This window comes from Ostrinia furnacalis, unplaced genomic scaffold (assembly GCF_004193835.3).
Source record: "Ostrinia furnacalis isolate ACB-3 unplaced genomic scaffold, ASM419383v2 OfSCF5660, whole genome shotgun sequence".
Lineage (NCBI taxonomy): Eukaryota > Metazoa > Arthropoda > Insecta > Lepidoptera > Crambidae > Ostrinia > Ostrinia furnacalis.
The window spans coordinates 44,038-116,126 of NW_021135899.1; the positions used below are offsets into that span (position 1 = coordinate 44,038).

The 72,089-nt window shown below is 36.3% G+C and overlaps 1 protein-coding gene across 1 annotated transcript; it reads right to left on the reverse strand.

The window, feature by feature from the left end:
• Window positions 1-25,033: 25,033 nt before the first annotated feature.
• Window positions 25,034-27,745, reverse strand: LOC114361369 (uncharacterized). Its single transcript, XM_028316362.1, has 3 exons — window positions 27,043-27,745; window positions 26,530-27,001; window positions 25,034-25,432 (listed from the first exon to the last, which is right to left on the reverse strand). Exons 1-3 carry the CDS (start codon window positions 27,390-27,392, stop codon window positions 25,355-25,357), a joined length of 900 nt encoding a protein of 299 aa, XP_028172163.1. The 5' UTR covers window positions 27,393-27,745; the 3' UTR covers window positions 25,034-25,354.
• Window positions 27,746-72,089: the final 44,344 nt, after the last annotated feature.

Genomic DNA, 72,089 nt, shown 5'->3' on the forward strand with positions numbered 1-72,089 from the left:
TGCGTCCAGCGCCTTTATGATGTCGTCGGTCCAAAATTGATAGTAATCTATTTAATACATTTGGACCAAACAAAAAGTGTGACATTTAATAAAGTAATTAATGTAAATTATCATTAACCGTCAGCTAATAAATAAGACAATTAACAAACTATACTACTTCCAAGAAAAATATTACTACATAGCTTTTATAACAAACGAAGAGTAGCTAACAGTTTTATTACGTGTATTTCAACAACTAAGCCCTCAATCCCAAAAATCGGGAGAAGAGATACCCATGCATGTAAAAGAAGCTTGTTTAATTTTATACTCGCATTATATTCCAGAGTCTTACTAAACATTTCAATTCTAATGATCAATGCACGTTTTTAATCAATCGATAGCTATAGTCATTACACATCAATAAGAACACCCTGTATACCATCTGATGCAACAGATAAGGCGGGTACACACGGCGTTTTTACGCGGAGCCACCGCGTTCTACTTCTGCGTGAGTCATCCGCACAGGACGCTGTGGAGACGAGCGATGAATTTTAATTTGTGTTCATTAAAACTAATAATAATATGGACGATCATCTCATCAAGGTTAACACTGTGGTTGTATGTGGTGGTAATAAAAGTTATTTTGAAACATAAATGTACGGTCTGATGTGCTTGTGTATATTGATGGGTTATTTTTAACTTTTGCATTAGTCAGTGATTGTTCGATTGCGATTAAATTTAAACAGTAAGTAGGTAGTTATTGTGGATTCTGTTAGAATAATAATTGCAACCGTATAAAAATACTGTAATTATAATTACAGTATTAGACCAGTTCATAAACAATAACAAAGCATTGTTTTATTTGAACACACTAATCGGCCTAAAGTATTTCAGAAATAAAGATTTAAAAAAATAATTATTTTTAATCCAAATACAAAGAAACACACTACGCTGTCACTCGGAAAAAATGTCTTATTCATTTTAAAATAATTTCACAACGACTCCATAGCTTCGTTTTCTTCCGCTCTGTTGACCAAACGCGAGACGATGTCTTCAAACATTTTTTTATCTATTTGACGCCGAAAATATTTAGCTCTTAAACGATTCAAATTATAATTAGGACCTTTTGAATCGAGAACATCAACCAAGATATTTTTACCTTTTCATTAACGAATTTGAACTTTAATTGCTAGTTCTTTGAGTCCATGATTAGGTTTGTAGATGAGGATTAATTTGGGTCCCAAAATTGCTCCTTGGTTGACCCAACAACGTTAATATGATCCAAATGACCAATATTAATCTTCAGAATGTCACCTATTGTAACTGGATGATTGCAATAAGAAGTTACGTTTTTCTTTAATGTTTATTAACTAGTGCTATTGAAAGGGCTTCAAGCGTTAAGATGACTTTCGAAAAGCGTTTGACAAAGATGTATTAAGTTTTTTATTGAGGTTTGTCGTGGGTTCTGCTTCAGTAATTGTCAATGCGGTAGGTCAAAGTAGTGTTTGTTAGTTTGTAAGCAATGATAAAGGCTGAGCTTCTAATAATACAAAAAGTAGTAATCTAACTTGATATTATGTACAAACGTAAACGCTTCATAGCGATAAACCGCCTAATTGTACCTTATGTGTTCCTTTTCTTTCTGTTTCTTTTTATGTGGTGTACAATAAAGAGTATTTATTATTATTATTATTAAACGTAGTAATATTGATCTCGCATTTTTTTGCCCTGTTTAACGGTCACAATTTCACAGCATATAATCATGCTACTGCTAAAAAATACTAAGTCTTTAAAGAGTGTATCTCATAGTTCTGATTTATACTATTTAAAGCAACAATGTATTTTATTTCTGTAGTTAAACGTTTAAAAATACGACCTAATAGATCATACAAAGTTTTATTCAAACTAACGGTCACAAAACGTGACAATTCGGCTATTGTAGTATTTAACTGTTCGAATGTAACTGTTAAGGATTGACAAAAGTGTTGCTAGTTTATTGCTTGTAAATCAAAACCATAATAAATTTTGTTCGACTCCCTTTTAATGTGTTTTATGATGACGCTGTAACTATAGACGTAAATAGTTTTTTTATGCTTGCTATTAAAACTACGAATTTAATATCCCAACTGGGCCTAATTTGACAAAACATAGTTGTTGCAGTTGTAGAAAAACATGGAAAAAGTTCGAAAAGGATGTCTTCCACGGAAGTAAGTAGTGGTTTGCTTTGGCGAAGCTCTTGTTCATACTTATTTAGGTACCTATTCATTTTTATTTTATTAGTAATCTTACATCTTAGTTTTGATAGCTAGTAGTTTCACGTTGTCTTAATGTAAAATGAAAAAAATATACAAAGTATTTGAAAAATTAAGGATAATAATTATAACTTTATGAAGTAGGTAATAATAATTGAAATCTTGACGACTATTCGAAGAGAATTATTAAGAGGTTCCTATTATTAAACTACAAAACTTAACGACTAACTCTAACCTAGATACGAACCATAAATCAGTTAAAGAAATCTTTACTAACCAAATCGGCAGTAAAATACATTGTAGCTACTGTGAAAACGTTAAGTATAGTAATGAAGTGTTTTACTGGCTGTTACGAATTATTATCTGTATTGAAGAATAATGGATAGTTATTAGCTTACAATGTACGAACGATGCTAAAAACTGTGCCGACTAATGTAGCTTTAATAGGTAGATATTTTTAAACTATTTATAAGCATACAATAACTATTATCTGCAATTTTTTCTTTGTCACAAAAAACAAATTCAAATTCAAACTCTTTAAATTGCACATTGGTAATTGTATTGGTCATCTCGCTATTATTATTAAGAGATCATTCCTTACCAAAAAGCATAATTATTATTTATTCATATTATTTTCTGACAAGAGTAATGATGGATATCACATCTTCACTTTGTTGCTATCTTTAGTTGGAAATAAAATGATCAACTGATAATAAATACGCATCAATTGATTTGCTCGCACCAAGCAATTATACTACTTCTGCAACGAATAAATTATAATTATCTACAATGATACGAATTCAGAATGTAATGGCACAAAAATCCACTCCATTTTACTGATACAAAACATGCGCATGACCGCAACAGGTCATCGACAGCGTCAATAGTTTATTGTGTAATTTTAAAGCACATGATGATTAAAGTGAGACTAAAATCAACGCGTTATCGGCGATGACGAAATGTCCACAAATAATGAACAGGTCGTACCTACTGTGTGCTGAAGATAATGCTTTAGGTGTGGTCTATGTTACGATACTAAATTATTATTTAACTATAGTTTAAAACGAGTTAATACTTATAACCAACCTATTTTTTAAATATTGGAGCCATCAGCTCAGACACAATATGGTTGCTGAAAGTGATTCAGGAGTTGAGTAGTCTGGTAATAGACAGGTGGCCTTGAACATGGACTATATTAACATTTTTGTATATTATATTGTTAGTACCTACCTTTTAGCCTATTCGAGATAAATGTACGAGTACTTCCTCACTATCAGAGACTTACTACTTATTTGATCTCAATATACCTAACGATAAATCATGGCAAGGCATAAATAGAGCACGTTTAGGTAAGTACTTAATTTACATTTTTTGACGCATTGTCTTGCACAATTACTTTTCAACCAAAATCCGACTGATTTTGAGGAAATTCTATGTACCTATGTACTACATAGGAGTATAAGTGCCCTGACAATCACACAAAAACAACATCTTATCACTTGAACCATCGTTATAGATAAAAGAGTGAGCTGACAAATTTTAATAAAAACTTCGTTGTATTAGTTGAGAGTTGTTACAAATTTTATGGTGGCAGAACCAATGTAATCGTAGAATACTCGATAAGATACTTTTATGTTCTTTGTTCGGGTTTATTGACTTCTCCCTGATTCACCTGAGTTAATAAGTTTTTGAAGTGATTTTAAAGGGAGTTAATGAGTGATAATTATTATGATAATAGGGGATAATGATCTCAACGTTTTATGAATGACTACTTTCTGGTTCGGAGGATCGGATTACGTAGCGGGTTCGACACCTGTTGGGGGCAAATGTTGATGATGAACACATAGGTAAAGTTCGTGCAATAGTTGGGAAAAAATCTGTCCATGTTTTTTGATATTGCCTAGTAGGTAGGTACAGGTGACTGACCGACATAGCTCGCAGAATTTCTAAAATCAAGTGGCAGTGGGCGGGGCACATAGCTCGTAGAGACGATGCCCGTTGGGGCAGAAAAGTTCTCGAGTGGCAACCACGGGCTGGAAGACGTAGCGTGGGCAGGCCTCCTACTAGGTGGACCGATGATCTGCTAAAGGTCGCGGGAGCCTGGATGCGGACAGCGCAGGACCGTGCATTCTGGAAAACCTTGGAGGAGGCCTTTGTTCAGCAGTGGACGTCATTTGGCTGAAACGAAATCGTACTAACTAAAAGTTATAGACTCAGTTGCACTATCTAACTTTGACCATAACTTTGACAATTACCGGTGTTTTTTGTATGAAGTTTGACAGATTTTTGACGTTCGTTAAAGTAAGATGGTGCAATCTAACAAGTCTACGAAGTACTTTCTGAATTAAAATTAAAACTCATTTTTTGACATACCCATCATAACAATCACTAATAATTAAACTGGACAGCAAATGCGACGTTAGTTACGTTTCCAAAACACAATTTAGTTTTAAAACTTCGTCATTCCGCTAATACACGGCCAGTCAACATAATTTATGAATCATAATTGTACACTATCGTTCCCAGTTTTACATGTAATTAGCATACATTACTGGACCATTACCTGAATGGGTGAGATAATGGTCAGATGTGGTCGGGCGAAAAACAAGTTAATTACTCTTAGATATTGTTTAAATGAAGATAAATGCATAATAACAGAAACATTATCTGTAGGTTACTTAAATTAAGTATTGTCCGTAACCGTTCATAGGTACTCTACTCACAAACAGGAGGAGGAGGGTCCTTCTGGCACACTCGGGTAAAAATAAAGTATTATGTAATTGTAACTTAACAGTACCAATAAATCATAATTAACCTGAAACATCGCAATGCATCGCTGTTGGTTTATTTTATTTTATTTGTACAAAAAACACATACAGAGTACAATCAAAAAGGTACATTTACAACCAACAATAAATACAGTTTTAATCTAGATTGTAATCCAAAAAAGTGTTTCTGACATGTTTCTATAAATAAATAATTTTGACTCAAGTTGAAATACATTTCCTTGTTTCATTTCTTTCAACTTCATCAAACTTTCATTTTTTTCAGTAAAACACTCGACTATTTCGGAAATTCATGTAATTTTCTTTAGTTTATCTTCTAAATAAAAAGTTCTTATCTTGCTCTCTATGCAAATGACAAAGTACACCCACCACCATGCACAGTGGTGCGAGGTCACTACACGTCAGTCATAAAAAAATCATACGTCCGAAGGCTGTCTTTGTTCTACATATTAGTCATAATACATGCGGGTATTACGAAAACTGCATTAGTGGAAAATGTTGCAGTTTCAGGACTTAGTTCCTGAATGTTTTATTAGTGTGACTCTTTATTACTTTGCATGACAACTTTGTTTCTGATTCAACAGTGTGATTATGGAAAAGCCAAACAACAAACTTTATAGTTTGGTTGTTATAATGGAATAATAAGGGTTATAAAAATAAAAAGCATTTAATAATAAAAATAACAATAATACAGTAACCATTATGCAATACAAAAGGCGTGCCTCGTCCTAAGCGATAATCAATAAAAGTTTTCAGCAGTCAATATTAAGCGTCATTAATATGTGTGACCAAAAATGACTGGCAAAAATCATGATTAAAATTGTATAATAGGATGCAAATGACGATGCTCAAACCAAACAGTCACCCAGTAATTTGGTAGCTAAACTAACTCTATTTAGCTGTCAGGCTTCTTTCAACCCTTTTCGATTTACTAAACTGTAACAAAACACTCTTATTAATATAGCGTTAGAGGTGAAAATATCGGCAGGTATCGATAATCGAACTCGTAGCTAATCGATCAATGATGAATGTATACATCGCAGGTGTCCGAATGATTTGGCTTTTTTCCCAAACCGTGCGTGATTCGGACCATTGTGCGATGACAGGGTATTGTCAGCCGATCTGGGTGCATAGTGGGGTATGGTGTTGCTTTTGAATAAATGATTTTGCAATCATTTATAGAACGCCTTATTGCAAAAAATAATTATTATTTAGGTACTACATCACCACACCTTAAAAATGGTAGTATGGTAAGATAGATAGATAGAGGCAATATAATGTGCAAGTTAAGTATACAGTGTCTTGTTCATGTGAATATACCTACCGGTCGGTAATCTAAATATAATAACTCAAAGGTGACCGACTGACTGACTGAAATAGCTATTATGATCTATTAACCCATTATAAACTGAGTATTCTTGAAGTGTCAGTTTTTTTTTAAATAATTATGTTCTTAACGCACAGCCCAAACCACAGACTGGACGCATCGGGCTGAAATTTGGCATGCAGGTAGATGTTATGACGTAGGAATCCGCTAGGAAAGGATGTTACGAAACTCCACCCCTAAGGGGGTAAAACGGGATTCACGCGTACGAAGTCGCAAGCGGCCGCTCGCGCTTTTATTAGTAAAATATTTTCGACAGAGTATGATCAGACTAATTTCACTTCAACTAGCTATAGTAGTATGCCAGTGCCGATATTGTGTCATATATTGGCACTATATCTATAAAAAATAGTGTCTACAGTGCAATATTGCATCCTAAATTGGTACAATTATATCAATAATGTCTACATTTGCTTCTGTTCTAGCTTGCACGCCTCAAACGATTAATACAACTCCGACTGCGAAAGCCAAGCCATTATCAGGAGTTTAGGCAAATGAAGCAGACGTCCTGAGCGGTTCATAAGCGGGCATCATATTTCGCGAACACTGAGGCGTCGAAACAATACATGCTATCTGTATCGTCGCTAGGAAAAGTGTGTGCAAAATGCTATTTTAGTCTGTTATCACTATTGAGCATTTCTCTGTATTTATGCTGTCAAGTCAAGAAGCATTGTTTTGTTCCGGCAGTTAGAAGTAAGATAGCCAGTTCCTCCGTGGTTGAGGATTCCGGGTGAAGTTGGTTCCACCTTCGGCCTGATCATCACACCATCAGGTGAGGTACAGGCCAGCTTCCCCGTTCAGGATAAAAAAAGCGGTCATCTGATTGCATTAACAAGATTAAAATGGGGCAGGCGAGAAAATAAAATATATTGATACATAAGGTCTCTTTTGTGTATTTTTTCTGTATTTTTTTGTGTGACATTATTATATGTTTTATAACTATTTTTGCTATTATAAGAGTAGGAGGAGTTATATGAGTAGGACAGAAAGTAGGCTGCTATACAAAAAGAGTATTTCCAATAAGAGCTTTAACTATAAAAATTCAATAACTTTCTTGTAAAAACTGTACACATTATTTAAGCAAAATTGTGAATACTTTAATACAAGGCGATAGATATTATAAAATTTTAAAAAAGACGTAAAAAGATCCAGGTCAATTCTAGACAATATTTTTTAATATTCGCGAGTGTACAACGAAGCCAGTGCAGCATCAGTCACGGCGCAATATTCATTAGCGCCTGCACTATTAATTCCGTTGCTGATGCGCGCCATTGTACTGGCTTCGCGCGATATTGGACAGGGCTGGCATACGGCAGAAATTTTAAAGTTTTCAGTTATTTCGCAAAAAAAGCCTTTTCAATAATTCCAGGCGATATTTTCTAAAATTAGTTATCAGTTACGGCGCAATATTATTTTTTTTTTTCGAATGTCCTTACTGAAGGAAGGATAAAAAGTAATATTGATAAGTAGAGGTAGGTAATTCAAATTAAAAAAAATTGACTAACGAAATTGGTAACAAATCGTCGAATAATCATAACGAGCCTTTGTATGTCTTATTATTTTTTTAATTTTATCAGTTAATATTAAAAAAATAATGAGAGATAGTCTCTGGTCCGCTAAAGAATCTAAATGTAATTTGTCGGTCTGTCAGACTAATCCTAATAATTAATATCTACGTATGTAAAGGTTTTCTCATCAATGTCGTATGCTAACGACACCTTGAACTTGTTGTTACGCGATCTAAATACATATAGCCTTGAAGACTACTCTTTGCCTTATACATAATGGAATCAGAAGGATAATAGGCTGATACATGACTTTATATGCGAATGATTTATGAAGGGCGCTCTTGATCACGCATATGAGACAAGGTGTGTGTGCATGTGAGTTGCTTGTAGAATTGACTAGAAATGTTTGTTATGATTTTAAGTCAACATACAATAAAAGCTATTTACTTTTTTGTCAAATGAAGCTACATTGGCCCTGTAATTTTGGCATCGGAATTTCGAGTCGAAAAGTCGCTCGTTCTATTCCCATCGATTAATGGCGAATGCAGTTCTAACACTAACATAGGTATCCAACTTGACTACTAACTATCGCCATTATATCGGAATTGAACCCCGAAATTCTGAGCATTTTCATTATTGATCGAAACAAATGGACAATATGTGCGAGCCAATGCAGTTATTAGTACGAGAACCATACGTTTGACGTTTTCTTTTTACGTGTAAATATTTCATCTGGTGACAACCCTGACGTCATTTCGGCCAGCAATGCCGCCGGAGCCAATTATTAATTGCAGCCGAAGCTCGTTAATATCCACAACACCGCGAAAAACTATGGAAACCTGTTAAATTCCATTGATACGTCAAAACGGAACGCCTTTTGCCTGTTGTTTGTGGCTCATTGTTTTATAGTGACTAGCCTTTATCCACGGCTTTATCCGCGTATATTTTATCTTGACTTATAGGTGTATTTTTTTTTATTTACTTCAGAAATATACCAGCTAATGGCTGATGTCTTCAATATTGCAGTAAAGATCCTGGCTGATGCCAAACAACAGAGTTATTTTTCTAAATTGATTAATCCGTGTTTAGAAAAATACTAAACTAAACTGATCTATACAGGGTGTTAGGTAAATGGGTGGGTATATGAGCCGACACTAGCCCATGTTAACATGGTCATATAAATGGTATGGTGAAGTCAGAAAATTGATATCTTCATTTTAATTATTTTAATTTTCATACAAATCGGATTTTATAAAATTTATTTTGTATGAAAATTAAAAAAATTAAAATGATGATATCAAATTTCTGACTTCACCATACCATTTATATGACCATGTTAACATGGGCTAGTGTCGGCTCATATACCCATTTACCTAACACCCTGTATAGGTATTTGTCGGTGACAGAACAAAGGTCTTGGTCTGCGTCTCACCTGATGGAAAATGATAATCAAACCTAAGATGGAAGCAAACTTCACCCCGAATCCTCAACTAATCACATTCAGAACAAAAAAAAAGCTAAAGTTCGTTGAAAAATCAAATATTCACGATCAAAAAAACAATTTATATAAAAACCTGTCCGTAAGAAATTGTGTTTGCAAAATTATACCATTTCTTTTGGGAATAAGTATGTAAGAATATTCACACACTTGCAGTTTTGCATTCGTCTAATCCCTAATTTGAATATGTCGATAGTTTAGATTTGCATACTAAAATTGCACCCGATGCACCTTGCGACACCTGACCCGTGATTGCTCAGAGATCCGTGGTATAAAGGACAAATAAAAGAAAGAAATAAAGCATGATACTGAAGTGAATTTTCCCTACCAACCGGGGCGATTTGGAAATCATTGGGGGCGGCCTATGTTCAGCAGTGGACGTCCTGTGGCTGAATTATGATGGTTAAGTAAATTTTCAAAACAGTTTCTACTGTTTCCATGAAAATGGTAGATTGAATGAAATTTTACGGAAAGTACAACCGGCTCTTGTGATTAATTCATCATTAAAAATTCATGAAATTTAATAAAATAATGAAAAAATATAGAGACAAATAGATTTACTTTTTTTTTCTTAAGTGTTATAATAATAAGACGTTAATAAATTGATTATTTGTGGCTCATCGCACTTAAAGTATCAAACATCCATTTAAGCAGTTATTGTGAGGAAATAAAAACATACAAATAATAAACGGAATCCCTCTTTTTATAATACAACCTTACTTTGTTAAAACGTATTTAATACAAAAAAAAACAACCCAAACAATATAAAAAAAAAACTTTCACACTCAATTACGTACTTGTTCATGTGAAAAGACACAACAGTATAATAACCAGTCATTTGTCAACCTAAAATTATTCAGATTGGCTGATGCATACGAAGAATGCAAATCCGGACCATCCGGGTGATCCGGGTCCAAATGAGGATTTTATACAGAATGCATTCCTGACGGTGGGATTCCGACTGTCTCCAGATTCTGGAACGTTTGGGGAATTTCTTGGCTGGATGCGGGATAAGTGGAAGAATAAACAACGTCATTTTTCCAGGTTTTTGTTCTGGTTAGTGCTAACTGCATCTGTAATTTTGACTAACGTAAACTAACTAACATAACTACTGTATCTCATGATCATCGTGGACTAAGTAGGTATTAACTATATCAATGATCATTCTATAAATTATGTACCTAAATAGTGTACCTATTTTTTTTTTCGACAAAAGTGTACCTATTTCAAAATAAATATCAACTTAGAACAGCCGAAATGCTGTTATTTAAATTCTAAAATAATTTGACATTGAGAATTTTCCTTATCATTTTCACATCAAGTTCTGAGAAAAGAATATTCACGTTGGTTACCAGTATCGACTTTAAGCTGATAAATTTTGGTCATCATCAATAATTTAACGTAATATTATAAACATGGATAAAATGTTTCGTTCCAAAAGATCGCCTACAATTTATTGTAAGAAAAATCTTTAACAATAACAAATGACAAACATTCTCAGTGATCAACATAAGTGCACATGACAATACACTTGTCACTTCAATGTCTCCACATGCTAATCACGTGAAGAAGCCGTCGCCAACATTCTCACTTGCTCTTGTATCGATTATGATAATCGGTACGCATCGATTATGCGAAAACATGAATAATTCTCACGGTCAATTTGACTGGTAACCACACAGAAGAATTTAATAAACTAAAAAGAATTCCATTATTGATTTAATATTTAAATTTCGCAAATGGGAAGACGTTTCGCACGGGATGGGGTTGGTGTAATCAGAGATGGTAATCATTTGAATAAACAAGCGATTTAGAATTTATTTATTTGGTATGACTGACTAGAAATGTGCTAAATAAACGAAGCGACAATTTGAAGTCATTTTGAATGTGCACAAGAAATGATTATGGACGAATTTCAAATCAGTTTTACAAAAGGATTAAATGTTTCAGATTAATGTAACGAGACGTTTTCATATAATATTATGGATTCCTGTTTTAGAAGAATAGAAAGAGTCACACAACTTTAATTCCCTATCAATAATGGTGATAAAATGTGTTAAAGTTAACCTTTATCCTTAATCAATGACCTATTTGCAACAGATTTGTAGTTCAAGGTGGTATAAATAATTCATATTTTGACCTATTTTTATCCCCAGAGTACATTCTAGGCATCACGTTTTTTTCAATACAGTCAATCTTAACCTATAAAATAACTCAAAAGAAATGTAAAGCCAAAATACACATTTTGTTGTAAATTTTAATTATCTTATTATTAGGACTCATTATCAAGGCAATTTCCAAATTCGAACTAATTTGCCGGACGGACAAACGGGATGTTCATGTAATGTTAGATTAAAACAAGTTACTACTACTAAACAGGATCCAGGAAAAAACAGTTCCTGTAAAAACGGAATGTTGCCGTAGGTACAAACCCTAACTGATCCATCTAACTTTTATTCCGAAATCAGTTTATAAATTCTGCTGAAAAACTGTATTTTTTTGGTAAAAGTGATCTTCTTTTGCCTTTATTTTGAATACAAATTGCAACTCCTTGTGTAGTCTCTACACCAGTAATAATACGATAAAAGCAAATACCCAGTTTCAAAAACTAAAGTGATCTGTACCAAATAAAAACAAAGCGAGCAATAACCCGCTCGTTGCCAGAACGGAAACCGTTGGCATTCTTTGCAAGTGAGTTTAATCGGTGTCGGTTATGTAAGTACGCAGAAACGTTTATGATTTTATTCTGGTTTTAGAATTGTTCATTATTTATTGTACACTAGCTTTTGCCCGCGGCTTCACCCTCAAACCTTCAAATTAGTGTGGCACATAATGTCATAAATTATGGCCTATGTTATTCTAAACAATGAATATCAAAATACGTTCAGTAGTTTTTGCGTGAAAGAGTAACATTGAACAAATTTTCTTTTGCCATGCCAAACTATGATAGCTGCAGTGAACATCAAACATGGCTCATTTAGACTACCGTGTCACACTTAGGAATCAAATCTAGAACTTTATGAACGAGGGATCCTTCTCAATAAAAATAAAAGCCTTACACGATGTAAATAACTTTAATAACTGCAACAGAACAAGTAGGCTAAAAATATAAAGTAAAAAAATAAAAATCTCGTCTGGGCAGCCATTATTGAAACCACGGCCCTGCCCACTGTGCAATATTATCCCCAACCTCTATTTTGGGACCAACTCGTGATTTTCCTCAAATCAAAACCTGTTTCGAAAGGCTTCATTGTTGTCTCTTTTTTGCCCGTCCAAAAGATCGGGTCAGTTATATTTTGGTTTTTTGCTATCCCCACGATCACGATCGAACGGTAATAAATTTGCCCGTTCTTTTTTAGTGCGATGATGAGTCATCAGGTACGATGTATGTACTTATATGGATGATGTTTTAGTGCTACAGATAAATTCATTTTTGTTTCGGATAATTAATTAACTAACAATCTTTAAACACGAACACGTTTATGTATTTTGTATCATGTTCATTCAATGAAGTATGTGTTCATTGTCTGTCAATGGATTATCATTATTATTATCAATTTTAGCTAGACCTACATGTCATAATGTATTATTAGGTAATTTACTGAGAAAGCGCCTATGAATGACTTCTAAAAGAAAAGAAAAGATAAGCGAACACAATAGGTAACTGACAGTTATACCGATGAAGGAATAAAAGAGCGATACCTTCCAAAAAAGCCTTTTTCATAATGTTCAAGTTCATGATAGTACAATACAAGTAAGTAAATAAACGAAAGTGACTCAAACACACAAAAAAAAACATTCAACAAAAGATACGATACCGTTTGACCATCTATTGACTGAGCAGAAGAGCTAAAGAAATTTTGTTTCTAAAACGTAAGTGTATTAAGTTAAAAGTTTTTGAGTCGATGAGTCAGACTCATAACAAGTGTTTCATCACAACACTTAATTTCGCTTTCCTATACAAATTTGCACCCACCGATGATACTTGAGAAAAACTCCACAATTAATTAAACAAAAATGTACCCTATCCATTTAGTCCAAGGTCTAAATTTGTTTGTTAAAGATTATGGTTATTGGACGTTCTTAAGTCTGTATTTTTGTAAAGAGCACCCAGAGCTCAATGGCGCAGGTGTCCTCGTAACAAAAGGGTTTGGGTTCGATCCCCGCTTGTGTATAGCGATTGGTGTAAAGGTACAAAAAACACAAACAAGGGTAGGTATAGTTGGCTGGTGTTATGGTTATTTTAATTAAGGGTTCAGTCTTTCTTATTAGTTTTGTGTTTTTAGAAATGAGTTTGATAACTCTGATTGATTTGAATTACCTGACCCTGCCTAGTTGATATTTAGAAACAAAATAAATAGTGTCGAAGAGTGTTCTAAGGTACAATGCCGTATTATAAAAATCTTATTAGAATTTGGCCCGTATTACTAAACATCATTGATTTAGATTTTAAAATGACGTAATTGGTCTTCTAAGTATTTAAATTCAATCAATAACAAACAATTTTTAACACTTACATTATTATTGTTACCATGTTCAACAAAATAATCATTGTTTTATTTGATTGGAACAAAACTCCTCAAATCTATTAGTTTTGAGTGTTGTTTTCTTATACAGATCACTAACTGCTGCTAAAAACTCCGTTTTCAAAATATCCCAAATGTTTCAAGTTTAAAATCAAAATAGGTAACTACATCTTCTTTCTGTTTGTGGGTTGTGATTGTCAATTTTATATTTTGCTACTTTAAAATTAAGTCTCAGATAAATACTGGCTACACATACATTGCAAATAAAAAATAACATAGCCTTTCTAACTTTCCAACAGAACCCTAGAAAGGTTAAAAGGCAAAAGCTTGGCTCGCGTCTAGCAAAACTGAGGAGTCACTGTCATCAATCAATTAACTTATACGTTGGCAACGTTGGTGTACAGTCCGCTCCAATACAAACTGACAATTTTTCCAACTTAATTGGCCAAATTAACTCCTAAATAAAATAATTTGAATACCTATGGTATTCTAAAGGAAAGTTGTATCAAAGTTAACAGTTCAATCTTTGCTTACGTCGTTTATGTCACGTAATATTTACAAAATAGGCAGTATTTATTAGGGCAGAGTATACTTGAACTCGCCAGCCAGACGGCCATAATGAATTATTTTTATACTTTTGATTGCAACGAAATGATCATACAGGTTTTGTTGTTTAGGTATTTTATTTTATGGATTTGGATCAGAAAGACGTGAGTTTTGGTTAGTTTTAGCTCTTTATCATCCTTGACATCTTGACAGCATAGGTTTCATTTTTTTATTGTAAAAATATGTTTTTCTTTTAAAGTAATGCCTTCCCTTAATTTCTTTAAAGATGTTGATTACTTCTACTAGTGATCAATAGGTGCTCAGCTCAGCTGCTGTCAACATTTACGAGTATTACAATCCTCCTAACACAAATTATTTAATTGACTCAAAATAAAACGTTTCCTGTGTCTATCGGTAGTCTACAAAATACCATTTTTGTGACACTCTCACCTCATAAATTGTTTTAATATTGATCGTTTCTTGTTGTATAATAAAGTCTATTTCATTTGTAAAACCTTAATTTGTCCGCATAATTTCACCTTACCTATAAAAACCAATCTGCCTCAAACAAATCCTAATCCAGCAAAAGGTACAGGTAAAGGGCACAGACGGCTTTTTTCATATTAATCGGTACAGCAATTTGCATACAGACAGACACGTTGTCCTTAATTTGAAAATAATAACGTCTGGACCGGACGATTCGTCACCGATCGTTTTTCGATATTGAAACCTTGGGGTAGATGTCCAGAGAGGATTGTGTAAAGCTATAAGTTTTATTTTATTTGTTTTATTTACGGCGCAAAACTGATGATAATTTTAAGGCACATTAGGTAATTCCCAAAAGATAGATTATTATACTTTTTCTCAACACTGGCCATTACTATAGTTTTTCGTTAATATTGACAAACAAAAAAATAAAGTTTTTCAAACTGCGCATGTCAAGCTTCTTAGAATCAATTCGAGCCTCTGATATTTGAAACTGCTATGTATCATCAAAAAATATTTATTAAACCCTTAAAAATTAAATCTCTAAAAATAAAATAAACTAGGCCAAGGATTTTAAACTAAGGAACTGGTGCCCTAAATAGGTTTCAAAAGAGAAAAGTGTGCCTGCAAGTTTTTAAATGTTTTTAGCTAAAAAAATATCTTATACTTAACTTTAGCTTTAGCTTAGCTTTTAGCTCTTCAGTAGACACTGACCTTTATTTGCCAGTTACCGAGAATTGAATGTGCCTCGCTAAATTGCCCCAAAACTCAGTTTGTGTTTGCTTTGTGGCTGTAACGGGAATCGAACCTTTGCTTTCCACGTAACATTCGACGTTTTTTAACAATTTATCGCAAGAAAATCTAATTAGTAGCTTTTTCGAACCGTCATCATGGATTTTGTATTCGTTGGAATTCTAATTTAGGTTATTTGGATTTCAATTACGGTTTTGGACAATTTGATTATTGTGGCAGACTGATGCCTAATCTAGGGTTAAAAAAGCTTGTTTCAGGTCATCAGGTTACCAATTTAGCTGTAGACCAATATAAATTGAAATAGAATACATTTAAGCTGGATACAGAATAACCAAATAAATACCTAGTCAAAATGTGATTTTTGGTTCTGATAGCCTGGCACCTAGTCTGAAAATCCACGTACGGGCTGATGTGGTTGTGATTTAGGTTCAAATCCCTTTGGAAGCAGATTACTATGATGAGCACACGCATAATAAGTATTATATCCGGGAAAATATTTTACAGTCCAAATGAGAGTTGACAAACTATGCTTAGTTTTAAACTAGTTGGCTTTGTATAGAACTTGCAAAGACTCAAAGACTGTCTCATTTTCGCGTTTTAAAGGTATAAATCGACTATATTAATATTAGATTAGTACTATTTCGGCGAGTAGGTACAGTTCCTCTAAAAACCACAAGTGACAACGCTAATAAAGTTAATTATCTTCACTAAAATACCTTCATTTCAGCTCTTAGACCTAGACGCGAAACAATACCGAGAAACAAACTTGTTAACGCGAATAAACAAACGGTAAACACGCTGTAAACATAAACAGGCACGCTCCGCTGTCGCGGCGGTGGCGCCACCTGTAATTGAAGTTTATTTCAGTTTCCACGTGAAATTAACACCTTAACTGCTAGTATTTTGTAGGGGCGTGCAAAGGTTAAGATGTTAAAAAAAGAAATTTTAGAATGGGTGTCAGATTTGATACGTTTAGCTGAAGTGTATCTCAGTTGTAACTGTTAAAAAATTAAAAACAGTTATGTAAATTCAAGTTGAAAACAGTTCTGACACTTTACGAGTAAGCTCATTTCTTATATCTATCAAAAAACTTTTAAATGTTATCAGAATTCAAAGCCTTATCCATGCTATTTATAGTTTAGTAACTTATGCGCATCAGAAGGTCATCATCCAAAATATGGCTGAATTAATACAAAAAACTTTCTCTACAGGTCGACTATTAAGCTAAGAAAGTAAGGAGGTGCTTAACTCCAAATCCAAATATTCACTGAAACCACTGAAATAATGCCTAAAGAATGACGTAATGCGCTAATTAGTAAAGCAAAGTACCTATTGAGTATTAAAATGTAGAGTCCTGCTCTCTACATTCCTTTCTAAGTGAGATTATCGCATAAGGTGCCTGGAAGTGAGCGGCGCAGGATCGGTCTTTACGGAAATCCTTGGGGGTGGCCTTTGTCCAGCAGTGGGCGTCATTCGGCTGAAACGAACGACATTAAAATAATAATATATTATTAATAATTATGTAACAATATTTAGCACTAATGTACGAGTATGTACCTTTAACATGACTGGATTTTTGGCCCAAAATTAATATTTACATGCTTCGTGTAAGCAAAACATGACTGAACATTTTTCTGTGTAACATCTGTAACTGTATATACCGTGTTTTAAGCAAATAAATGTATTCTTATTCTTATCTAAATATTAGTAACTCATGGAATACAATTGCTATTCTATTTTCCTGGCAACCCTACTCGTGTAGTTAGCCGTGTAATAACTGCCTTTGTCTGAACGAATAAAGTGGATCCGGAATTCAATAAGAGATATTTAGTTAGTACGCGAGAAAAGTGTTATAAAATATTTTATTAAGTATCTTAATAAAGCTATTGCCGTGTTAAAGTCATTCTTCACTTTAAAATACTGAAGTTCTATGGCATAGTGATACAAGTCATTTCAACCGAATGACGTCCACTGCTGGACATCCTACAAGGATCTGCGCTCCCACGACTTTCACCAGATCGTCGTTCCACCTAGTGGGTGGCCTGCCCACAATACGTCTTTTGGCCCGTGGTCGCCACTCAAGAACTTTTCTGCCCCAGCGGCCATCAGTGCCACGAGCTATGAACTCCGCCCACTGCCACTTAAGTTTCGCAATTTTTACTTAATCGTACCTTTTTTTTTATGTGATAGGAGGCAAACGAGCAGACGGATCACCTGATGGTAAGTGATTACCGTCGCCCATAGACACCCTATTGCAAATACATTAAGTTTCCACAGCACTTAGCTTAAAGCATATTTAATCTAACACCATTCTAGAGCACCTTGAAAATTTCCCAACTTAAAATAACAAATTAGCTAGAACACGCAGCGCACGTTATTGCAGCGCAGGTGCTTTTCAGGTGAAATTTGCACTTCAGTTGCACCTCGATGTAATTTCATCGGTACCTAGGTGTAATTCCTAAGGAACGCTGGCTTAATTTTATGTCAGCAGATCGCGAGATGTTCGTAATCAAATTTTGCTTTCACGTCTTGTTTTAGCTCTGTTCTAAGATAGCTAGAATGTGGATAGCAATTCTGAGAGGTTATACTTAGTGAAATCTCTATTACATAATATTGTTGTTACACTTTGGTTTTTGCTTGCCTCTAAAGTATCTTTAATAAGCTAACCCGGTGAACTTACCGCCTACAATGTTCATCAGAAATAATGTTGGAATCATGGAAGTATTTTTCAAATCAGCCCAGTAGTTTCGGAGAATATTCAATACAAACAATTAACAATCAAAGCATTTTCCTTATATAATATTAGTAACGTGTAGATTAGTAGGTATAGATCCCGTAGTTTCGGAGAATATTCAATCCACAGGGGGGGAGTAGGTATAGATTGTCGCAAACTACGAGTATAGTCGCTCTGACGTCACGCTACACTAATCGTTAACGCCTGCCGAAAAAATCAACTCTGTTTTGAGACATAAGTCAAAGAGTCTGCCTTTGACAAACGTAACGGTAGCTAAAGTTAGTTTATTTTATCATAGTCTAGTCTTAGACCTGCTGATTTTAACCTACCATTAAAAGTTCATTAGAAGGCCAAATGTTAAAAACTTATAACATAAATTATTATGATTTATACCTACATCTTGAATACGCCATGATGATCTCAAGCAACTAATCCTAATTAAAATTATAAATGCTTCTGACTTTGATGATGATGATGATGATGATCCATCCGACCGATTTCGGCCATGGCGACCACTCCGACTCCTAGCTGTCGTGGCGGCGCTGGTGTGCCCGAAGATGGCTTACGTAGCCTATTTTCGCGGTAAAATCCCTCGCGCATTGAGGGCATCTGAGCACGCCGCCAACATAGTTATAGTGAATGGCGGCAGATTCTGACTTTATAACCCATATTAACCAATTAGTTTACGATATAATTTAAAATATATTTCACTGTAACTTGATAGCTCCGGAAGTCATAAAATCTTTTTATTTTACACCGTTTCTAATATCCTTATAAAATTACCGATTGTTTTTATGACTTTTAAATTAGATAAAGTTACAGGCCCGTCGGATATACTCTGACAACATTTAATAAAAGAAATTGGAAAAAAATAACCCTGAAGACGTCGTGAAAACGGCCAAATATTATTAAAAATGAAACTGTACCTAGAAGTAGTAAAATTTTGATATGTTTATCGTATTTTAATCGTTTCCCTTTTTATTAGTTAGTCCCTTTTTACCTGCCTTCTTAAATAAAAGTCTTAAAAAATGTTAGGTAGGGGAGACNCTGCCGGATATCCGGCTATCCGGCGTAGCAGCTGGCCGGATATCCGGTATCCGGTATCCGGCCAAACAACTATCCGTTTCATCTCTATCGAAAAGTTGAAATAACCACACGTCGAGGTAAATATAATGCGAATTTAATCAAATCACAAAATTTACAATACAAAATAAACCAAGATTACTCTGTTGATTCACGATTGAAATGCGGTGATCTCATAGATACGTGCGGTCGCTCCAACAGTTGGTACACGAATCCCCTGTCACTTTCCGTTACTCGCAATTTGCGACCGCTACAATATTATCTATGATTCCACCCAGGTGTCAAACCTGACATTTCATTCGTTGAACTGATTGATTTATCCGATTAATCAAATAAAATTCGCCCACAACTCCGACACGGCCATCCTGATTTCACACGTCCTCGGGTGATGCCTCTGTAAAGACGAGAAATACCAGGCAGTTCACTGATACTCAGCCAGCCCTGATAAGGCTGCCATATGAGAAACAACATCGTTGAAACTTAATTTTCTTTATTGTTAGCTAAAATCATTGGAAAACTCATAATTCGATATCCTTAGAAACATTTTTTTTTTGACAGACAGCTAGGAACATCTGAACTGCAATACCATTTATCAGTGCTTAGGCTCTTTACCACTCACACAGCGGTAGAATACTTCAGTGCTGTCTGCACTCATTATCATCACTCTCCTTGACGATAGAATACCATTACCACTGGCTGACACACTCAGCCACGTGGCAGAATACACTCCTAGCTTCAGCACTCTTTACCACTCTGGTGGTAGGATACAACAAACAATACAGTCCAATACACACACTATAAGTGCGCGGTCATGATCAAAACCAAACTTTATTGTGTTCCTATCTGTCGGTCTAACATTGGCAATTATACAGGGGATAGTAAGTCAATCCGAATCACTTTCGTCATTGTCACATAATGTAGTACTAGACTCGGGCAATTTGCGCAAACGGTCATGTGCATACTTGTACGTTCTCCGAGAGTTAAGTGCATTTAGCACATACCTATCACCCTCTAGAACCTCACTCACCCGAAATGGCCCTTTGTACTTAGGATCTAATTTTGTCTGATTCCTTTCTTTATTTTGTAAAAGAACAAAGTCACCAACAGAAAATCTATTTACTTTAGACTTTGTCCCCTCAAATCTAGTTTTATCGGAAGTCGCGTTAGCTTCCATATTTTAAACAGCCAAAGTCCTTGATTCGTTAAGTTCATTAAATTCCTCATCAGTAAACATCAAATCTAGGGGCCTTGCTACTTTGCCAATTAACAGCTCAAGTGGACTGAACTTAGTGACGCGATTTACTGAACAACTTAATGCGAGTTGAACATCAGGAAGCGCTTCTTGCCAAGAACATTCCCTGCTTGTCTCTATTTGTAGTATAGACGTCTATTCCCACAATCAATTAGAATTTAATACGAAATAATCAACGATCAGTTAGATTTTAAACGGATGACTATTCGGAAACGCGGCAGCGATACAGCGAGACACGTACGCTACTAAGTATCTACCTAGCGATCGCTTGATACATTATCAAAACACAATAGAGATTAAGGTCCATCAAAACTCAATAAACTACAGCATCATAATAACTAAGGTCAGCAAAGCAGTAAACAATACTCTTCATCTCCATCCGATTGTTTCTTACACCATATTACAAACATGGGTCTACCTCCATCCGGTACCCGAATCACATCATGGGCTACTTTCATCCAGTACCCAAATACAACACAATCATGGGCTACCTCCCTCCGGTACCCGAATACAAACAATCCGGTGGACACACAGCGATCGTTTACACCTCCCCGCCAAACGCATGCCATTCACAGTCATGGCCGCACTGCTACAGGAAATCAGGCCCGATTTACGCTTACGACTACGAATGCACGGGAGATGCAAGCAATGTGAGTGACTTGCATACTACGATACTGAGAAAAGTAACTTTAAAATAATTGAGTTTTGATCGACTAATCCTACAACTGGTTTAAGGTCCTTCTCCATATGAATGTAGGAGATTCATTATCATCCATAAAAAAGCAATGTACCTCCATCAAGTACACTCATCTACCAAATACTTTATCTAGCATTTTTGTACTACATTAGACACGTCTACCTCAGGCGTTCTAATTTCATTGCAATCCAATGTTCATAATTACACTACCAATCGCTACCATAATCACTGCTATTAAAACATGAAAGTAAACTAACTCAATTCTAATTATTTTCTAAAATCGACACTTGATACATTATCAACTCTAATAACATAGAAGTAGCCAGGGCTATGTAACATGATCATTAACTTCAACACTTCAATAATCTTAGTCACTAATAAATTCGTAGGACACTCGAGTATCTCCATATGCCGCAGTAATCACCATTACTGAAACTGTACCATTAAGTACCATCACAACACTGTGTGCATCACCCACGGACTACACACCACGATTTACGGCTCAAAAGCAAACTCGAGTTCCCATTACAGAAAAAATAATCATCATCACCACAACTGTGATCACCATGTACTATTCCCACCTCTCGTTCCCACCACTGCAACTCCTGTGTAGCCAGGATCTACAGCTTGACCGCCACAAAAACCCAACCAATGAAGGTCAAGTTTGTCCCGGGGGAAAGTTAAACTGTCATTGGACCCGCAACGAAATTAATCAGAAGAACATAGGAGGAAATTATAAGATGCGACTCTTAACGCTAAAAATTAAATAACAACATAGGAGGAGTTCGAAATTAAGGTTCGACTTCCCTCCATTGCAAAGCGGATCACCATGTACCTCGACTTCAACTTTAGACTGGTACATAACCCTATGGCATTCTTCTCAATTGATCATGAAATAGTAGGTACGCAAGTGCAAAGTGGCAAGGCTGCTACTTTCCTAAGATGAAATCTTATTTTAAGCTCACCGCCCGTATTCTACTAAACGAGTACCTACAAGGTAAACCGACAAGGAATTCAGGAAGTCTATTTAAGCAATTCTAATAGTTTTAGTCTATTTACATCCGTCACGTACGTCCGTATCGATAATATTCACATCAGTGGTGAAACTACCACCTAGGAACCAAATAATTTACAATAACATCTTCACTCAATGTAAACTCAGCTGAGGTCACGCGTGATTGAGCACGTGAGGTAATTTATTGCATGTTCTTAACGGCGCACTTTTTTTTGATACCATTTGTACCAATGAGCCAAACTAAAAATTATTTTGAATTAAGATTAAAATTATCACTTGATTTTACGTAATACTAATTTGCAAACAACTACATTTTACCAGATGGTAAAACATGAAAATTCATTAACTGAAAACTACCTTTTTCCTATAAAACATACTTTAACGAAAATATTAGAGAAAAGCCAAAAAGTAGGTACAAGTGCCGTTTAGTCAAATATAAAGAAAGCATCATGAATAGTAGGTATGTAAGTGCCACAACTTTGCAAAGCCATCCCTGTGACTCTCAAAATGAGCGAATGTTATCCCTGTAACAATCACCCTCACCAGCAATCATCCCTGTGACTACTATTGCAATCATCCCTGTAACTGCACACTATACCCCAAGTCATCCCTGTGACTACATTACCAATCGCAATCATCCCTGTGATCACGATATCGTCACAAGTCGAAAGTCCATGGTCCGTCATTAAGTCAAAATTATGTAATCATCCCTGTGATTACGAAGATAGTGGTAGTCATTCCTGTGACTATCACTCAGTGGCCTCCACATCACCAACATCACTACTCAAATCATCGTTATTACCAATCAATCGGCACTCGACTGATGGGCATCCCTAATCATTACACAACATAAAATTTATTCTGTGCTGACTATGTACTGTGTTTGACCTATACCGGTCATTACAGTAACATTATTGAAACGTCTGCCACTCAATCTTGGCGACAATCTTTAACCAACAACAACAAGTATTCAGCAAAAGAATAAAATGGAAAACAATATCGCTCACCCTTGTGATCCAAAGCACTCGCGGGCAACCTCGTTCTGCGCCGCGCCGGTCCAATGTTCTCCACTTGACCGCCGCCGCCGTCCATTGCTGTGAGCTTGACCACCACCCCGCGCCAGTCCAATGCTGTGAGCTTGACCGCCGTCCTGCGCCGGTCCAACGCTGTGAGCTTGACCCTTCAACCTTCTGGCCGGTTATTTTCCGGGCATACNACTGTCTGTTGGATTCGATCAGTACACAAGTCTGTTGAAATTATTTCGCATTTTTACTTTAAAATATACCTGATTCCCTTCAGTTACCTTCTAAATAGATTTACCAGTGTAATGAATTACCGTTGGATTTTGCTGTGTCCACATCTGCTCCATCCCCGAGAGCGATGGATTATTGTTTTTAAATTGTTTTTACTATTGTGCTGTTTGTATAATATAATTTTTTATTGTACAATAGGAGGTGTATGGTACCGGCTGCTCCGTTTGGCACCGGCTATAAGGTGTTTGGCACCGGCTGTCCCGCAGTGCCAGACGCTTGCTGCGCCCGACGGGTGCGGAGGGGGTTGAGCCGAGTGGTGATAATGGCGCGCTAATCTTAGTCTGCATCTTAGTCTAGTATTTTTAGTCTGTACCAACCAAACGGCCCAACGACCCATCCCTTTTTTTTTCTTTTTAAAATTTTTGTGTCTCAACCACAATAAATTGTTATCAATTTAAATAATTATTTTTATTTTGCTCCGGCAAAAATTTCTTATTTACAATATGTTAGGTACTGCACTTCCTGCTTGTAGGCATTAGTGCTCGTCAGTATAGTTGCTATCATCTATAGGGAAGGGAAGGATTCTTGGAAGCAGTTTATTAAGGCTGCTGCTATATTTGGTAATCTTCAAATGTTTTGTGTAGGGCTCTGTTAAACATTCTGAGCGGAAATATTTTATAGCTCTCTTAAAGCGACCGTTGATTGCTTCCACGGAAGTTCCACGACCCAACGACACTGGTTAATTATCTCGGATTTATTCGTTCTTCAGTGCTCAGCTGGTTTTGACCTCGTGGTAAAGAAGACGGCATGTGTGGATCATAACCGCATGATTCAATCAAAGGAATGGCATCGCGAAATCCCCTGTCCAATATTAGTATTAGTACGTCGCCTTGTTCAAGAAAATAATGGAAGGGATTATCTTCCATTGGTTCGTTATAATTAAATAAGATTTTTCTCATAATATCGGCATCTGTCGTCACAGCGGCGTATGGTCCAACAACATCCAAAATGTAACCGTCAGCGCAGACTTTCATAAAAGGTTTCATCAGGGAAACTAAACTACTCTTCTCCACAAATAGATATGTTCCATCTCAAATAATGATAGCTTTAAGGTTCGGCCAAACCAACGCGTGCAGCCGGCGTGCACGATTGCGATGGCGACCAGACAGCGTGTATGAATTTGTAGCGATGAGTTCACATCAACGCGTCCTGTCATTGGTCGCGGCGATCAGGGTATGATTATTAGCTTTTCAATTTATTACAATAAAATGTTTAATAAAACACTTATTAATCGTAATTATTATTTATTAAGTTTAAGTTTTCTTAATCTATATGACTTTTATTTACTTAATGCTAAAATTTGCATGTTTTCCATTTAACATATTTTTCATCCAATTTTCCGTCTAAAATTTTATTTATTATATTAGGTACACCAATTATGAGATTGGAGACGTATTATAAGTGTAACACAATATTTTATTAAATTCAGTTGGTGAGATTTGCACCCAAGCCAGGATATATATTTTTTTATAAAATATCTATAAGATTTTTATAAATATTTATTTTGTGGCCATTATTATTACCATTACTTGGGAACATTCTCTATAATCTTAAAAAAAAATCATTAGGATATGCCAAATTATTATTTTTCAACCTTTTGTATTCTCTATATTGGATATACAGTGTGAGTCACGTTAAAGTGTACATATGAAAATAGATGAAACTAGACCTATTTTTATCGACAAAAAAGAGGTCAAAAAATTTTTGAGATTTTTTTTAATTTTTTTATAGATTTTTTTTCTTCCAATTACTTATTGTAAAGAAAACTTAATAACTTTTAAACTAAGCGGTATATCCTAATAAAATAAAAACAGTAATAATGCCAAATAACAGGCGATACTAAAAAAATACATAAAATACACAAAAAAGGCCAACAAATGCTACTTTTTGAAAAAAATCTGCTTTTAAATTCGTGTTTTTTTGGTTATTTGATAAATTTCTCAAAAAAATGCCCCTATAACCGGTGGTTTTTACTACTTTGTATTATTATCTATCGTATTACCTTCGTAAAACCAAAAATCGCATGTCTCTATCCCTATCACAACATTTGCAATGATCGTTTGAACTAACCCTCTCCGGGCGCGCTATTCAACGCTTCGTTAACAACGAAACTGAAAATGGCTCTAGATTTGTAACTTAGATAAAGACAAGTTAAATTTCAAATAAAAACAAAAGATTTCGAAGTAAAATAAGCATTTTAGTTAAAATTAAAATTTTCTCTACCTGCAGCGGAGAATAATGTTGTGGCAGGCCTTTGTTCAAACGCTCATAGCAAATGTTGTGATAGGGATAGAGACATGCGATTTTTGGTTTTACAAAGATAATACGATAGAAAATAATACAATGTAATAAAAACCACCTGTTATAGGGGCATTTTTTGGAGAAATTTATCAAATAACCAAAAAAACACAAATTTAAAAGCAGTTTTTTTTTCAAAAAGTATCATTTTTTATTACTTGTTGGCCTTTTTTGTGTATTTTATGTATTTTTTTAGTATCGCCTGTTTTTTAGCATTATTACTGTTTTTATTTTATCAGGATATACCGCTTAGTTTAAAAGTTATTACGTTTTCTTTACAATAAGTAATTGAAAGAAAAAAAATTCTATAAAAAATTAAAAAAAAAAACTCAAAAATTTTTTGACCTCTTTTTTGTCGATAAAAATAGGTCTTGTTTCATCTATTTTCATATGTACACTTTAACGTGACTCACACTGTATTTATGGATCCCTTGTATTTCTTTGGTCACATATGATTTAGCACAAATGGAACAATTATATATTTTTGTAAATTTTCTGCATATGTATCCAGCAGTATACACCGATATTTGCACCCGCACTTTTTCATTTATTACACTTTCAGTGCTAATAACTGTTCCAGAACTTCCAGAAGACAATGGCGTAATTGAAACGTTTGGCGCGATATTTTGGCTATCGTGAAAGTCGTGTGTCGTAAATAAATAATTTAAATCGATCAGTGTATCGCCATTGTCTTCTTCACAATTAGAAAATTTTGAGTGCGGGCTTAACATGTTTGATAACACTAATGATTTGAAGGTGTATACAAAACTGTTTACATCAGGATTTGTATTTCTATAATTGACAGCTCTAATACGACCAAAGAAATTTTCTAAAGGATCCTGATTAATGTATCTGGGGTAAAAATATTCTACCCCAAATTTTGAAAATAATAATTTGGCGTCTAAATAATAATAAAATACCTAATAAAATACCCATCTAGCGACGGAACACGCACATGCCTTGGCCTCCCAGCTTGCACAGACAATTTGCTTTTTGTGTCGATAAATTTTATCTTCCTCAGTTCTTGAATAGAATTTCTCCAAAAATCTTCATGTGGAGAATTCTGTTTAACAGCAAATCGGAGTTTTCCTTTCGTTCCTCCTGGTGATCCATTAACGCTGTCAAAGAGTTCATCAAAAAACAGCACTATTGTTGCTGTAGTCCCCATAGTCTCCATGCAGTTGTTGAGCTGCTTATCTGAAATAATAATAATTAAATAGGTACAGTCAGATGCAAACTTATTGCTTGGAAAATCGCGCCAGGCGGTGTCCGAGCCGCCCATTAAGTTTTCATTGGACTATCCTACTAATATTATAAATGGGAAAGTAACTCTGTCTGTTCCGCTTTCACACCTAAACCACTGAACCGATTTTGATGAAATTTGACATAGAGATAGTTTGAGTCCCGAGAAAGGCCATCGGCGTGACTAATATACATATCTCCACAAAATTACAGACCAGTCTCAGAAATGAAAGGTATAATTTTCTTCAGTATATTCTGTAGCTCCACTGCAGAAACTGTTCCAGCACAGAAATAGTACGCAATGCTCTGTCTCCATGAAGAGCATATTATTCCTCTGATCATAAAAACTAATGCATGATCTGCAAATTTTTGCTTGCGTTCTTCTCCTATCTCTACAAATCCATTAATTTTATTTATTTTATTTTTTATTTATTTATTTTTGGGAAACATACAGTTACAATATAATTTAACTTAGGTGCAGTGAGAAAACACATAAACCAATTAAGTTTCCACAGTTAAATATACACATAAAGTTGGGCAAACCATTATGACTAAATTTTTGTTGTGAAAAATATAAACTTATATAAAAAAAGTAAACAAAGTGACAAAAGAAAAATTATCAACTACTTACCTAATTAATAAAGGAGCGAACTGCAAACATCACCCGACGCTCGCAATTTAGTTGCCACAAGACAAATCCCGGATATGTTTTTTAAACTTACTTAAACTAGACCCAAGTATGTCTAATTCTTGGAATTGTTTGTTGTAGCAACGGCAAGCGCGAGGCAAAAAGGTGTTGAAAGCATAATTAGTCCTACAAAGGGGCACATCAAAAAGACACCTATTACGGGCACTAAGCCGGGGGCAACGGAGATATATTTCACTTAAAAGATAAGGAGAGTCAATTAAATTGTGCAGCAATTTGAATAGGAATATCTGGTCTCTTTCAATGCGACGGTCAGTGAGTGAGGGTACAGATTCCATGTGAGAACAAGTACCTCTGTTAGAACATCTAAAATGAAGGTGTTTAATAAATTTATTTCGGATACGATCCAACATATTGATATATTTCTGATAGTGAGGATTCCAAACTGCAGATCCATATTCCAAAATAGAACGCACATAAGAATTAAACAGCAGAACAAGCGTAGAACAATTCTTAAATTCCTTTCCAGTTCTCAAAACAAATCCCAGCATACGATAAGCCTTGGCCGATATAGCATCCAAATGGCAACAAAAGGACATCTTAGCATCGAGGTAAACACCCAAATCCCTCACTTCATTCACGCGCTTGATTATATTGTCGTTCACTGAGTAATCAAAAACGATGGGACTTTTCTTCCGCGTGAAAGTAATGACATTGCATTTCTTAATATTCAGGTGCCCGCCTCCATGACAGCAGAGAGGTTCACTTCCGTATCCGCTAGTGAGGTGACACGACATTAGTGATGTGGCATTGTTCTCACCACAACACCCTTCCTCAATGACACATCTCCAACAAACAATTAAAGTTTCAAACTAACTTAAATGTTAATACACTTACAAATAAAAAAAAAACTCATCCCGGGCTGCACCATACCTCTCTAACCATAACTAAAGTATCAAATTCCAAATAAATTATGATGCAACTCAGGGCCTAGTTTGTAAAACTACATTTTACAAAATCCTACCTTGTTTCTACAGTTTTCAAATTTAGATTTAGCCAAAGGCTTAGTACACATGTCAGCAATTTGTTTTTCACTTTGTATATATTTTAGAATAACAATTTGTTTTTCAACTCTATCTCTAATATAATGATATTTCAAATCTATGTGCTTCAATCTTTTATGTTGTTCAGGGTTTTTTGCAATATGAATGGCAGATTGGTTGTCCTCAAACATAACAATTTGATTACACTTTAAATTAATTTCTGTCAGCAAGTTTATAATCCAACAACCCTCAGATATCCCGTTAGCTAAAGCAACATACTCAGCTTCTGTTGAAGATAATGATACACACTGTTGTTTACTGGACGACCATGAGACCGTGCACCCATACAACTGCATTATGTAGCCCGATGTAGACTTCCGGTCAACCTGATCTCCTGCCCAGTCTGCATCTGTGTATCCAACCAAACATTCATCACCGTTCATACTGTAAACCAATTTCATATGTAAAGTTCCTTTTATATATCTTAAAATCCTTTTTAAACCCTTCCATACATCCTCATTTGCACAACCTTGGTAACGACTCAAATAACCCAAAGCATAACACAAGTCTGGTCGAGTACCTAACATAGCATACATAAGACTTCCAACTAACTTTCTACACTTTCTTGTCAATTCTTCATTCTGATAATCTTGTTTCTCAATTTTCATTCCAGGATCCATAGGTGTACTAACCGGCTTGCATTCTTCCATCTTGTATTCCTTCAAAATTTCTTTCAAATAATCTATCTGATCAATTACTATTGACTTTTCATTCCTTTTAATGTTGATTCCTAGATACTTAGAAATTCCTTCCATGTCCTTCATATCAAAGTTTTCCTTAAGTGTTTCTTTTAGCTTTTCAATTTGTTTACTATTTTCTGAAATCAAAAGTATATCGTCTACGTATAATAGTACATAAAATCTTTTTCCTGGCATGTAATATAAACAATAGTCACAGTTACTACGATGAAACCCTTCCTGTATCATTAATTTATTGAACCTTTCATTCCAATATCTCGGTGACTTTTTCAGTCCATACAATGATTTTTGAAGTTTTAATACTTTTCCATCCTGTTCCATACCTTTTGGTTTTTCCAAATATACTTCTTCCTCTATATTTCCATACAAGAAAGCGCTTTTCACATCCATCTGCTGTATATCTAAACCATACTTGCATGTTACAGCCAGCAAGATACGTAAAGTTGGTAGCTTGGCTACTGGAGCATATATTTCAGAATGATCAAACTTACTGTCTTGCTTAAAACCCCTAGCGACCAATCTTGCCTTATAGATACCTTCAGTTCTCTTCACCTTAAAAACCCACTTGCTGTCTATTGTCTTCTGACCTTTAGGTAAATCCGTTTCTATCCATGTATTATTACTTTTCAGTGCTTGCAGCTCCCTATTTATCGCCTCCAACCATTCCTTACTATCCTTCCCAGTTATTGCCTCTTCATACGTTAAGTCTTCTTCGCCTTGTGCCGTCAATCCCACCTCATAATCTTTCAACCTTTGAGGGGTTTTTACTATTCTGCCACTCCTTGTTTTCCTTTCCTCCAACCTTGCTTCATCTGGGCTATGCCATTCTTCTGATTCATATTCCTCGTCCTTGTCCGCATATCTCCTTTGACCAGCACCCACTTCAGATCTTCTTTCTCTCTCTTGTTCTTCATCAACATTTGTTATTTCTTCCGGTAAATTTCCATATTCCTTCTCTTCCATTTCCTCATGATTCTCTATATTCTCACTCTCTTCTCCCATTGTCTCCTCATCATCGCTATGGCACACCTCTTCTATGTCACCCTCCCTCTGACTGATCCTGTTATCTTCCATATCTTCATTTCTTTTCATTCCTAGCACAAAAACAACATCTCTATGAGTTTCAACATCTCTCTTATTTTCAAACCAAATCCTATAACCTTTTGTATTTATTCCATAGCCGACAAACCTACCCATTTTTGCTTTTGAATCCCACTTTAGCCTTCTTTGTTTGGGGATGTGAGTGTATACTTCAGTTCCAAAAGATCTTAATGTATTGATGTCAAAACTTCGTTTATAAATTAGTTCATATGGTGTTTTACCTTTCTGGCTACTGCAACCTGTCCTATTTATTGTGTACACAGCATTACTCACAGCCTCAGCCCACAACTCCTTGCTTACATCCGCATTTATGATCATAGTTCTAGCTGATTCTACAATTGTTCGCATCTCTCTTTCTATTCTACCGTTTTGTTCTGGAGTATACGCCACAGTACATTCATGCAAAATTCCTTTCCTTTTAAACACCCCTTCCAACTCCCTGTTTTTAAATTCCCCACCACCATCCGATCTAAACTTTTTCACCTTGCATTCAAACTCATTTTCAAATTGCTCAAGAAACTCACATATTCTCTCTTTCGTCTCATACTTACTTTTAAGAAAATACACAAACCTGTAGTTACTGTAGTCATCCTTTAATAATAAAAAATATGAAGACCCACCTAAAGATCTTGTCTCCATCGGGCCACATAAGTCTGCATGCACCAAGTCTCCTGGTCGCTCAGCACGGCTCTCACTGCTAAAGAAAGGCAACCTATGTTGCTTGCCCTGTATACAAGACCGACATTGATCAATCTGCCCTTCATATTTGACACTATTTTTATTTAATATTTCCTTGACATGTTTAAAATTTTGATGGGCTAGTCTTTCGTGCCATGTGGACAAACTTAATAAAGCATTACAGTCATTTTGATCAGAGTTACTTTCAATCTTAAATTCCATTAAATACAAACTTCCTACACGTTTAGCTTGAGCCATAACTGATCCATTTTTGAGAAATTTACAATAGTTTTCACTTGATGATAACATGTAGCCATGGTCAACAGCACTAACCAAAGAAAATAAATTCACATTTAAATCAGGCACATATAACACATTATGCATGACAGAAGGTATGTATTCTGAGCCATTGTAAGCCAACAAATGTATGTCCCCCATGCCTTCAACATTTAACCTTTTCCCATCCCCAACTATTACCTTTTTATCAATTTTACAAAAATTCTGAAGAAACCTTTTATTATATGTCATATGTTCGCTAGCTCCTGAATCCATTATGAAATCCAAATTATTTTTAATATGTAATTTAGGCTCTTGAACTATGAATGCATTTTTAAACTTATTTTGAGATAAATTACAGTTTTTAGCCAAATGTCCAGACTTGTTGCACTGATAACACTTTACTTGTTGGTTACACTCAGCAGCCATATGGCCGGTTTTGTTACAACGATAGCACTTTTTCTGATGACAGTCACGCTTCATGTGTCCAACTTTGCCGCACACAAAACACTTTCTATCACTGTTGCCATTTCCCTTGAATTTGGTTCTGGTCGCAAATGCAGATGATGTAGACTCCCCTTGGTTATTTCTTTCTTCTTCAATCAATAATCTTGAGGTTAGTTCCTTTAGGTTTTGTTGACACGCAGGCACCGACTCCCAAGCACTTACAAAGTGTTTATATTTCTCTGGCAAAGACATCAAAATCTTGGTAATTAGCATATTATCTGATGGTGGTTCGTTCAACGTTCTTAGCTGGTTAGCTATTTCTTCCAGTTTTGAAATGAAGTTCATCATTGGTTCTTCAAAGGTTAAGTTAAAGAAACGTTGTTGTACGAGATGCACACTGACCTGCGATGAGGGCTCATACAAAGCAGATAACCTTTGCCACATTTCCCTGCTAGTCACACAGGACGACAAATACGTCATAACCTGTTCCTCAACTCTTGTTACAATGATCTCCTGTGCTTTGTAATCCTTTTCATACCATGCTTGTTTTTCTTTCGAATCCTCTTCCTTAAGTAGCTCGCTGCCAATGACCACATCATACAACTTCTTAGCCCTTAGTATCACGGACAGTTGAAACCTCCATGCCCCCCAATTTCTGCCATTCAGCATCATACGCTGCTCCGCTCGACCCTCCATGATCTTGATTTTCGGAAACCTTCCCAACAGCTTAATTTCCGCACCACCTCGTGTGAAAACAGGTTACCCACACCAACCCACGCCGCGCCACTTCAGACAAAGATGCTAGTTTTATAGTCACTTTCCCTTAAACTCCAACACGCGTACGCGTGTCTGGGCCCATAACCAATTGTGGAATATGGGAGTTCAAGGAAAGAAGTAATTCTTCAGCATTAAACTGTATTTAGCGTTTTCTACATTAATACACAACCACACCGGCCCGCCTCCATGACAGCAGAGAGGTTCACTTCCGTATCCGCTAGTGAGGTGACACGACATTAGTGATGTGGCATTGTTCTCACCACAACACGATATACTTCCCATTGAACGAAAATAAATCTCCGTAAAAAAATTGACCGTATATCTTGAACTCAATGTGTTTATTTGCTCCCTGAACTATCTAACTATGCTGTCAAAAATCAGCAAGGCACCAATATCGATGAGACGCGAGCAATCTCCAATAATATGACGGGGAGGAAGGGCCCGCTGTGCGGGCTCTCGGTAAATTGCATTTTATTCATTATTTTACGGCTTAATACTCTTGTAATATTATTAAAAACTATAGATAGGATACCTGCGAAGCTACTTACAATGTATTTACTGTCATACAGAGTTTTGTTTTCGTTTTACGACACCCATAACTTGCATGTCCAGTATACTTCCCGTCGCCGAAATACTAGTAAAGTAACTGCTAAATACTATGTCCAGTATTCTTCCCGTTGCCAAATTGTTAGAAAATTAACTTTTGTGGGTTTTGATAATAATATTTTAGGGATCGACACATAAAATGTTTTCTGCCTCACTATGTACCGTTTTTCAGAGTAANTACACGTTTAGCTTGAGCCATAACTGATCCATTTTTGAGAAATTTACAATAGTTTTCACTTGATGATAACATGTAGCCATGGTCAACAGCACTAACCAAAGAAAATAAATTCACATTTAAATCAGGCACATATAACACATTATGCATGACAGAAGGTATGTATTCTGAGCCATTGTAAGCCAACAAATGTATGTCCCCCATGCCTTCAACATTTAACCTTTTCCCATCCCCAACTATTACCTTTTTATCAATTTTACAAAAATTCTGAAGAAACCTTTTATTATATGTCATATGTTCGCTAGCTCCTGAATCCATTATGAAATCCAAATTATTTTTAATATGTAATTTAGGCTCTTGAACTATGAATGCATTTTTAAACTTATTTTGAGATAAATTACAGTTTTTAGCCAAATGTCCAGACTTGTTGCACTGATAACACTTTACTTGTTGGTTACACTCAGCAGCCATATGGCCGGTTTTGTTACAACGATAGCACTTTTTCTGATGACAGTCACGCTTCATGTGTCCAACTTTGCCGCACACAAAACACTTTCTATCACTGTTGCCATTTCCCTTGAATTTGGTTCTGGTCGCAAATGCAGATGATGTAGACTCCCCTTGGTTATTTCTTTCTTCTTCAATCAATAATCTTGAGGTTAGTTCCTTTAGGTTTTGTTGACACGCAGGCACCGACTCCCAAGCACTTACAAAGTGTTTATATTTCTCTGGCAAAGACATCAAAATCTTGGTAATTAGCATATTATCTGATGGTGGTTCGTTCAACGTTCTTAGCTGGTTAGCTATTTCTTCCAGTTTTGAAATGAAGTTCATCATTGGTTCTTCAAAGGTTAAGTTAAAGAAACGTTGTTGTACGAGATGCACACTGACCTGCGATGAGGGCTCATACAAAGCAGATAACCTTTGCCACATTTCCCTGCTAGTCACACAGGACGACAAATACGTCATAACCTGTTCCTCAACTCTTGTTACAATGATCTCCTGTGCTTTGTAATCCTTTTCATACCATGCTTGTTTTTCTTTCGAATCCTCTTCCTTAAGTAGCTCGCTGCCAATGACCACATCATACAACTTCTTAGCCCTTAGTATCACGGACAGTTGAAACCTCCATGCCCCCCAATTTCTGCCATTCAGCATCATACGCTGCTCCGCTCGACCCTCCATGATCTTGATTTTCGGAAACCTTCCCAACAGCTTAATTTCCGCACCACCTCGTGTGAAAACAGGTTACCCACACCAACCCACGCCGCGCCACTTCAGACAAAGATGCTAGTTTTATAGTCACTTTCCCTTAAACTCCAACACGCGTACGCGTTTCTGGGCCCATAACCAATTGTGGAATATTCAGGAGTTCAAGGAAAGAAGTAATTCTTCAGCATTAAACTGTATTTAGCGTTTTCTACAATAATACACAACCACACCGGCCCGCCTCCATGACAGCAGAGAGGTTCACTTCCGTATCCGCTAGTGAGGTGACACGACATTAGTGATGTGGCATTGTTCTCACCACAACATCTTCTACGCTGCATCAACTGCGATATTCGAGTGACTCGAATTAGGCGGCATCTACTCCTGGAAGAGAGTGAGGCTCTTACAGAAGTTATGAGACTGTGAACATATCCAAGAGAGGTAAGAGAAAGATTTCAAACTTCATTGTTTTAAAAGCAATAAAAACCGCTTTTCATCAGTTTTATCCTCAGTACGTTAGTATTCAAAAATATTATAGTTATTACATTGGGAAATGTACAGATTGTCACCAATGGTTTATTGAAATATCCATTGTCGGTAGAATGTATTTAATCCAATTCCAATCATATCAAATGAGTTGACTGATCTTGGACTGAACATTTTATCAGCTAAAGATCTATTGACAAGTTATTTGGANGGTTTCTGCCAATGTTCTTTGCACAAACACGTGTTGAATTCCTGGGATTCATCATACTAGGGCACTATTTAAGTTGTGAGCCTCGACAACATAACGTGTTGTTAGACGACATCTGATACTTTTAATGAAAAGTTTGACATTTTTGACTACAACCTTATTCAAAACTTTTTATCATTTGAGCACGTTTTGTATTATTAACATTTAATTGAAAATTATCTTGACTACAAAAACATGGAATTGACTTGAGGAAATTTTCGCGCGAAGATTTATTATGACTTTCGACGTGGTTAATCAATACAAAACTGAAGCGGTTAGCTAAATTTCACTCCTGGTGATAAAGATCTGTCCGTTACCATTGTAAAACGCTAGTTTAAGAAGTATATATTGTATGTCATTGGCTCACTAGTGAACTTTGCGAAAGTTGTCCAAAATAACTAATAGTGGCGGAAAACATTGATGTTGTCAGAAAAATGGAAGAGAAAACTCGTCATGTGATATATCGTAGGATTGAGATAATCCTAGTCATTAATTCCACTAGCAGTAATAAAATATTGTATGACCATATTATGGTTAATACGTTTTTTTTTCGCTGGATGTCACAAAATTTTTTAAACGCTCAATAGGACGCTTGTGTCGTTTAGTCCTTGGAAATGTTTGATAAATACGTTTAAAAAGCCTGAAAAGCCGTTTTTAAAATTGTGAAATTTGACGAATTAAGGATTTATGCATAATGATCCTGAAAATAAACAGCTATCGACTATGGAGGTGTTTTAAGATGAACCAATTCCAACAAAAGTCCCATGCGCTCGGAACACTTTGAAATTTACGGTCGCCTATTTTTCCGAAATATCCGATTATATGACAGAAAGGTCACTAGAGAAATTTAGAATGGTTAATTGTTAATAGTAAACAGCCACTTTTTTTCCAAAAGTCTTCAGTTTAATAAGGGAAACTGACCAGCGTAGTCGAATCGCCATTCGTGATGAAAATGTGAGCTTTTACACGTCTCGTCAAACAACTGACTATTTGAACACTCAAAATATGAAATAAACAGGTCCAACGCTACAAAATTCTTGCTTGGAATCTAAACACTTCTTTTGGTACCCATATTATATTAAAATTAAATGCGTGAACAGCGATCTATGTGTCCAGAAGCAACTGTCGGTGCGGTCAAAAACCATGCTTTGGAGGTGCCTCAAGCTGAGTGGAAAAAATGCTATGAAAAGTGTTTCGGACACATTAAAAAGTACATAAATCATGAAAGACAATACCAATAAACGCAATCAATATCATTTTAATAATAAACTACTTTGTTTTCATAGTTAGGCTCACAACTTAAATAGTGTCCCACGTAGATGCAGAAGGTATACACCCGGCAAGAAGCAAAGTGGAATGCATTTGGAACACACCCGCACCTCAGAATGTCCAGCAACTTCAAGCATTTCTGGGTACAACTTCTATGAGAGGTTCATTCCTCAGAAAGCAACATTGTTGGAACCACTACACAGACTTTTGGACAAACCATCACCATGGAAATGGACAGAAATAGAACAATCAGCATTTGAAGCAGCGAAACATCTGTTGACATGTGACTTGACATTAGTACATTATTTTTTATAGCTGACCCGGCGAACTTCGTACCGCCTTAGCGTAGAGATTTTCTTAATATTTTTTTCCGTAAGAACCATCCTTGGACTTCCACAAACATTTAAAAAAAAGAATTATCGAAATCGGTTCAGCCGTTCACACGTGATGCCGTGACAACGCGAAACGGGTTTCATTTTTATATATATAGATTTTTTTTTCTATTTATTTGGCACAAAAACAGTCATTACAAATATCACTTCTAAACAAAAATAGTAACTAAGAAAAAAGACAACGAGTGCCCAAAAGTAACAATTAANGAGAACGGGAATTCCCGAAATTCCCACGGAAACGGGAATTCCCGAAATTCCCACTGGAACGGGAATTCGCGGGAAAATCCTTTTGTATGATAAATCTAAACCGCTTAAGTTAGACGCTTGAAATTTTGCATGCAGGTACCTTAGGAAACTTAAAGCTTAGTTACAACAGGATATTGCAAAATTCCCACGGGAACGGGAGTTAAATTGTGGAATATGGGAGTTCAAGGAAAGAAGTAATTCTTCAGCATTAAACTGTATTTAGCGTTTTCTACATTAATACACAACCACACCGGCCCGCCTCCATGACAGCAGAGAGGTTCACTTCCGTATCCGCTAGTGAGGTGACACGACATTAGTGATGTGGCATTGTTCTCACCACAACACCCTTCCTCAATGACACATCTCCAACAAACAATTAAAGTTTCAAACTAACTTAAATGTTAATACACTTACAAATAAAAAAAAAACTCATCCCGGGCTGCACCATACCTCTCTAACCATAACTAAAGTATCAAATTCCAAATAAATTATGATGCAACTCAGGGCCTAGTTTGTAAAACTACATNACAAGGTTGGTTGTAACAACTACTCATTCCGCGCGCGCACGCTCAAGAGGCAAGATCTCTGTTAGTTAGCTCCGGGAAAAAACTGACAGAATTAGCAGCCAAAGTAGTTTTTAAAAGTCGCAGCTACTACCATTCTAAAGCTACTAAAGTAAAGTTTCTGGTGGTGTGATTAAAAAATCATTCCAACGAGTAGTTTCCGAGTTACGAGTAAAATCATTTTGAAAATTCGGACTTATCCCCGGTGACAACAACTCGCCGGTCGACCGTTGCTGTGAGTCATCGAGCGCCGACTGAGCACGCCACCACAGTGTAAGGCGTAGTGCGTAGCGCCGTGTGTTCAACCTGTTCCAAGTACCTACCTGCCGTTGACTACTGCACAAGGATGTCTCCGAGAAAAGCAACCTGTGCGGGCTGTCCCGCGGTCGTCAGTGAAGACGGCCCGTATATGAAGTGCTCCAGATGTAAGCAGATTTTTGAATTTTTTTGCGCCAACATTAATGAAAAGATGTTTGGTACATTGACTGTGGAATTCAAGAAATCTTGGTTATGTATGGAATGCCGCAGCAAGCTACCCAGAGGCGATAATTCACAGACACCTGTACGCCGTGTCCAAGATCTGAGTACGACGAGCAACGATCCTTTGAACGCGTCAATCAACAGTCCTGACAATGTAACCATGCGGACTGCCGCTCGAATTGCTCAGACCTCTTATTCAAGTGCAGGGCTGGGAGATTTACGTGACTTGGGGGATTCTGTTGTACAAGAGCTGAAAACTATGCAAGTCGATTTTGAGTCACAGTTAATCAGCAAAATTAACAACTTGATAGTCGAGCAGTTTAACTCCTTCAAAACAGAAATTTTGGACAAAATAAGCATATTAACGAATAAAGTATTGGAAGTTGAAGAAACATGTAAGTCTAGCGTTGATATGACTAAGGCTAACACTACTTCCATTTCAGTGGGTAAACCAAGTGCTCCTAGTTCAGCCACAAAACACAACGCCTTTAAACGTAAACCACAAACGAACACCAAACCAATTGTAAATAAAGGGACATGCAGCGGCCCCGTCATGGCAACCTCTCAACGGACCAAAATAACTGCGCGGGATGAATTACCTTCATCTGTCCCTGCTACTAGTGACAAAAACTGTGAAGATACAGTTAAGGGTGATACGGACAAAGATGGTTGGAAAGAGGTGCGCCCCCGACGGACGCGTCCGTCACTTCCCAGCGTGCTTAGAGGTACTGCGGCACCTGGCTCGACACTGTTGCAGGCATCGGAGCGTTGGAGTTACCTCCATCTTTATTACGTTCAAGAAGGTACTACAGCTGAGCAAGTTTCTAACCATCTCAGGTCTATATGTGGCAGTGAAGCGTGTACGGTTGAGGAATTGAAGCCTCGTGGTCGATATGCATCTTTCAAACTAGGTGTCCCTACAAAAAATGCTGATTGTGTTATGTCACCTGAAAACTGGGCTAAAGATATATGTGTGAAACCATGGCGGCATAATTTTCGAGCCCAAGCGCAGAGCAAGAAAGTGTAGTAGGAGATCCTGCAAATTTAATATTGTTTACCAAAACGTTCGCGGTCTTCGCTCAAAGACTCATACTTTTAACAGCAATGTTACAAAAAACAGATACGACATGATAGCACTTACGGATACCTTTCTAAATACTTCTATATGTGATGGTGAACTCTTTCCTCCTGGATACCACGTTTTGCGTAAAGATAGGGCTGGCGACGTTGGGTGGGGAGGTGTTTTGCTCGCGGTTCATGATTGCTATAATGTCCGTCAAGTTAAAAGTATTCCTAATGTGAGTGACGACAAAGAATTAATATTTGCTATTGTAACCTTGAAAAGAGTNTCAATTTCCGCACCACCTCGTGTGAAAACAGGTTACCCACACCAACCCACGCCGCGCCACTTCAGACAAAGATGCTAGTTTTATAGTCACTTTCCCTTAAACTCCAACACGCGTACGCGTGTCTGGGCCCATAACCAATTGTGGAATATGGGAGTTCAAGGAAAGAAGTAATTCTTCAGCATTAAACTGTATTTAGCGTTTTCTACATTAATACACAACCACACCGGCCCGCCTCCATGACAGCAGAGAGGTTCACTTCCGTATCCGCTAGTGAGGTGACACGACATTAGTGATGTGGCATTGTTCTCACCACAACAAGAATTACTGATTTATTGAATTTTGTCATTTTTTAATGTTTTTGATAATATAAAATTAATAGATTTTTTTTAAAAATCGGTTTTACCTAGAAGCGCCACTGGGTCATTTTTGTCCCACTCTAGTATTTGCCATAATAATTCGATGAAGAGTCCTTGTTTCTAGTAGATACGAAAGTTGAGAGGTGAGGAGAGTTTAGGTGACTCGTGACAATGCAGAAAATCAATCAGACAATCCTTTAAAACAGAAATTTTGGACAAAATAAGCATATTAACGAGTAAAGTATTAGAAGTTGAAGAAAAATTTAAATCTAGCGTTGATATGAGTAAGGCTAACGCTACTTCCATTTCAGTAAGCAAACCAAGTGCTCCTAGTTCAGCCACAAAAAACAACGCCTCTAAACGTAAAACCCAAACGAACCCAAAACCAATTGTAAATAAAGGGACATGCAGCGGCCCCATCATGGCAACCTCTCAACTGACCAAAATAACTGCGCGGGATGAATTATCTTCATCTGTCCCTGCTACCAGCGACAAAAACTGCGAAGATACAGTTAAGAATGATACGGACAAAGATGGTTGGAAAGAAGTGCGCCCCCGACGGACGCGTGCGTCACTTCCCAGCGTGCTTAGAGGAACTGCGGCACCTGGCTCGACACTGTTGCAGGCATCGGAGCGTTGGAGTTACCTACATCTTTATTACGTACAAGAAGGTACTACAGCTGAGCAAGTTTCTAACCATCTCAGGTCTATATGTGGCAGTGAAACGTGTACGGTTGAGGAATTGAAGCCTCGTGGTCGATATGCATCTTTCAAACTAGGTGTTCCTACAAAAAATGCTAACTGTGTTATGTCACCTGGAAACTGGGCTAAAGATATATGTGTGAAACCATGGCGGCATAATTTTCGAGCCCAAGCGCAGAGCAAGAAAGTGTAGTAGGAGATCCTGCAAATTTAATATTGTTTATCAAAACGTTCGCGGTCTTCGCTCAAAGACTCATACTATTAATAGCAATGTTACAAAAAACAGATACGACATGATAGCACTTACGGAGACCTTTCTAAATACTTCTATATGTGATGGTGAACTCTTTCCTCCTGGATACCATGTTTTACGTAAAGACAGGGCTGGCGACGTTGGGTGGGGAGGTGTTTTGCTCGCGGTTCATGATTGCTATAATGTCCGTCAAGTTAAAAGTATTCCTAATGTGAGTGACGACAAAGAATTAATATTTGCTATTGTAACCTTGAAAAGAGTTAAAATCCTGTGTTGTGTGGTATATCTACCTCCTAACTATAATGACGATCAATATCTAAATGTTTTGACATGCATAGAAAATGTGATTTGTTGTAACGATAATATGAATGTACTAATTTTAGGTGATTTTAATTTAAATTCATGTAGTGCTAACGTGAAAAGTCAATTTAATTATTTCTGTGACTTCTGTTCGCTTCGCCAACACAATAAAATTGTTAATAATCACGGTGGTATATTGGACTTAGTGCTGAGCAACCTTGAACCGGATTGTTTGGTGGTATCGATCCCTTGGTGCCTATAGATCAGTATCACCCTCTACTTGACGTCATGATTAAACTTCCAGCTATCGATATGTCAGATGAGCCGTTTATTCCACAACAACCATCCCTTCGCTCAGAAACTACACCCGAATGGAATTGGCGTAAGGCAGACTTCCAGGGGTTGTACGAAGCACTGGGTAGCTTAGACTGGTCCGACTTACTGGCATTGACCGATGTTGACTGTGCTGTTCAGCTGTTTTATGACAAACTAAATGAATGTGTTAGACTTTTTGTACCCGTCAAAAATCGTTCCTCNCAAAAATCGTCCCTCTATTAATGGCCAGCGATACGTCTATCCAAATTGGTATAATTCGCAAATAATTGAAAATATTAAGTACAAACACTTCCATCACAAAAGGTTTAAAAAGGAAGGCAAAGATTTCAATAAGCAAATGTTCATATATTATAGAGATAAGGTAAAAAAAATGGTTGACTACGAATATCGTCAGTACATTAAGTTAGTGCAAAAGAATATTATTGATGATCCATCCAAATTTTGGGAGTACGTCAAGGATAAAAAAAGAGATAGGAGGCAACTAAATACGTACACATATGAGGATACAGAGGTCAAGGGTCAAGCTGCAGCTGACGCTTTTGCCACTTATTTTGCCTCAGTATTCCACAATGATGTTCCCATATTAGATTATGTTCAAGCTGCTCAGGCTGCTCATGATTGTCGTGATGCAACCACAATTTCCATCATGACAGTCGATGAGACAGTTCTGAAGAAAGCAGTTAGACGGCTTAAGTCGCGGTCATCAACTGGGCCCGATGGCATTCCCGTGTTTCTGGCGAAAGACTGCTTATCAGCTCTAGCCACGCCTCTCCTGTATGTTTATAATCTTGCCTTAACTTTAGCGGAATATCCGAAAAGCTGGAAATTATCTAGGGTAACCCCAGTCCCAAAGGGTGTAGGAGGGTCAGAGGTTTCATCTTTTAGGCCGATCGCAGTTCTGTCAGTCTTTGCTAAAATCTTTGAGTCAATCCTCAACGAACAAGTTAATAACCAGATCAGTAACATGTTACATAATAGTCAACATGGATTCCGGCATGCCCGTTCTACCACTACTAACTTGGTTACACATGTAGATTACGTGCAATGTCAAATGGATAGTGGTAAACAGGTGGACACAGCCTATTTCGATTTTAAAAAGGCCTTCGATTTGGTTGACAACGACAAATTGTTAGAGAAATTGGCATTGATAGGATTCACACCCAAATTCCTGAAATTTTTCTCAAGCTACTTGAAGGATCGTTCGCAATATGTACGTTTAAGTGGCTTTGAGTCTTGTCAATACTTTACGAGATCAGGGGTAAGTCAAGGTAGTACGTTGGGACCTACCCTTTTCCTGATCTTTATCAACGACTTGCCAGAGATGGTGTCTGCCTCTGAGTGTCTCTTATTTGCCGATGACCTGAAGATATCTCTAGGAATCAAAACTGAAGTGGATGCTTTGGCTTTGCAGAGAGATATTGATTCTGTATACCAATGGAGTCAAGAGAACCATCTTCCATTTAATACTCTTAAATGCAAGATTATTACATTTTCTCGCAAATCCAAACCTTTATTACATATTTATGATTTATCNCCCGTTGTAGGGGTCAATTGTAACATGAGACATCGTACAGTTCAAATTCGTTTTTCATTAAGTATTCGAAATAATAGTTCAACTCTGCATGCTTAAATTTGTAGCTTAAGAGTCTAGTTTTTACAGCATCCTAACAGAATAAGTTACATTTCATTAGATTTCTCAATATTGAACAATTTCCAAAAAATGGTACTATTGTCCCCGGTCTACCCTACCTAGGTAGGCACTTTGTTACATAACAAGTTGGCTGTGCCCACAACACCGCCTGCGTCATTTTTCAGTGGGTCATTACATAAATATCGATAAATAGATAAAAACCAAAAAGACTATGCAAACTTTCACCTATGTCTACATTTGGTACGTAGTATTCACGTCCATTTTCTTCAACACCCTGTACGAAACATTTCACTAATCCGTCGCCAGCCAAATCCCTGACACGCGGCCATTTTGCTCACAACACAGTAATAATTCCAGCGACACCGCAACTTTTGCTACTTCATTAATTTCCTTGCACATTAAACGAGGCGCTTTAATAATGCAGAAGTATTTGTTTGGGGCCACGAAATAAGCGTTTGAGGTTAGAATTTTATTGTACACTAGCGACCCGCTTTGGCTTTGGATGAGTTTTCTAGCGGCTTGGACCAAGCCAAAAGTGGGTCAAGTCGCCGGAAGAGTCCTTTGGCTTTCGCACAGATGCGGTGTAAGCGAACACCTCACATCTAAACCTTCCTCTTGAATCATACTATTTTATGAACACCGCATTCAAATCAGCTGCATTAATTAGGAGATATAAGCGTATAGATAGAAGTTGCGACTTTGTTATAGTATTATGTAGCGATACGACTTACTTACTCACTGACTTTTTTCCTGTTCAATGGATGGTAAAGATTTTTGAGTCGATTTTTAGGCAAGATGTTTAATTATATGGCAAAAAGTGCAAGATTCGGTTCCTGTCCATTATTGGAACTTTACTGAAGTAGAATTTTTAACAGACTTCAACAAAAGGAGGAGGTTCTCGAATCGTTTGGTTAATCAAAAATATTTATTAATCAAGTAATCTACGCCTAATTTTAACGTCATTAAAATCGTTTATAAGATTCGTCTTCATCAAAATGTTCTTTAAATACAAAGTTGACTTTCTGAATCCCCGCTTGTTTAATGGCCCCACCTCTTTGGCAGGATTGAGATAAGAGGATTCATGGCCATTCCCACCTAACGCCCGCATTTGACGGAAAATACATATAAAACAACATAGTAGTACACTTGCTAATGCAGTGCACACGAAATGCATTATTACTAACATTAAAACTGCTACTTATAAGTTTACGGATCGAATTATGAAACGCGACTCAAGACTCAACTCAAAATGAATCGAGTATCATTTGTTTGCTTTGATTATGGTACAATCAGATCTTAGGTACGGGATATTGGTTTCACAAATCAGCCAATAACGATCAAAGGTGCATTGATTCGAGGCTGAGATTATAGTTGAAACCCAATTACGGGTTATTAATTGAAATTGAAATTACATCAATACCATAAATCAGTCAGATGTCCACTGCTAGACATAAACCTTTCTCAAGAAGAACCATGTATCTATCTATCCAGTGCGATCTATCTTCTTGAGGTCGTCGGTCCATCAAGCAGGGTCAATTTGTACGAGGTAATAAAATAAAATCAAAAATATCTTTGGACTAATTAAATTATGTCAAATGCTCTTAAGGAGACTTTTACACATGTCTGATGATATGAAGATAAGTGTAAAGTCTTCCCATGAAATTAAACAATCTCCAAATCGACTCCAAACTAAGTTCAACTTATCCCATTACTACAAATGTACGAATATGGAGTTAATAACCATAATATGATGCTAATACGAACCCTCACGCCATTATGGCCATTAACCCCCAGCTTTATGGTTTAATTTCCTGAAAGCGTGTCTGCAGTGTGAAACGTGGTATTGGATTTTTATGATAGGTAGAATTTGTTTGATATTATGTTGAACACGCGTCGAGGTGACGTTAGCCATCGTACGCCGCCCACACGTCTCCTCCCGATCACGATTAAATGTGGTAATTAATATTAATATGAATTAGCGTAAAGCGCGAAAGATTACTATAAAGAGAAGAAAAGGCAAAATTTTAAATAATTTGGGTAACGCTCATCATAATCATCATCATTTCAGTCATAGGACGTCCACTGCTGAACATAGGCCTCCCCCAATGCTTTCCATGTTGATCGATTGGTAGCGGTCTGCGTCCAGCGCTTCCCTGCTACCTTTACGATGTCGTCGGTCCACCTTGTAGGTGGACGTCCGACGCTGCGTTTTCCGGTACGCGGCCTCCATTCCAGAACCTTTTTGCCCCATCGGCCGTCAGTTCTGCGTACTATGTGCCTGCCCATTGCCACTTCAGGAAACGCTCAATTTTAGCAATTTAAACTGTGAAAAAGAGGGATTGGAACGACTCACGTACCTTCAATCTATAAACCTTCCAACAAATCCTTGGCACAGGTCACAATGATTGATGATTCTGTATACCAATGGAGTCGAGAGAACCATCTTCCATTTAATACTCTTAAATGCAAGATTATTACATTTTCTCGCAAATCCAAACCTTTATTACATATTTATGATTTATCTGACGCTCCTATGGAAAAAGTATATGACATTAAAGATTTAGGCTTAATATTAGATAGTAAATTAGATTTTCATGCGCATATAATAAATATATGCAAGATGGCACATAGGATGCTAGGTTTTGTTTTAAGAACAGTTCACAGTTCGATAATACTACAGTAGCAAAAGTATTATTCTATGCATACGTGCGCAGCAAGCTCGAATATGGTTCGATTGTGTGGTGTCCCTACGAGGAAAAATATATACTCATGATCGAAAGAGTACAGCGCAAATTTGCTAGATGGCTTTATTTGAAAAAATACGGCTATTATCCCTACTTGTATCCATCCCTATTCGTTTCGGGAATGGTCGACATGGAAACCCTAAAACTTAGACGAGCAATGCTGACTATAGTACATTATCTTTCCATAGTGCACCAGAGAATTGACAGCCCACGTATATTGGAGCAATTCCATATTCAAGTTCCCACAATCTCGTGGGACGCATCGGGCCTTGTGGCACCTCGCCGCCGACCGCGCCTACTGGCCCTGCCTGCCGTGCGCACCGAGCGCGCGCGTCATGCGCCCACTACCCGCGCTCTGCGAATTATCGGGGACATTCTTGCTCGGCACTATGAAATCGATCTATTTGCAGATAGTTTAGGACATCTCTTAAATCAATTTTGGATTAAATTAAATGACTTTTATACGTATTGACAATTTGACATTATTTTATTGTTTCTATTTTGACTTTATTTGATTGATTATAATTATTAATTAACTTCTTTATTATGACATTATTTTTATAATTTATTTGTAATTTTAAATTTATTGTTCTACAGGTTCTATTGATCTCAAATCTCTTTCTCTAAAGGTTCTATTGACATTCGGTAATTTGATTTAAATCTATTGTTTTTATTTAATTGACTTTATTATTATTAAATTGACATTGAATTAATTATTATTATATTGACATGCATGATAACCTATGTACAATTAATCTTATAAGCGCTTTGGAATATATTCTGTTAGCTTGTAAGATGTTTGTATAATAAATAAATAAATAAATAAATGATAATCATCATCATCATTTCAGCCACAGGACGTCCACTGCTGAACATAGGCCTCCCCCATAAGGTGGACCGACGACCTGATAAAGGTAGCGGGAAGGCGCTGGATGCAGGCCGCTACCAACCGTGCGATGTGGAAGACAATGATAATGATTGTGCAATATTGATGACACGATGACTCGAATATGTGGCGGGTCCAAAGTCCGTGGCGCGCTGTCCTCCATAAATCACCTGCGTATCGCGCGTGCGGTGCTTGCATAAACCTTCCAACAAATCCTTGGCACAGGTCACAATGATAATGATTGTGCAATATTGATGACACGATGACTCGAATATGTGGCGGGTCTAAAGTTCGTGGCGCGCTGTCCTCCAAAAATGACCTGCGTATGGCGCGTGCGGTGCTTGCATAAACCTTCCAAAAAATCCTTGGCACAGGTCACAATGATAATGATTGTGTAATATTGATGACACGATGACTCGAATCTGTGGCGGGTCATAAGTCCGTGGCGCGCTGTCCTCCAAAAATGACCTGCGTATGGCGCGTGCGGTGCTTGCATAAACCTTCCAACAAATCCTTGGCACAGGTCACAATGATGATTGTGCAATATTGATGACACGACGACTCGAATATGTGGCGGGTCCAAAGTCCGTCGCGTGCTAGCGTAGTATCCTTGCGGGAATAATGAAGGCTCCCACAGGTATCTAGCGTACCTAGCTCAGGTCCACACTGAAGAGCTCCAAATTGAAGGGTCTTGAATTTAGAAGGAATTCTTGAAGTGGTATTCTCGATAATATTCTCGCAAATAAGACGGCGATATCCTAAAGGACCATTGTTAGGGTCCTAACGAATATTAGATAAATAAAATAGCGGACTGTATAAAAATAGGTGCTGTAATTCTCGCCAACCTAATTACAGGAAATTATCTAAGATACGCGGTCATCGTATAAGTCAATATAGGTACGCAGAACTGAGGGCCGATGAGGCAGAAAGGTTCTGGAATGGAGGCCGCGCACCGGAAAACGCAGCGTGTGACGTCCACCTACAAGGTGGACCGACGACATCGTAAAGGTAGCAGGGAAGCGCTGGACGCAGGCCGCTACCAATAGATCAACATGGAAAGCATTGGGGGAGGCCTATGTTCAGCAGTGGACGTCCTATGGCTGAAATGATGGTGATGATAATGACGCGGTCATCGTACACCGCCCGCACGTCTCCTCCCGCGCGTTGTTGGCTTCCCAACAATAATAAGCTACTTGAAGTGAAACATTACGATTTAGTCAGTCTAAAATATATACGAGTAAAATAAAGTCCACCGCGTCTGTCTGTCTATTCGCGATAATATCAAAAACTGAACGGCTTTTCATGTGGTTTTCACCAATAGATAGAGTGATTCATGAGAAAGGTTTTCTATTGCAAGTACAACATAATATAATTTTTCAAAGAAAAAAATTATTGAATAGTTATTTTTATCCTGGTAGATTTCATTTGAAAACCTCCCTTCTTTTGTTGAAGTCGGTTAAAATCACGTAACTTTTATAATTGTTTAAGGTGCCCTGCGTGATCGAATCAGAAATGAGGAGATCCACAGGAGAACCAAAGTAACCGACATAGCTCGCAGAATTGCTAAAATCAAGTGGCAGTGGGCGGGGCACATAGCTCGTAGAGACGATGGCCGTTGGGGCAGGAAAGTTCTCGAGTGGCGACCACGGGCTGGAAGACGTAGCGTGGGCAGGCCTCCTACTAGGTGGACCGACGATCTGGTAAAGGTCGCGGGAAGAGCCTGGATGCGGGCAGCGCAGGACCGTTCATTGTGGAAAACCTTGGGGGAGGCCTTTGTCCAGCAGTGGATGTCATTTGGCTGAAACGAACGAACGAACGAAGGTGCCACGTAGATTTGTGGCGTGTCGCGTATAGTAAGTACCTACTGTACTAACCCTAAATTAATATGGCAAGAAAATCACAATCATTTCGATTTAACGTTAAGTATGAAAGTTTAAAAAAGCCACTATTTTGTGGTTTCGTATTCCACAAACCTATTTAGTAGAAACAACTTTGATAAGATCTTTTTTACAAAAATATTACTCACCACAACCCCTCAATAATGGACTGTGATACACGTTCTAAGAAGTCCACTTATTCATTTTAAAATGTTAATACTGAGAGTGCGTAGGTTTGTCAGTGAGTACGTAGCATTTCTTTTGCAAAAATGTTTATACTATTATAGTGTATATAGAATAGTAAATTATACTGCTCAAAAGTATGTTTGTTTGATTGAACGCACTAATCTCAGGAACTACTATACTAGTCTAATTTGAAAAAATATTTTTGTGTTGCATAGCCTATTTATCGAGGAAGGCTTTATTTAGGCTATATAACATCACCCTACCAGCCAATAGAGGCGGAGCAGTAAAGAAAAATGTTGAAAAAACTGTAGTCCAGTCAATAAAGCATTATAGATGGAAATCCATGGAACACAATTTCTGACTTCGGGACTTTATTTAGACTAGTTAGAAGGTGAACATAGCAAAAGTCCCCGCCCTTAGCTCTTGAGCCGGCGGGGAGAGGGGGGTTTAAAGGTACCACTTTTCTAGTCTGTGTGTCTAGAATGTTTGCTTAATGTTGATTTAGTCGATTTTCTTCTGATGGGAACATCTAAGACAAAAATAAAATTTCCAATATTACAGACCTTCTAGAGTAGATGCCGCGAAAACTATACAAGATATATAGAAAAACTTGACTATCCTGTAGCAAATTGAATAAGCTTTTTTCGGTTCATATAGTAGTCATGTCACTAGGATGCATATTGCATAGTTTCCGAGGATTAAGCGAAAAACCGAAAAGTGGTACCTTTAAACACCCCGCCGGCTCAAGGGATAAGGGCGGGGACTTTTGCTATGTTCACCTCCTAACTAGTCTAAATAAAGTCCCGAGGTCAGAAATTGTGTTCCACGGATTTCTCTCTACACCGTCGTTAAGGCATTCATTGACTGGACTACTGGAAATATTATTCAAACTATTTTCACGCGTACGAAGTCAAGAACAACTAGTATTCTTATAAAAACCTAGCACCATGAGTAGATATTGAGTACGTAGGTATTGTTATAGGTACCTAGTAGTAGTAGTTGTCAAGTCAAGTAAACCCAAGTTCGCAAACTAGTATGCCCAACAAATTACACTGGTTCCCAGAGGACTCCGTTCCCGATTGGTCTAGTTCATCTCACAAAGGATGCGTTTCAAACAATTTTCTGTCATTATACTATACACAAAAGGGCATTTTGCAATGCGACCGTACTGTGCTTTCCGTTAAGGCGACGCTTGTTATAGGGAAAAGTAAATTTAAAACGCGCTAAAAATGCTTTTCTTAACTCTCCAAAAAGCCTAAAAAGGGCACTGCCTCGACAATGTTCTCAAATATTGGATCCCTGGACTACTTTTTAAGTCGGAAAAGGAGCTATAAACGTAGCTGAGAGTCAGATATAGAGTATGGGATGGGTTTTGAGAATATTTAATAACAATTTTTTTTTTCGGCAGTCGCCGCAACTTCTGGGTTGTGTAGGGTGGTGTTGGCCACAGAAAACAAGGATTTTCCAACTGTTCCTTACCTTAACTAGGCTCTGGATAAATAGAGCCCACATCAATTTGAACTCTATGCTGTGAAAATACTGTTGAATACCAATATGTATATTATTTTTCTTAGGCCTTGTTAAGGGTTCAAATGAATTTAATGATTCGGGACAACAAATGGGCCAGTGCTGAAAAGAAGCTAACTTAATATATTTTTTTAAGTTTTATTTTTATGAAACTATCCCTTAACTAGTCGGCAATTATTGAACGGTACAGTCAACCGCCGCAATTAGTGCTGGGATCTTTTAATTTAAATTCTACGTTGTTTTGTCAGCGGTGAAATAAAAAGCATCCTTTTCATGTATAATTCGAGCAACATTGTATGTTACGAGTGCTTTTGATGTTTATTTTTGAATATTTTTAAGACATAAGAAGTACATATTACAAGAAATCTGTTATGCGTTCAAAGTCTGATGAGATGTGGGACATCAGACAATGTATTTTTGACGATAGATCGCATTAATTTGATACAGAATCATCTCCAAGGTAAAGCCTGGTCCGTGAGCACGTGGGGTTATTGGACAAAATTCTACGTGCTCACGGACCAGACTTTAGAGACGACCGAAATAAGAATAATAAGATAACGCTAGACTTGCTGTGTTGTCCTTAGACTTCGAACTTTAATTTTCTTTTGGATATGGGGATGCTACATTTTTAAAAATGTTGTTTGAGAAGGTAAATAAAGCGTGATTAATTTATGAACTATCTCTATCAATATTAATTATGAATAAAAATGATTTAAGAATTAGCATTCTTATTTTGTCATTTGCAGCAAAAGCATTCACAAAACACGTAATTCAAAATCAACTTTAATACATAATTTAACTAATATTGTAAAATATCACTTTAACCTCCCATAGTTACCATACCCATCTTCCTCAATGTTTACCCATAAAAATGTAAATGGTAACACCAACCGAATGGCTACTCTTGACTAATAATAGTTGTAAACACAGTGTCATTACACAAGAGTGGTTATTAATTAATTTACATGTAACACCCATGGTTAAAATCTCATCTCGTATGCATGGTAAGTGACCCCCATGGGTATGGATATAGAACCAATGGAAACGTTACTTTCAGCATAATATGATAGAGTCTTTCTTTTGTTTGAAACAAGCACAAAATATGTTTTATAATTAAATTTTTGGGGGCATTATTATTGTAGCCTTGGCAGAAGATTGGCCAAACTTCAAAGTTTCTAAAAGAACCTTGTACTAGAAAATTAAGAATTGTGTCAGATATTGTAAAGAAAAATATTTTAAACTTCCCTCTTTTGCTGCTTCCCTGCTTAGAAGATTAAATTATTAACTAGACTCCAACCGGGCAACATGGAAAGCATTGGGAGAGGCCTATGTTCAGCTGTGGACGTCCTATGGCTGAGATGTTGATGTTAATGATGAGACGCCAACTAAGCAAATTGAATGAAAAAAAAAAATTATGTACATTTATTTACACACATATTATGGATTTTTAATCAACCTAAGTAAACATTCAGGATTTGATCGTACAAGGAGTCCGAGTTATGAAGAAGACTAAGTATTAAAAGCTAAAAAAACACTATAAAGTGTGGTATCATTTGAATAGTTTTCAAGTCCCATAAGTCACAAATCTCTTCCAAATCCTCTACATCATCGTCCCACTAAAACATGGGCGTTCATTCCGTGTCTAAACTCCATAAATTAGTTAAAAACAAATCCGAATATTGAATAGATAAGCTTAATGCTATGATGTGCTGTTATAGCACTTATAGTGCTATTATGGTGTTAAATGAGCTTCTTAAATTGCTTGCTGCGGGTGCGCGGCCTAAATTGTTCGATATGAATAAAATAATGGTGAAGGCAGAATAATATTTAGGTCAAGTTAACGGTTAAATAATTTACTAAAGGCCTTCTCAGTGACAAAAGTTTTGAAGCTTATAGTGTACAGTCTAACTAGATTTTTCTTGTATAAGATTTATACTTACTCGTATGATGTTTCACAGATTTCATTACTCATTACTTTTAACCCCTTGGCATCCCAGTTATTTAGAACAACCGCCTTTTAATTCATTTTAATGCGTCACCTGGTGTCAAAATGCCTTTCTCACGCAAACGCATCAGAATCATCGTAAAACCGAATGATCGCTCGTAAAAAAATCGCAAAATCATCTCGAAATCGATCGATTACAATACTGCATTACCTTTTTATTGCCCCTAATGAATATATGACCCTATAGTAACGCAAGTTTATTAAATAATAAAGTTTTAAAGCGCATAAAAATTTGTAAACGGCGTTTAGTTTTTTTTTACTTTTTATTATCTCTGGTTGACATATGGGGTGTTGAATAAAGGTATGTCATTCTCTATTTGAACTTGCCCTCTTTGACGTTTAGCCGTAGCATTTTTTTAATTTTTTTAAACGACTATCAACCCTTGACTATCCGTTACGGTTACTCGTTAAAAGCTACTTTGTTTGAAGTGTTTAGAGATTGCAATTGTGCAGTTTAAAAGAAATAAAACGTTGTCTACAGAAGGGTTAACAGTGTAAATAAAATGAAAAGTGTCAGAATGTGTCAAAGTTCTTGACTTACAAATAGTAAAAAAAGTTACATTTATTGGAAAATAAGCGATTAATTCTACAAAAGTCGCGCGCGTTGCTATACATATTTTGTTTTTCTACCACAAATTACTTAGTTTATCTATGAATAAATAATTTTGATTTTTTTAACATAGATTTCATTAAACCCTTTATAAATACAGTCCACTATTCTCATTTCATTTTTTCCTGGTCGAGATCCCTACATTTTGGTGCGTTAAACGTTGAGTTAGTTAATTTTGATTTCACATCCATTCATTCACTCTTGCATTTAAAGCAGAACTTGTCAACACATTACAAAACGTTATTAACCTGCCATTGACAAGTGATTACATTATAATATTCATGGCACTCATTCGGAGGGTAGTCGTGAACTATGCAAAACGTGTAATGGATGAATTAGCATCCAAACAACGGTAACAAAAGATGGCGGTGTGTATGGTTGTATGAGATTGAAATATGTTTGGTGAATGAAGCTGCGACAGATTGTTTATTAATTTAGGTATAAGTGTAATTATAACGTCCTTAGAAAAAGTATCGGAGACATCCCGTTTTTTGCAGGATCCCGTTTAGTAGTATATTAGCATGTTTCAATATTAACGTTCACATAAACATTACATTTACTGTGTCCCGCAAAAAACCGATCCGTTCGCATTTTTTAAAGTTCACCAACTAGAAAATTCTAATTCTAATTCCGATATAGAAATCTTTGGACATCTTAATAATTTAAGTTCAACATAGCTCTATAACGCCCGCATTCACAAACGATGCTTGCTTAAGTGAAGCAGAAAATTAAACGCACAGCGTTGGATAGAGCTCTCTGATTGGTTCGTGTGTCACCTTGTGCGTCCACGCGTACTGTGTGCCTCATAGTAATGTTTGTGACGAGCATAAGTCTTTATCAGCTGCATATCACAGGCCAGTTTCATAAACCAGCAGTAATCGTCCTACGTTATACACTCATAAATAGAAAATATAATATGAGCAACCCAGCGGAAACTGCACTATTGTTTCTCGTACAATCCTTACTAGTAACACAGCCCAACGAGAACCGCCACGCAACTTGAGTAAGAACTTTTGTGTGGCCTTTAACACTAGAGTACACGCGCGGACTACTATAGTAGACCAGGGTAACATTTTACGCTATAACTTTTTGAAAACTTGCGCCAGAGAGCTGGCATTCCAGGAAAGCCTCGTTTACTAAATNAGTTAATACGAGATATTTACCAGCAACCACTTTATATTCGGTCTTTTTTGCGGGTCATTTTTTAACCAGTAGCGTTAATACGAGATATTAACCCACTTGTTACTAGCGTTCTTTTAAAAGAACGCTAGTTTTTACATAAATATTTTTACAAATGTGGGTAGTGTAAACAATTTTTATGTGCAACATTTGAAAGATGAGGTGTGTCGCAGTACTGTCCAAGTCTTATAAGTACACTGACGTAAATAACTATAAAGTTTTGGAGCGATTGTTTTGAGATAAATTTATCATGACTGATTTAAGGTAAGTGATAGAAAAAGTGAATTCCGTAACAAGTGGGTTAACCAGCAGCCACTTTATGTTCGGTCATTTTTGAACCAGTAGCCGTTTTTTGCTCTAGCGAGTAAAAACGTGATATTAACTACCGAGATAGCCAGGTATTGTAATATTATTCACTTTTACGAGTTAAGTATCTTCTTTTCGGCCATTTTTAAAAGCCGTAAAAACAGAACATAATGAGCTCATACAGAAAAATGTTACGTTTGTACGAAACTACCCACATTAAGAGCTTGCCTTCTTGGCCTTGCACCTTATGAACCATCAACCGTCTTGGAGCATGATGACCCGGCGCCGCACGGTGGGCTGATATTAGAGCTTCATAGACTTAGCGTCGCTCAAAAATCAAGTGCCTAATTTTGAAAAAAATAATATGCCAATAATGTGTTCCTTTACCAAAAAGGAATATTTTATGTTATGTAAAGTTTCTTGATAAAGTTATTATTTAATAAGTTATTGACAATTTCCTTTTTTTTTGTATGGAGCTCAACATTTATTTTTATTTTATTCGTTATTCTTAAGCTTTCTTAAGAAATTGACTTTTGTATTATGTAATGCATCATATAAGCTATGNTATTTTGGTCCAAAAAATTTACAACTTTTAAATCTGTTTATAATGTTTGATCCCAAATAGTTATATAAAGAAACTTTGATTATAAAATAACTATAATAAACACTTTTATCATTTACACAATTATTATATTCATAAATTGCTTACAAACTAATTTACAGTGATTTTAAATTGGCTTACCAGAGTAGGCCGCGCGTGTATTCGTGTAAAAAAAGAGGCGCGTGTACTGCAGTGTTAATCCTTCAAGCTCCGCGAATCTAGACACAATAGATAATCAATTGTTATGACATTAATTAATACCGTCTGGGACTCAATCGGTTAAGGGACACTTTACATGTCTTCTTATTTTTTGGGCCCTGCAAGCAACTTGCCTTGAGAAGAAACGCCGGAACTAATCTTTGTTAGACGGTCACTATGGAATTACAAAGCCATGATCATAGTACATACTTTGATCTCGCACGATTCTTGACCGGTGTCCTTCAATAAAATTACTTCACTTTTTGTAAAGAACAAAAGACACAGGCAAAACTAAAATTACCGTTAGTTAGAAAAGATACAAATCCTAAGCTGGTTAAATGCTTGAAATTATGAGCCACGAACCATTATAGCATAAATACATATCAAGCATAAATACAAAAACATACATTAGTAGAATCATCAAATGAAATACTTATACCCGTTTTCACCATCAATCCCTAATTTTTAAGTGACTGCTATCAAAACAAAATTCCTTGTTATGTGTTACCATATGGGTCACTTAAAAATTAGGAATTGATGGTGAAAACGGTCATTAATCTTTATATTAATATGAAGCGCACTAAATTGCATGATATACAGGGTGTTTCTTGTAAGGTGTCAAGCCGAAGGCAGGTGATAGGTGAGGACTAGACCTATCGATTTCACCCCCATGTATGTTCTACGATTTTTCATAGTTTAGAAGTTATCGTTAATTTTGTGATTTTTTCAAATTGTATGACCCAGTAGGCTTTAAATTTTTTTATCTTTTTTTTGGGTCGCCTTTTCTCAGATTTCTTTTTTTTGACAGATTCCCTATTAATTGCAGATTTTTGAAAAAAATAATCTACTTCCTATCTTTGATGCAAGATACAAAATTTTTCCTAGAAACATAAAAAATATGCTTTTAGCGGAACATTCTAAAATTTTCAACTTAAAGGTTTGAAAAAAAAAAGAACTTCCATAGGTCCAAAATAATTTTAAAAACTGCGCAGTTTTCTGAACTTTCATAATAACACAAAAAAACATGTACTTAATAGGCCATTATTTTCTGTAATCGCTCCACTCAAGTGGCAAGTAAGTTGAAAATTTTAGAATGTTCCGCTAAAAGCATATTTTTTATGTTTCTAGCAAAAATTTTGTATCTTGCATCAAAGATAGGAAGTAGATTATTTTTTTCAAAAATCTGCAATTAATAGGGAATCTGTCAAAAAAAAGAAATCTGAGAAAAGGCGACCCAAAAAAAAGATAAAAAAATTTAAAGCCTACTGGGTCATACAATTTGAAAAAATCACAAAATTAACGATAACTTCTAAACTATGAAAAATCGTAGAACATACATGGGGGTGAAATCGATAGGTCTAGTCCTCACCTATCACCTGCCTTCGGCTTGACACCTTACAAGAAACACCCTGTATACTAAATCAGTTAGAAATACCTACAATTTTTTCCTGAACGTGGCCTTGCTTATCTGAGCAAGCTACCAAACGGGTTGTAGAGTGGGCTCGCCCTGTGAAGTGGGCTGATTACTCCATTTATTCTATTAAGCCGGTGATTGTTCGGCGCTGCGCCTCCGCCATTAGCTGTATTGTGGTCTTTGTTGCTCCCTTGTGCAGATTTATGCTGTATAACAGACGTATGGAGTAGTGGTAAAGACGGCTGCTTAGAAGCTACGCGTCTGATAGATGGAGCTATTAGAGACGATATGTTTGCATTTGTTCATTGTGGAAAACCTTGGGGGAGGCCTTTGTCCAGCAGTGGACGTCATTTGGCTGAAAAGAAAGAAGAAAGAATGAATGTTTGCATTTGAAGATGGTTAGGACAATGTGTCGTTCGTTCGTTTCAGCCGAATGACATCCACTGCTGGACAAAGGCCTCCTCCAAGGTTTTCCACAATAAACGGTCCTGCGCTGCCCGCATCCAGTCTCTTCCCGCGACTTTCACCAGATCGTAGGTTCACTTAGCAGGAGGCCTGCCCACGCTACGTCTTCCAGCCCGTGGTCGCCACTCGAGAACTTTTCTGCCCCAACGGCCATCGTCTCTAAGAGCTAGGTGCCCCGCCCACTGCCACTTGATTTTAGCAATTAGTCGTACTATGTCCTCTAATATTATGTTGGCTAAAGCATTAATACAATGGACTAACTGTCAAATGTGCGAAGTCGAATCTTCATAAAGTGTTCCAATAGCTTCTCGCAATTTTCTTAATTTTACTTTCAGCGAGAATTTTCTACCAACTTATGGCGTGACTAAAAGAACAAGGGATGAATTCCCATCCTTTGAAACACACCTGGATTTAGGTTAAATCCCAAGTGTATTAAATAAAGATGAAGTAAAAAGTATCGTTTACCCCAAGCATGTGAAATTTAGCAATAAACAACCGAAATCAATAAAAAAGTCAACGTCATCATTACTGGTCTAAATAGACGTAATAGATAAAAAGATGATTCCCACGCCGTCCCAGCAATCATTCTATCAATAACATAAAATACTTTGACATTTAATGACAATAACAAAAAGAAAAAACAGTATTTACGAGGTCAAACCCTTCGCAAAAAATAAATGGGGGAAAATTGGTAAAAAAGTGTAACCGCAAAATCGAAAATTATACTGATGTTTTTTATCTGTTTCATTAGGGAAGTAACACATGCCTCTTGATTGGGGGAGAAAAGGGGCCTACTATTTAACATTATGTACTAATAATACTTTCAGAACAGTAACTGTAAGAGATTGAATTTAGCATTTACTATATTTTTTTATTAAAATTACTAGAACACAGCGTCAGACAACATGTTAAAATATTTATATTTTATTTTTAAGTCAAATTTTTGTCAAGATCAGTGGAAATCTGCATTAGGTAACTTAATTAATATTCCTCTCTGCACGATACAGCAGAAATCAGTTTTATTTACTTTTTTAAATGATACTCCTGTCATGTAATCCTACCCTAATACCCAAGATTAGGGTCCCAACTAGTCCCCATTGGGAGGTACGATTGCACAAAAAAATCCAAAATTCGTTTATTCCGTTCTTCGATTTGACCCCAGCTCATTCTCGGAGCGTCAGACCGTGTCCTATTGTGACAGTTTGATTGTTAGTGTTTTGTTTTTCTTTAATTGGATTCTTTCATTTTTAGATTGCATTAAACATACTCCCAAAATATCAAATTTGAAACGAAATTTAACGGGTTTAATGATCCAATTGCTAAAATTACCAATATGGGAAAAAGTATGATTTTCGGAAAAAATATTTTACACAAGCAAACTCTAGCACTGGAGTAATGTGTAGTAGGTACATTGCATTTTATACAAAATTTTGAAATAAAATATTAAGTTAAATGCATGCGACTGTCAGGTACATTAATTAAGTTTATTTTCTGTAAGTAGGTTAACAGTTTTGTGGACGTATAAACGGCTTGATTCATTAGATTTTCAAAACCAGATTTGTGTAGGAAGAAAACCTGGAATACATAGTTTCCAGGAAAAAATTCGTTGCAAAATATTTTTATTTATATCGCACTTCGCAATGTTCAAGTAATAGAACATTATTATCTTTCATCAACATCATCATCATCATCATCATCTCAGCCATAGGACGTCCACTGCTGAACATAGGCCTCCCCCAATGTTTTCCATGTTACCCGGCTGGTAGCGGCCTGCGTCCAGCGCTTTCCTGCTACCTTTATGATGTCGTCGGTTCACCTTGTGGGTGGACGTCCCACGCCCACGCTACGTTTTCCGGTACGCGGCCTCCACTCCAGCCAGAACCTTGCTGCCCCAATTATTGTCTTTGATTACATAAAATTGATCTACCCCTAGTGATATCATAATCATCAAAAGTAATATAGTCTCAAATGCTGGGGGACAACTCTCTCAGAGGCTAATGGAGGATTTTATTTAGCCTAATTTTGGCCTTAGTAATATAATCGTTTTAAAAGTTGTGCTATTATGTGCAACACAGTTTAACTATCTACAGGTTGGAATTTTGTAATGCCACCTGGAGGGAAAGTACTCTGAATATTGTAGATAGAAAAAAATTCTCAAAGAAAACATTCCTTTATTTTTGAAAAGAAATAGAACTGCATTCAAAGATTTCCAAAAATTTGCTTGCCACACCCGGGAATTGAACCAACTAAAATCTGTTAAAAATTACACCCTGTATTTTTATAGCATCGATCGTTAGGGTCAAGTATAAGGATGAAATCTCTCTAACAAACTTGATAAAACAAATGAAAGGAAATCCATAAAATCTTAAATTATTTTAATTATGTACAGAAAATTGTATGGTATGGTAGTGAATTTTCGAAAAATTTTCGAAAATCTATGAATGCAGTTCTCTTTCTTTTCAAAAATAAAGGAATGTTTTCTTTCAGTAAAATTTTCTATCTGCAGTATTAAGAGTACTTTCCCTCCAGGTGGCATTACAAAATTCCACCCTGTATAGCAACTTATGCTTAGACCACGCGTTAATACGCGCGTGGACAGACAAAACGAGGAAGCTCCGCTGAGTGGGGCAAGTGCGCGGGTAATCTGCCCAGTGATGAATGCTGGCGTGTGTTTATACAGGCTGATTCAAAGATTATTTATTCACCGAGATAGTATGGTACAACTAGCGGCCGCCCGCGACTTCGTACGCGTGGATCCCGTTTTACCCCCTTTTCCCGAATTTTCTTTGCTATAAACCTCACGGAGCCCGAGACCTTTTCAACGAATGCAAAACCGTGGAAATCGGTTCGTGCGTTCTGGAGTTATAGCGTCAGGGAGGAAAACCCGACTTATTTTTATATAGTAGATAAAATGATGCTTTTTAGACGTGATTAAAAGACAATATTATTGACTTATAGTTGAGAAAAAGTTTTTTGTAAAAATAAAGTTAATAAAATAGATAGACTGCGAACTGCGACCGGAATTTGAACTGCGAAAAATTAGAGAGGTAACTGTGTTTATTCATTTGCACAAACGGACTTCTGAAGTCTGGATATTCTGACAGTAAGAGCAGTCGAACAGGTAGGAAAATATAAGGCAATTATTTTTTCCAGAGGCAATAAAATGCAAAATAACTAAAGTAGTAACCGGAGGTAATCAGTAATGAATGTAACTATGTCCCAAAAAAATGTATTTTGGCAACAGAACTGTGTCACCTCTTTTCGGATCGGACGAAATGTTGGTCACGAAGCGCTGGTAGAGTAAAGGCTCCTTGAGAGCAAAACTTTTTATTTTTATTAGTCTTTTATTTTTATTTTTTCATTTAGTTTGACGATTTTTAAGTAATATTTAAATAGTCTATGCAAAAAAAGAAACTTTGACCTTGACAGGTTTTTTTACACCTTGTATTAACCTATCTATGCCCATATACGCATAATATTAAATACGGACAGTATTCCAACCAACACCCTATACGTTAACCAGGCGTGACTTCGCGACCGGTCCACAGATTATGCACATAAGCATCAATATGAAACAATTACGTACTCACTGGTCATTGACCTCGCTTAATGACGTTTTGATGGGGGCAAGTATTGATGCGTTTATGGTGCAGTGGTTAGACTTTGTGCCTCGGGCGAAGAAGTTGAGGAAAATCGTTTAGAAACGTTAAATTGAAGTTGTAAAGGTTAAGAGAGCGGTAGATATCGTTAATATTGACGTCACTCAAATTCTAGTTCAAAATAGCATCTACTACAAATAGTACAATATGGTGCCAGTGTTAATTTTGAATTTAAATCATTTGAGATGCACATGTAATCATTTTCTAGCTTTGCTACGTAGCCTGCTAGTTTGTCTGTTGATCCTCAACGTAAATGGCGGTTGCATGTTCAAATTCCACTATTATTATTGACTCTACATGCTATTCTGTAGTAAAAAATAAATCTCCTGATGTTAACTACGATCGAATAAAATTTGATCTAATTTTCTAAATCTAACGCAGCCTTCCAGCAAGTGATAAGTAACTGAAATATCCCTATAACCCTTAATACCAATTAACTATACTTATTTTGTTTGTCATAATAATTTTACTATCTTTCTCTTCTCTAGGTATTGATAGCAAACACAACTGTCAATACGTCACCGCCCAATCCGGTGCTTAGTTCATTGTTTAAGGGCCGCATATTCAATAAAGGCTGATAGCTGACTAATCTCCTTACAGCCTGACCGGAAGTAAGGTATGCTGAGCCGCACCACAAATATCAAAGGCGGGCGGTAAGCAGGCTTTAGTACCGACAGCAAGTGACCGGAAGTTGGAAAATATAACAATAATAATGTAACGATGCATGTGAAATGATATGATGTTGGTAAATCCGCCAATCCACCATCTTACCTAAGTCTGTCGCCATAACAACAATGTTAACAGCATTGTTGTGTTCCGGCTGTTAGAGGTAAGATAGCCAGTTCCTCCGTGGTTGAGGATTCCGGGTGAAGCTCGCTTCCATCTACGGCCTGATCATCACTTACCATCAGGTGAGATACAGGCCAAGAGCGACCTCGTTTTGGATAAAACAAAAAACTTTTACAATAAATAAATAAATATTTATTTGATTTTAATATACATGATTACCTACAAGAGATTATTATAACAATTACAATAATATTTAGTAGGTCTGTTAATAATTTATGAGCTACGGAGATAATTTTATTCTATTCAATTCAGATTTTTATTAGGACTAAGAAAAAAAGGAAGTGCGTGTTAAACTGCGTTTATTTTTATTATTATTCATGTATTGCGTATCTGCAAATTGATGTCAGTAATTTAACTTTTGGATGTACCTAATGATTGTTTAAAAATATTTTTTATGACAAAAATAATCCTCAATTTTTTGTGGACCGTACCCAGATCAAGTAATACTTGTCAGCATAAGGTACGCTCGATTGAAGCCTAGGCCACACATAGCTTAGTCCGACCCGTTTCAGGCTACGACATAGAGTTCAATTTCCTCACATTTCACTTGGGTTTGCCCAGAATTACTGGATGTGGATGTTGGCGTGTTTGGCAAATATCGCCAACAGATTTGGTAAACATTCAAGACTTGGTATCTTGGATTATTAGCTGAGTATCTTACTGGATTAGTGGTGAGATACTCTCTTGTTTTGGAGGTCTTGGGTTCCATTCTCAGGTGTGAGAATTTTGAAAAATTATCTCGTGTAACAAATCAAAATCAAATCAAATCAAATCAAACATATTTATTCAGTTTAGACCACAAGTGGCACTTATGAATATGCTAGATTGGTTTAGCCATTGCAAGCGAATAATGACGTATCTCTTCAGATAATATAATGTAATTTACTGAAGGTATACTAAGTAATGATTTGTGCATGTTATAACAATTTAAGGCTTTTATAGCAAGAATAAGAGCTGATTTTTCAAATGTCAGTTGTATTTTTAACTGAATAATAAACTTGTCTTTTTATCATATTTCCCACACTAAAACTGTCAATATGCCAAACGTATTTTTCAGTTAAAGTTATCCGACGAATGAAAAATCTGTCCTAAAAATAATAAAACCCTATTATCAATTAGGCATCCGATTCCTATTTGAATGGAGGCATATCTGAAACTACAACTTAATTTACTAACTTGAACCAAATTCAAAGTTATACTACTACTCGAAGCTAAATAACCCTCAAAATCAAATTTGCCCAGCATTAATTCCACTTCTAAATTACCAATACTGTCCATTCCATCTTTACTAATAACAGCCTTGTTTGCCGAGAGGGTGCTACTGGATTAAGCAGGCTCAAACCGTGTTGACCTAACTAATGTACGCCATACCTACGCCATCTACGTCATCCACGCCATCTACGTCATCTAGCCTTTGGCTACGTAAACAGCGGTGGTATATGTTGTGTCTAGAGATTATGCTGTGGTGCAATTAGCGGTTTTTTTATTTTGTGGATGAGCTATTGATATTGTTTAAAAAAGGTTTGTCTGTATCACTTCCTACTCTCGTCCATCGCATTTTTATTTTTAACTAGCTTTTCCCCGCGTGAAATATCGTTTGTCACAGATCGTCATAACTTATATGTAGCCTATATGTTATTCTGGGTTATAAACAATAATACTGTAAAGTTTCATCAAAATCCGTTCAGCAGTTTTTGCGTGAAAGAGTAATAAACATCCAGACATCCAAACTTTCGCATTTATAATGTTAGTAGGATATTTTAGCAAATTTAAAAAAATATTAGAATAAAAGAATAAAATTGTAAACAGTTGTTATTTAGGGACCTTATTATGACTAAACATTATTCTTTGTTGATTTACCTACACCGAACATATATGATCTTCAATTAAAAGGACAATGTTCGTTCTCCATACATTGTTCGCCTAAGAACCAACAATTTTGACATATTACTACCCGAAAGCGAAATAATACGATTCTGTGTGTAAGAACAATGATTCCTGATGGACACTTGCCATAAAATTAATGATTAAGAATATTAAATCACAGCGATTTTATAATANTTTACCATCCTATACTGCATCTCACTTAACACCAGGTGCGATTGCGGTCAAATAACTGCCTTGTTAAAGAACAATAGTTTAGCCTACAAAACCTACTACTCGTCGTATAGGTATCCTTCTCATACTGCAAGATTTCTGACGTATTTTCTTTCAAAAAGTATTCTGTAACATAACCGTAACTTTATAATAATATGGCTTTTACCGCTCTATAAATTGTCGGTATCGCAATAAAGTGATAGTGCCAAATATCTATACTAAAAATATGTTTCGCCGAAATCGTATTTAGGGTGATTTATACCATGCACTAGAGGGGAGGACGGGCCAGTCATCGGATATAATGCTCGGACACTGTCTTTCCGTATATCATTTTTATTCGGTTTGGTAAGTTTTTTTTGGGAAAAAAAGTCTACTGGGCGATTGTTATTGTCATCTTTGTTGTGGTTCAACAAAATTAATAAAAAAGCTTTAGTACTTACTTAGGAGTAAATGTGAGTGTTAGCAAAGGACACTCGAAGATAAACGTCATCTCGGAGACTTGGTCTGCTTTGAAAATCAACGATCAAAAATTAGAATCAATGTTTTATGAACGATACGGTACTATGTACTATACAGCAAAAATAAGTCAAAAACATGAAATAAATTTAAAAAATTAAACATTATAACTACTTCTATAATTAAAAAAAAATCTGACTGTGCACTCTACAGTGCAGTCCAAAAAAACAATCCAACAATAACACCCACAAAAGGGACAAGTGAGAACGTGTTTGTCTAAAGAGTGAGCAGACTTATAGAAAGGAAATCCTTACACAAAACACTGGAGTGTGACGTAAAAACAATAATTCTTCATTACGATTAACAGGGGGTGTATAGGTGTACAATATGTACGGTTGACTAGGGTGCACTTTTTGAGACCGTCCTTTTAGCTTGAATAATTAATGATTAAACGAACTTANAGCACGAGTATAATTATATTTTTGGAATTCATTGAATTTTATTTTGCAAATTCGACCAAAATTAATCAATAGATACACAATTGTTTCGATACTAAGAATATTCCGATGGAATTAGTATTATTATTGAAAATTTTATTAACTGAAGAAAGATATTTGAGTATCTTTGTATTCCATAATACAAACTTCTGGTGTCATTTTTTAACATTGAAATATGTAAGAACTGCATATCTGAGGGCCGAGTGTGAGTTTTTTTCAAACGCGCTCACTAGTGAGCACATCAAAAAATGACATTAAATGTATGACGGATTGTACTGCGCCCCTAGCGAGAAACTTTCAAAAACTAAAATTTTCATACATTTTTTAAACGCACTAGTGAGCGCGTTTGATGTAAACTCACACTTAGCCCACAGAATAAAGATACATTTTTGTGAATTCGTCTATAAATACTCAAATTGATATTTTATTATTCTTTTTCTATAATAGACCTTAAGATCGCACTCCGATTAACCTTTATATCGCACTCTTTTTGCGCGTACGCACGTCAAGTCAACGCACATTGTGCGAGTTGCGCGTGAACTCGCAGGTGCACAACTAAAAACTGGGGTGGACGGTTTTTGTGGCCGGCAGTGCACGCGGAAAATGAGAGCCGATTTAATAAGTGGGTATTTACTGATAATACCCCGAAATGAGGATTAATTGTTTGAAGTATGTTTTAGTTATTGTAGATTAGCGGGATTTGTTTAGATTATGCAATATGGAATAATATTGCTAAGTGATCGTTATAGCTTTGGAAAGGCGTAAATATTAAGGTATGTTATAATTTTTAGACAATAGACCTAATCCTAAATTAAAAGAAATTACAACTACAACCTACCAGCTTAAAGAACAAATGTTTGCAAACGGTTTTACATAATAATAAATATTATACTATGTAAAAAATTGGATTGATTGTGATACCCATGCTATCAATTTTTTTCCCATAAAATATTACGCATCTAAGCACAGTCACTTTTAGACTCCCAATTAAAATGAAATGGAAATTTTCAATTCATAAAACAGCATAAAATAGTAACATCACAAACTTGAAACTGTCTAGCTTATCAAGAACACACTTTACCCCCACTTCCCTTGCCACAAAAAAGCGCCATAAGGTTTTTGAATACGATTACCATAGTAAATGAGGTCGTGCAAATAATTAGTCCAATGTTTCACCACGTGCGCCAGTTTATTTGATATCTGATAAGATACAGATCTGTTCACGAACATGATTTTATTTGGTTTGAAGTAAATACCTAACATTTGAGTCGGCGATTTGTCATAGTGTCAACGCCATAATTATAGTAACAATAAAGCAAGATATGTATTTCTAATTTATACTGTTACCTTAAGAGTTTGAAAATGAAAATGAAATGAAAATGAAAATACTTTTATTAAATAAACACTTTTCAATTACAAGATATGTGCCACTCTCGTATAAGGTTAACCTGTGTAACGATTAAGTTTAAGCCTTAAAATATTCAAATTTGTCATCAAAAGCTTCAATTTAATCATCATCATCATCATCATCATCATTTAATTTTCAGCCATAGGACGTCCACTGCTGAACATAGGCTTGCCCCAATGCTTTCCACGTTGATCGATTGGTGGCAGCCTGCGTCCAGTAAAATTTCGCGAAAGTTTCAAATTAACTATCAAAAGCTTTATTAAAATTAATATTCAAATGCCTTTAATTTTTTTTTCATCAACCATGTGCTTCAAAATTGTAATCTAACGCTTTATTAAAAAAAATTTTTTCTAACTTAATAAAAATCAAGTAAAGCATGAAAATGGAAATCTTTGGGGATGCCTTTAATCAGCAGCAGAAGTCCTGCTTACGTTTTCTTAAAACATTAATACCTAATTAACTTTTTTTTTTAATTTCTGTCTTATTAATATTATAACCCACTCCCATAGACGCGAGTTAATATCCCCAAAACGGTCGACACAAAAATAATAAAAAAAATCTATAAAACAATAGACAGATACACACTCACATTAAGCCCTGATTATAGAGCACCCCATCATTCCTTTATTTTCTTCCATCACGAACACAGCGAAGCGTTTCACGACACACGAAAGCACTCAAAATTGTAACAATCATCGTTCAAAAACTTCATATTACACAAAACCCTCCAAACCCCGCTCTTAAAAACAACTGATACAAGAGCCATTATCCTATGGCAGATGTGAAATATTTGTTATAGAGGGTCAATGTATGTTGGTTGAGTATTGCTGTAGAAAAGTCGCCATATGTGGCAGACAACCGAACACACCCACCGGTCAAATTTGATTTACGCGCAAATTACGTGTCATAACCTGTGTGCATGAGTGTACAGAGTACTGTCTTGTGGACATAGAGTAGGAATTTGAAGTAGGATAGGTTTATGATAAGTATTAGAATGTGCTTACGATTTTCAGTTTTCCATACCACCAAAATAAAACTCTTAGGTGACTCTGTTTTGTCTTTTAACTCAATCTAGGCCTTTTAAAACTGTTATGAGGCCCTATTGACTGTTCCATCAAAAGCTTAAAATAACCTCACTTCCAAATTGAAGTAAAATACGATTTTCCGAAACGTGGTCGCTTACTATGCGCCTCATAAGAAGGCTCAAGGTCACCCAAAGGGCGATGGAGCGGGCTTGCTCGGAGTTTCCCTGCGTGATCGAATCAGAAATGAGGAGATCCGTAGGAGAACCAAAGTAACCGATATAGCTCGCAGAATTGCTAAATATTGAAGAATTGCGATGGCCGTTGGGGCAGGAAAGTTCTCGAGTGGCGACCACGGGCTGGAAGACGTAGCGTGGGCAGGCCTCCTACTAGGTGGACCGACGATCTGGTAAAGGTCGCGGGAAGAGCCTGGATGCGGGCAGCGCAGGACCGTTCATTGTGGAAAACCTTGGGGGAGGCCTTTGTCCAGCAGTGGACGTCATTTGGCTGAAACAGTAACAGTAACGATTTTTTCAAGAAATTATTTTATCATATTGTAATAATTAAGTGTCATCAAAAGCTTAAAAAAACACAAAACTTAAAGAAGATTAGATCTGGATATATTATTTTACCAACTTAACCGGAGTCAGATGGAAAATAATTAATACATAATATTAAAGTTTACTAAATACTATCGTCAAATATAGTCAGTATGTAGTAATTTAAAAATGTGAGTAAAATACAGACCAAAAAGAAGTGGACAAGCTGATGAAAAGTTTAAAAAGAGGACAAAAATAATAGCATCGTACTCTGTACGCGCTTAAGTCATTCTCTTTATTGTTTTTATTCTATGACATCACAAGTGGTCCCAAAGCGTGAACGCACATCGAGGTGTCATTCGCCCCGCCCAAACTCCGGCGCACTTCGATAATGCATTAATTTGAATATTCGCGGTGTCAGATGTCAAACGGCTGGTAATTGACATTGTCATAAATCCAACGGAAGTCTGTAATAAGGGTCAGGTAAATATGGCGAGATTTGTAGTTCTTTGTGACATATGGCTGAATAATTTATTCTTAGTGCACAGAGGTGACATTAATGTAAATGATTTGGTTCCTGGCATTTTTCAAACATTTACCTATGGTAATTCTTGTTTGATGTTGCGTAGCGACTCCCGATAAGGGTTAAGCGAAGACTTTTTCTGCTTCTAACTATGCTGTACAGAGATATTATTATAAGCTTACAAGCTAGGTACTTTACTATAAAATCAAAATCAAAATTATCTTAATTCGTTTAGACTAATTAAATTAGTACTTACAAATCGTCAAATGCTCTTAAGGAGCCTGTCATGTTTCATTCTGTTTTTGCCCTACCAGCGCTTCGAGATAAACATTTGGCAAGTATGTAAAGTATAGTTTAATTTGCGAAAATTTTTTTGTGACACAACGTCAGCATAATGGAAAATATAGCTAGATTTTCTTCTGTGTAGAAAAATCTAGGGCATTTATTTAACTTAAGCACCGCAAAGGAAAATGTAATTTTACTGCTTTCATATTTCGTTCCAAAGTGAATCTTCTCTACATAGTTGGCTCAAATATACGCACTTACTTAAAATTCATCGTGCTAAATCAAGACGCAGCTAGTAATTTTTTGCTGAAATAATATCGCAATGAACAATATGCTGTCCGTTATACAAAAACTCATGCATAATAATCCCTATTTGCCCTTTGAAATCAGTCAATGTCATATCAATATAGCAGGTGAGGTCATTACAGATTACGCACGCTCATTTGACGTGCAAAGCCATCTGGTGGCGGAGTCGGTAAACGTCGATTGCGATCTGTCAGTGAGTCATTGTGCTTGCGCAAGTTTTGCTGTGGAAATTATGGGGGTTATGAACGGGGCATAAGTTCAAATCGGTTCAAAGAATTAAGTAATAATATAAGGTTAAACTATGCTCACAAATTAGCCAATTATGTAGAGTTGTAAATAGGTTACTATTTAAATTTAAGCTAATGAATAAAATAAAGTATTAAAATTTTGTTTTCAAAAATGGTGAATAATGGACATTGTAAAAATTAAATTATAAATAAATTAATTGGGTATGTATCAAGACCAAAAATCAATCTGCCAACTATAAGTTAGTAGGCATTGAAAGTGATGAGAGACTATTGGTAAATCATCTCATACATAATTTATAAGCATTCCTTTATTTTCTGTCGTCAATTAACAATTTTCAGCCTATTGCTGTTTTCTAAGTCTCTTTTAGAAACGTAAAAAACAAGTTAAAAAAAATGTTTAACCCTTCAAAACTTGCCATAACCATACCACGCCAATTTAAACCATGTCGAATTAACTTAAATGTATTTGCCAACCTTTCAACTTTAACAACAGAAATCAAGTGACTTACCCTAATCCCTATTTCAATATACGAATCAAAGGCAAGTGCTCCATTTCACCACTGATCCCTAAGTCTAAAAAACACATCGAGTTATGCCATTTTACAATGTATGGGCACATTTCACCCTTCGCTTGATCGTGAACGGTTGAAATGTTAAAAGTTTAGAGATTTATCATGATCAGATTGAGGTGTAGTGAGAATTATAGTTTGTAATGTTTTTTTTTTACTTTAAGTAGGACAGTATTTAAACTTTTAAAGTAATTAAGTTTTGTTTATTCATACGATAGATGGATGGATTGGAAGGAAGGAAGAATGTTCAAAATGAGTTACCTTAGAATAAGATTAAAAAAACGATATAAAATTAATACATATTAATTGGGAAGTGCATAAGACTTTAGTACCCTGAAAAGGGGCTGTGATAAAAGAAAAACTAACTAGCATTATGTTTACCTAACAAGTAAAAAACATTGACGTGTTTTTATTATTTGTAGAAGGTTGTAAGCATAATATGATATACTATATCAACTTATGTAGCTTAGAATGAATTTTCATACTCAAAATAATAGTTAACTCTCACTGTACCCCCGACTTTACCAATCTCTACCATCTCGACTTAATACCGATAGATAGCTACCAAATGTTGCAGTTTGAGTCACCGTGACTCTACCAAACTCTAGCTGAGGGGCATAGAAGGCATGACAGACGCATTTACGGGCATATTTCTCAAAACAAATAAAAACGACGTAAGTCGAAAAATACTTTTCAATAATCAACCCTAGGAATGTTAGGTTAAAGATGCATTTTGTGTTATTAGTTTTTTGGAGTTACAACATTTTTGAATAGAGAGTTTGAATGACTGATTTTCAGACTTACTTCCCTTTCCGTGGTGGAGAATGAGCAATGGAAAGTGGTTAAGTGGGATTATGCCTCTATCATGGTATGCTGTTGATACATTTCCTAAGTGCATAATGTATGTCATGATCCTATAAGTTTCAAATGTAAAATTATTCGACTACGAAGCCGCGAGTTACCAGTCTGTTTGTGAACACGCTGTAGCAACGAAGCCTAAAGCTAAGCGTCCACTTGTCGGTATCGTACGCAATGGACGCATCGTACGAAACACATCGTATCGGATATGCGATGCGTACGATGCGGACAGGTGGACGCCCTTATATGAGTTTCCATATAAATAATACTACGATCCGTTGCGTGCAATACGTCCGATGCGTACGATACCGACATGTGGACGCTTAGCATAAACGTCAAGCTGTTAATTTCATGAAAAATGTCGCGTTGAGATCCGTGATTTTCAGTTTGAATTAATATAACAATCATCCTATGGTGTTTTTCATTGTATGTAACCAAAGTTGAATGAAATAGTGAAGCTTTAAATTTTCTCAATTGAAAACCACAAATAACTCACTGCCTACAATCTTATAACTACCAAATTATTTCGCCTCATCACTCCCCATCAGATAACTATAATAAATTAACTACGGCTTATGGCGTCTAATTCATCCAAATAGAATTTTAGGGGTCCGCAGGAATGCAAGAAAAATGGTCCGCATGCTGACTCGGCAATATGCTTAACACTATAATCGAATCAGGAAATCAAGGCATCGGAAAATATTTTTCGTTTGATTGATAAATTGGATGATTTGGGAAAAAATGACGTTTGGAAATGTTAGTTAATAATGTTATATTGTATATAACATCATAACAAAACTGTAGAAAAAGTAAAAAGAAAATTATTTTAGTTTGGGCAGTCTTCCTTGGGAAGTCAGTGAAATAGAAAGATATAGTAAAAAAAACTTTCTAGAAATTATACCAAAAACTATATCTATAATTATAGCAACCAAACTCCAGAGTCCAGACTGTATGATCTAGCTAGAGTTTGATTTGTATAATTTCTAACATTGACAGGTTAAAATTCGCACATTCGAAAAAAAAATCATTTTGCGGCCAAAAAATAAACGCAACGCCCCCAAGCTAAGAAAGTCACAT

Excerpts from the sequence above, each read along its gene's own strand:
- LOC114361369 (XM_028316362.1), bottom strand. The coding sequence starts at position 27,392 with ATGGGCGGCTCGGACACCGCCTGGCGCGATTTTCCAAGCAATAAGTTT. Across the intron at positions 27,002-27,042 it reads CGTGTTCCGTCGCTAGATGG|ATTATTTTCAAAATTTGGGG; the intron begins GTATTTTATTAG and ends AGACGCCAAATT. Across the intron at positions 25,433-26,529 it reads AAATACAAGGGATCCATAAA|TATATCCAATATAGAGAATA; the intron begins TACAGTGTGAGT and ends TGACTCACACTG.